Raw genomic sequence first — 72089 nt, 5'->3', positions numbered from 1 at the left:
GTGCTGATTTGGAGGGGTGCTGGGCTGCAAAGAGAAGGGGTTTTTCGGGGTACGCGGTTAACCGTTGGGGTATCAGACGACCGCCAAATGGAACGAAATTTGACGGGCGGTCTACCGGTGCTATACCGAGGCCACTCGACAAATCTTGGCCCATTCCGAGAACGCTTTTCTCCCACTCACGAAACAAGGTCTGAGAGGGCGACGAACGCGTGCGAGAGCGTCGGATCGCGAAACGGACAATGGGGAAAAGGACCGAATGCAAGTTTTGAAAAACATGATGATGCAATGCATATGATGACATGGCAAAATGCAACACGCAAGCAAATGACAAGGCAAGGACGGCGAATAACTGGCAGACACCTGGCGCATCGGATCCGGGGTGTTACAACACTCCTCCACTAACAAGAGATCTCGTCCCGAGATCTTAGGAACAAGATGGGAGAGAAAAGGGATGAGGTGAAATAAGAACAAAACAGTGAGGATGAACAAAGTCCAGAACACTCGAGTAGGAAAGAGGAATGTTGAATGAGACAAGAAGCAAAAGCTCAAGGAATATGGCTGAATTTGAAACCACTCCGGTTAGGACGAGATAGAAAAGGAATAATAACGAAGGAATTTATGCCGCACTCCGGCTGAACAAGGAAAGAATAGAACATGAACTTGAGAAATGGAATGATACTTGACTTGAGGAACAACACAAAACCTCCGAAAGACTTGCAAGAGTGGAATGAGAATAACGGGGAAGAAGATGACAACTTCTACCATGAATGAAATAGAGAGCATCTTTAGAAGGGAACATTGACCGAAATTGTTGAGAAAATCAACAACGAAAATAATAAGATTGTTGTGGACTTATGGATAACATCTCAAAAATTATGAGGTGATAACCGACCACAATCGAAAAAGATTGAATAGCTGAGGAGAATGAAGAAATGCAAAACTCCACTTAAAAAGAATACGAAGAATTAATTGCACTTTGAAAAGCAAGAAGGAAAGATACTTGAGCTCCTCCTACAAGAATCTTGATGAACACTTGAAGAATGAATTAAATCATGACGAGCCACCGTGATGAACACCGGTCACAAAAGAATGATGAGATAGAATTGAAGGATGACAAGAATAAGATTAAGGCCTTGCGATGATTAGGATGGAGGTTCGTGACTAAATCGGCGAGAAGCTTGGAACTCCGGAAAAGAAAAGATGAAAACACTTTGAACCGAGAATGTGATAAGATGATCAATCTCCGAAAAGAAGAGATAAAACCACTTGAAGAAAGAAGAATAAGGATTACGTTATGCTTATCCTCCACCAATTAAATTGATGAGAAACAATGGATTTGCATACTACTTATTTTTCGTTGGAAAAGATTAAGGGGGGGATATAGCGCAAAATTTGAGAAAGTCTTCATGAACCACTCGTAGGCCCGAAGAAAAAAAAACCGAATGGATTCATATGATAACAACAGAAAGAATCTTGGACGAGCCACCGTAGGAATTCAAAATTGAATGACGAAGGAGAATGACTCACCTGGAAAAATAGGAAAAGCACGAATATACTTGAGGGAATCAAGATGCAATTGAAAGAATAGATCGCGAGCTGATTGAAGCATACTTGAACGAAGCACCAGAAGAATATGTAAACGAACGAAGGGGCACGAATATAGAATAATCGGAGAACGGATTTGAAAACTTAGAACGAAGAAATATTCCGAAAAGATGACCTCCGGATAATTGAGACGGAAAACAACTCCTGAAATACTCCGGATGGGTGAAAATAATTGCACGACTTGTAACAATTTGATAGGGTAACATCGAGCTAGCACCGCGAATCTTCAAGGAATGGACAAGATTTAGGGAAACTCTTCTTCGATCTTCAAATGTTGAGAATGACGACGAGAAAGAACACCAAAATTGTTGAGATACTCCGGGAGAATGAAAAGCAAAGAGGTTGAGCCAACAATGAAAATAATTTGAAATTGATATTGGAAAAGCGTCTAACTGATGAAATTCATACTTACATCAAACTTCGAAAAGGGTTTGAGAATAGCTCCGGGAAATTAGAAGAGTCAGGTAAGATCTTGGGAAAAGACCTGTGGGTTAGGGCCCACTGAAGAGAAATCACTATTGAAAAAAGATTGTTGAAGAGATAGATGATGCACCGGAACAATTGAAATATTTGAATGAGGTGACAACCTCGAATTAATTCGAACACAGACGAATCTCCTGAGATGTCTTCATCACTCCGGAACGATTAAATGACGAGAGGGGAACGAGCAACGGGAAACATTTGAGCCGAGGAAAGAATATAATCACTACCGAAAATTGGAATTGAATCTACCGGAGAAGAAAAAAAGATGAAGAATGTCAAACGAGACGAGAATTCACCAGTTGAAATAATTGAGGGAAGACTGAAGATACTCCGCACGAATGAAATAGATGCTCGAATAGTGGCTCACACTCCGGGAATAAAAGGGGTGGGAGGGCGGGAAAACACAGACCACTTGAAACAGGGAACCGACGAATAACTTGAAGAGCAGACACCGGTTGAAATGATTGAGGAGAAAATGCAAAAACTTCGCACGAGTAGGGTGGATACTCGATTACGGACTCCGGTTCCGAGAAGAAAAAGGGTGGGCGGGTGGGAAAAACAAGGACAACTTCGGACAGGGAACAACATCGGTTGAAAAGAGATGAGGATTAATCCAACAAAAGATGACGAGGAACGAAACCACTCGAAGAGAGGTGCACCGGATTGAAAAGAGGATGGACAACGAACAAAAGCTAACCGCGTGATCCTAAAGAAAAATTTGAAGGAGAAGAGAAGTAAGTCAAAACACCTCCGTCAAAATTCCTCACCATAGCGATGAAGGGACTGAGGAGTAAAAAGAATTCCTACTCTCCGATGTAACTAGACTCAAAAATAAGTTTTCTTCTAGACTCAACAACGGCCAAACTACACGATCAACCAAGGGGGGCTCCTAGGGTCGGTCGATGCTCTGATACCAACTTGTCATGCCCAATATGCGATACTATCCTAAAGAGACTCGAAGGTCCCACCAAGGATAGAACCGCATATTGAAACGCTTTTGCAAGGTGGATATCATTACATCAACATTACATAATAGATGGGGATACATACAAGAGGCAATACAACGCCACATGAACACAACAACATCGTACATAAGTTCAACATCCGACTACGGATGAAACACAAACAGAAGCTCAAACGACATCCACCCTGCTAGCCCAGGCTGCCGACCTGGAACCTATCCCCTGATCGAAGAAGAAGCAGAAGAAGAACTCCAAAACAAGTAACATCGCTCTCGCGTCATGATCATCGCAAAACCTGTACCTACAACTGGTGTTGTAGTAATCTTTGAGCCACGAGGACTCAGCAATCCCATTACCATGGGTATCAAGACTAGCAAAGATAACTGGGAAAGGAATGGATAAGGTGGTGAGGTTGCAGCAGCGACTAAGCAAGTATGGTGGCTAACTTACGCAAATAAGAGCGAGAAGAGAAGCAACGGAACGGTCGTGAAACTATTATGATCAAGAAGTGATCCTGAACTCCTACTTACGTCAAACATAACCCACAAACCGTGTTCACTTCCCGGACTCTGCCGAGAAGAGACCATCACGGCTACACACGTGGTTGATGCGTTTTAATTAAGGTCCAGTGTCAAGTTCTCTACAACCAGACATGAACAAATTCCCATCTTCCATATAACCGCGGGCACGGCTCTCGAAAGTTTATACCCTGCAGGGGTGTCCAACTTAGCCCATTATAAGCTCTCACGGTCAATGAAGGATATTCCTTCTCCCGGGAAGACCCGATCAGTCTCAGAATCCTGGTTACAAGACCTTTCGACAATGGTAAAACAAGACCAGCAAGACCGCCCGATGTGCTGACAATCCCGATAGGAGCTGCACATATCTTGTTCTCAGGGCAACACCGGATGAGACATGCTACGAGTAAAACCAGACTTCGAGTTTCCCCGAGGTGGCCCCGCAGGCGGCTCGGTTCGGACCAACACTTAGAGAAGCACTGGCCCGGGGGGGGGGGGCTAAATAAAGATGACCCTCGGTGGCGCGAATCCCTAGGGAAAATAAATAGGTGGTAGGCAAATGGTAAGACCAAGGTTGGGCCTTGCTGGAGTAGTTTTATTCAAAGCGAACTGTCAAGGAGGTCCCATAAATCACCCAACCGCGTAAGGGACGCAGAATCAAGGAACATAACACCGGTATGACGGAAACTAGGGCGGCAAGAGCGGAACAAAACACCAGGCATAAGGCCGAGCCTTCCACCCTTTACCAAGTATATAGATGCATTAATAATATAAGAGATATTGTGATATCCCAACATAAACATAATCCAACATGGAGCAATCTTCATCTTCACCTGCAACTAGCAACGCTATAAGAGGGGCTGAGCAAAGCGGTAACATAGCCAAACAACGGTTTGCTAGGAAGGGTGACAAAGGTTAGAGGTTCATGGCAATTTGGGAGGCTGGAGGAGCAAGTGATAGGTAGCGCAGCATAGCGATAGAACGAAGCAACTGGCATAGCAATGATAGTAATGAGATCCAAGGTAATGGTCATCTTGCCTGAAATCCCGCTAGGAAGAAGAACGAGTGCATGAAGAAGATGAAGCCACGAAGACGAACGAATCCTCACGAACGCAACGACACGGGAACTATCGAGAAGAAGCACACAACATAGTAAACACACCACACATGAACAAGGCATGATGCTCAATCAAGTATGATGCATGACAAGGTTATATGAAGCTACACATGGCGAGAGATGATGCATACAAGATCAACACATCAAAGCAAGTTTAAATGAGGCCGGAAACAACATATAACAATTCCGGTAAGACCTCATATACAAATTTCGAAATTGGTCCAGATCTGAATAAACCTTATGTTCAAGTTGTTAAACAGCAAGGTAAGATGCACCAAGATGATCTACACGAAATTCTAGTCAAGTTACATATAAAGTTCATTAGATTCGGAGCTACGGCCTAGAAGATATGAGCAAAATAAGTTAAGCATGGCATTGATGCCAAAATCAAGTAAACATCAAGCAAACACCTCAAAACAAGGATGCAACAAGGTAATATGAAACTACATGCAAAACTAAGCAAGTTTCATATAGAGCATGCTCAAAACGGAGCAACGGTGCAACACATACACTCCAAACAAGATATAGCAACAATCTGTCCAAAACAGCAACTAGGCATCTAGCAAGCATCAAAACAATATGCTACAGCAACTCAACATAAAAACAAAAGGCATGGACATGATTTACAGGTAAAGCATTACAAAAGATGGACACTGAGCTATCTCCAGAAATCACTAGAACATGCACAAAAAGACATGGCAATATTGCAAATAATAACAGGTCACAGACTTGGCTAGAATTACTGGACATGGCAGAAATAACATCAGGTTGCAAAGTTTGGACCTATCAAACAACATGCTACAGGAACATATCATAGCAAACAAAGGCATGGCATGAATCTACTAATTGCATAGAACAAAAATCCCTTACTGATCACGAGCCAAAAAGGCACAGAAGATATGATGGCACCCAGGTAAACATAGCAAGTCATATGGCAGATTCAGACTTGGAAAAAAAGAGCATGACAGAAATAACGATAAGTAGGCATGTTGGTGAGCTTGAACCACGCACCACAGAGAAATACATGACATGGAAAGGTAACCAACAGTAAGATGGCACAAATATGATGCTAAGCATGGCAATAACATAGTCATAGGGTGCATGGATCACTATTAACCACCATGGCAAAATTGATTAACATGTAAACAATCTGCCAGAAACATTTTATAGCAAACGCAGAGCAAGATTAAGACAATCTACAGTAGGATATAACTGCAAACAAAGGCATGGATGGATATAGCATAACATGTATAACAAAACACCCTTAGTGAACATGTCCAGATTATGCATACAACTCATGGAGACAGCCGGTTTACATAGCAACAAAATATAACAGACTCAGACTTGGCAGAAATCACTGTCACAGAAATCAGCAACATCACGGAGGCTACTTTGCTTGCTTGTGCTAGTCACGATAGAGATCCTAAAAATACAAGACTAGCACCACTTTAAAGAGGGCATGATGTAGTTCAAAACACATGGAGAGCTCATGCTCATAGGATGCACACACAGAATGCAATGAAAAAGACAAATCACCAAGTTCTATAAACAGACCGCAGTTAACATCATATAGCACTCTTGCAATGATTATTAGGGCATCAAGATGAATTGTAATGAACATTACCAAATGGAACAAAATGACGAGCATCTCATGGCGAACATTTCGATATATTAAAAGCGTGAATCGGAGCACCGAGCACGAAGTTATGGCATGATGAATAGGGAAACATAATGCAACAATTTCAGGACTTAGCAGAAATTTACCACTCCGAAAACTGGACGGGACGAAGCGGGACGGCGCGGTACCGGACGGGGACGAGGGCGTTTGGATCGTTGAAATGGTGGATCTCGTCCACTCGGGCGGATTCGGGCCGTATCTCGCTGGATCCGGCCGGAGACGGCGACGGCGCGCCGGCGTCGAGGTGGGCGGCGCCGGAGAGGAGAGAGCAGTGGCGGCACTCGGGCACCGGGGCGGCGAGGCAGGAGGTGGCGCGGTGGCGGCGATCCGGTGGAAGGCGGCGGGAGGCGCGGCTCTCGGCGAGGGCTTGCCGGCGGGAGGCGGCGGGACGCGGCAGGGTTCGATCGCCGGCGGGAGGACGCGATGCGGCGGAGCTGGAGTCGGGGCGGAGCTCCTCAGCGGCGGGCACGAGGCGCGTAGGCGGGCAGCGCGGTCGGGCTTGCGCGGGCCCCGGATGGGCTCCGCGGGCCACGGCGCGGGAGGAGAGAGAGGAGCCCGGCGGGGTGACGTGGCAACGCCTGAGTGGCTGCGGGCGGCGGCGGGATTTGTCCGGCGCGGGAGCGGACATGTCCGGCGGCGCGAGGGGAGCGGGCTAGGGTTTGGACTGCGCAAAATTTCGCGGAGGGGCAGAAATATATAGATAGAGGGAGCTAGGAGAGTCCAAATGGGGTGCAGTTTTCGCCCACACGATCGTGATCGAACGTCCGAGAGCAGGGAGGGGGTTTGGATGGGTTAGTGTGCTGATTTGGAGGGGTGCTGGGCTGCAAAGAGAAGGGGTTTTTCGGGGTACGCGGTTAACCGTTGGGGTATCAAACGACCGCCAAATGGAACGGAATTTGACGGGCGGTCTACCGGTGCTATACCAAGGCCACTCGGCAAATCTTGGCCCATTCCGAGAACGCTTTTCTCCCACTCACGAAACAAGGTCTGAGAGGGGCGACGGGCGCGTGCGAGAGTGTCGGATCGCGAAACGGACAACGGGGAAATGGACCGAATGCAAGTTTTGAAAAACATGATGATGCAATGCATATGATGACATGGCAAAATGCAACACGCAAGCAAATGACAAGGCAAGGACGGCGAATAACTGGCAGACACCTGGCGCATCGGATCCGGGGTGTTACAACACTCCTCCACTAACAAGAGATCTCGTCCCGAGATCTTAGGAACAAGATGGGAGAGAAAAGGGATGAGGTGAAATAAGAACAAAACAGTGAGGATGAACAAAGTCCAGAACACTCGAGTAGGAAAGAGGAATGTTGAATGAGACAAGAAGCAAAAGCTCAAGGAATATGGCTGAATTTGAAACCACTCCGGTTAGGACGAGATAGAAAAGGAATAATAACGAAGGAATTTATGCCACACTCCGGCTGAACAAGGAAAGAATAGAACATGAACTTGAGAAATGGAACGATACTTGACTTGAGGAACAACACAAAACCTCCGGAAGACTTGCAAGAGTGGAATGAGAATAACGGGGAAGAAGATGACAACTTCTACCATGAATGAAATAGAGAGCATCTTTAGAAGGAAACATTGACCGAAATTGTTGAGAAAATCAACAACGAAAAGAATAAGCTTGTTGTGGACTTATGGATGACATCTCAAAAATTATGAGGTGATAACCGACCACAATTGAAAAAGATTGAATAGCTGAGGAGAATGAAGAAATGCAAAACTCCACTTCAAAAGAATACGGAGAATTAATTGCACTTCGAAAAGCAAGAAGGAAAGATACTTGAGCTCCTCCTACAAGAATCTTGATGAACACTTGAAGAATGAATTAAATCATGACGAGCCACCGTGATGAACACCGGTCACAAAAGAATGATGAGATAGAATTGAAGGATGACAAGAATAAGATTAAGGCCTGGCGATGATTAGGATGGAGGTTCGCGATTAAATCGGCGAGAAGCTTGGAACTCCGGAAAAGAAAAGATGAAAACACTTTGAACCGGGAATGTGATAAGATGATCAATCTCCGAAAAGAAGAGATAAAACCACTTGAAGAAAGAAGAATAAGGATTACATTATGCTTATCCTCCAACAATTAAATTGATGAGAAACAATGGATTTGCATACTACTTATTTCTCGTCGGAAAAGATTGAGGGGGGGGGGATATAGCGCAAAATTTGAGAAAGTCTTCATGAACCACCGGTAGGGCTGAAGAAAAAAAACCGAATGGATTCATATGATAGCAACAGAAAGAATCTTGAACGAGCCACCGTAGGAATTCAAAATTGAATGACCAAGGAGAATGACTCACCGGGAAAAATAGGAAAAGCACGAATATACTTGAGGGAATCAAGATGCAATTGAAAGAAGAGATCGCGAGCTGATTGAAGGATACTTGAACGAAGCACCGGAAGAATATGTAAACGAATGAAGGGGCACGAATATATAATAATCGGAGAACGGATTTGAAAACTTAGAACGAAGAAATATTCCGAAAAGATGACCTCTGGGTAATTGAGACGGAAAACAACTCCTGAAATACTCCGGATGGGTGAAAATAATTGCACGACTTGTAACAATTTGATAGGGTAACATCGAGCTAGCACCGCGAATCTTCGGGGAATGGACAAGATTTATGGAAACCCTTCTTCGGTCTTCAAATGTTGAGAATGACGACGAGAAAGAACACCAAAATTGTTGAGATACTCCGGGAGAATGAAAAGTGAAGAGGTTGAGCCAACAATGAAAATAATTTGAAATTGATCTTGGAAAAGCGTCTGACTGATGAAATTCATACTTAGATCAAACTTCCAAAAGGATTCGAGAATAGCTCCGGGAAATTAGAAGAGTCAGGTAAGATCCTGGGAAAAGACCTATGGGTTAGGGCCCACTGAAGAGAAATCACCGTTGCAAAAGGATTGTTGAGGAGATAGATGATGCACCGGAACAATTGAAATATTTGAATGAGGTGACAACCTCGAATTAATTCGAACACAGACGAATCTCCTGAGATGTCTTCATCACTCCGGAACGATTAAATGACGAGAGGGGAACGAGCAACGGGAAAATTTGAGCCGAGGAAAGAATATAATCACTACCGAAAATTGGAATTGAATCTACCGGAGAAGAAAAAAAGATGAAGAATGTCAAACGAGACGAGAATTCACCGGTTGAAATAATTGAGGGAAGACTGAAGATACTCCGCACGAATGAAATAGATGCTCGAATAGAGTCTCACACCGGGAATAAAAGGGGTGGGAGGGCGGGAAAACACAGACCACTTGAAACAGGGAACCGACGAATAACTTGAAGAGAAGACACCGGTTGAAATGATTGAGGAGAAAATGCAAAAACTTCGCACGAGTAGGGTGGATACTCGATTACGGACTCCGGTTCCGAGAAGGAAAAGGGTGGGCGGGTGGGAAAAACAAGGACAACTTCGGACAGGGAACAACATCGGTTGAAAAGAGATGAGGATTAATCTAACAAAAGATGACGAGGAACGAAACCACTCGAAGAGAGGTGCACCGGATTGAAAAGAGGATGAACAACAAACAAAAGCTAACCGCGTGATCCTAAAGAAAAATTTGAAGGAGAAGAGAAGTAAGTCGAAACACCTACGTCAAAATTCCTCACCAGAGCGACGAAGGGACTGTTGGGGAACGTAGTAATTTGAAAAAATTTCCTACGCACACACAAGATCATCGTGATGTATAGCAACGAGAGGGGAGAGTGTTGTCCACGTACCCTCGTAGACCAAAGCGGAAGCGTTTAACACAACGCGGTTGATGTAGTCGTACGTCTTCACGATCCGACCGATCAAGTACCGAACGCACGACACGTCCGAGTTCAGCACACGTTCAGCTCGATGACGTCCCTCGAACTCCGATCCAGCCGAGTGTTGAGGGAGAGTTTTGTCAGCACGACGGCGTGGTGACAATGATGATGTTCTACCGACGCAGGGCTTCACCTAAGCACCGCTACGATATTATCGAGGTGTAATATGGTGGAGGGGGGCACCGCACACGGCTAAGAGATCAATGATCAATTGTGTGTTTAGAGGTGCCCCCTGCCCCCGTATATAAAGGAACAAGGGGGGGTTCGGCCGGCCAAGGGGAGAGGCGCGCCAGGAGGAGTCCTACTCCTACCGGGAGTAGGACCCCCCCTTTTCCAAGTTGGACTAGGAGAGAGTGGGGGAAGAGGTGGAGGGGAGGAAGGAAAAGGGGGGCGCCGCCCCCTCTCCTTGTCCTATTCGGACTGGGGGGGAGGGGCATGCGGCCCTGCCCTGGCCTCCTCTCCTCTCTTCCACCTAGGCCCACTAAGGCCCATTAAGTTACCGGGGGGTTCCGGTAACCTCCCGGTACTCCGGAAAAATCCCGATTTCACCCGGAACACTTCCGATATCCAAACATAGGCTTCCAATATATCAATCTTTATCTCTCGGCCATTTCGAGACTCCTCGTTATGTCCGTGATCACATCCGGGACTCCGAACAACCTTCGGTACATCAAAACATATAAACTCATAATATAACTGTCATCGTAACGTTAAGCGTGCGGACCCTACGGGTTCGAGAACTATGTAGACATGACCGAGACACCTCTCCGGTCAATAACCAATAGCGGAACCTGGATGCTCTTATTGGTTCCCACATATTCTACGAAGATCTTTATCGGTCAGACCGCATAACAACATACGTTATTCCCTTTGTCATCGGTATGTTACTTGCCCGAGATTCGATCGTCGGTATCTCGATACCTAGTGCAATCTCATTACCGGCAAGTCTCTTTACTCGTTCCGTAATACATCATCTCGCAACTAACTCATTAGTCACAATGCTTGCAAGGCTTATAGTGATTGGTATTACTGAGTGGGCCCAGAGATACCTCTTCGACAATCGGAGTGACAAATCCTAATCTCGAAATACGCCAACCCAACAAATACCTTTGGAGACACCTGTAGAGCACCTTTATAATCACCCATTTACGTTGTGACGTTTGGTAGCATACAAAGTGTTCCTCCGGTAAACGGGAGTTGCATAATCTCATAGTCATAGGAACATGTATAAGTCATGAAGAAAGCAATAGCAACATACTAAACGATCGAGTGCTAAGCTAACGGAATGGGTCAAGTCAATCACATCATTCTCCTAATGATGTGACCCCGTTAATCAAATGACAACTCATGTCTATGGCTAGGAAACATAACCATCTTTGATTAACGAGCTAGTCAAGTAGAGGCATACTAGTGACACTCTGTTTCTATGTATTCACACAAGTATTATGTTTCCGGTTAATACAATTCTAGCATGAATAATAAACATTTATCATGATATATGGAAATAAATAATGACTTTGTTATTGCCTCTAGGGCATATTTCCTTTAGTCTCCCACTTGCACTAGAGTAAATAATCTAGATTACATAGTAATGATTCTTACACCCATGGAGTCTTGGTGCTGATCATGTTTTGCTCGTGGAAGAGGCTTAGTCAACGGGTCTGCAACATTCAGATCTGTATGTATCTTGCAAATTTCTATGTCTCCCACCTGGACTAAATCCCGGATGGAATCGAAGCGTCTTTTGATGTGCTTGGTTCTTTTGTGAAATCTGGATTCCTTTGCTAAGGCAATTGCACCAGTATTGTCACAAAAGATTTTCATTGGACCCGATGCACTAGGTATGACACCTAGATCAGATATGAACTCCTTCATCCAGACTCCTTCATTTGCTGCTTCCGAAGCAGCTATATACTCTGCTTCACACGTAGATCCCGCCACGACACTTTGCTTAGAACTGCACCAACTGACAGCTCCATCGTTCAATGTAAACACGTATCCGGTTTGCGATTTAGAATCGTCCGGATCAGTGTCAAAGCTTGCATCAACGTAACCATTTACGATGAGCTCTTTGTCACGTCCATAAACGAGAAACATATCCTTAGTCCTTTTTAGGTATTTCAGGATGTTCTTGACCGCTGTCCAGTAATCCACTCCTGGATTACTTTGGTACCTCCCTGCTAAACTTATAGCAAGGCACACATCATGTCTGGTACACAGCATTGCATACATGATAGAGCCTATGGCTGAAGCATAGGGAACATCTTTCATCTTCTCTCTATCTTCTGCAGTGGTCGGGCATTGGGTCTTACTCAATCTCACACCTTGTAATACAGGCAAGAACCCTTTCTTTGCTTGATCCATTTTGAACTTCTTCAAAACTTTGTCAAGGTATGTGTTTTGTGAAAGTCCAATTAAGCGTCTTGATCTATCTCTATAGATCTTGATGCCCAATATATATGCAGCTTCACCGAGGTCTTTCATTGAAAAACTCTTATTCAAGTATCCCTTTATGCTATCCAGAAATTCTATATCATTTCCAATTAGCAATATGTCATCCACATATAATATCAGAAATGCTACTGAGCTCCCACTCACTTTCTAGTAAATACAGGCTTCTCCAAAAGTCTGTATAAAACCAAATGCTTTGATCACACTAAAGCGTTTATTCCAACTCCGAGAGGCTTGCACCAGTCCATAAATGGATCGCTGGAGCTTGCACACTTTGTTAGCTCCCTTTGGATCGACAAAACCTTCCGGTTGCATCATATACAACTCTTCTTCCAGAAATCCATTCCGGAATGCAGTTTTGACATCCATTTGCCAAATTTCATAATCATAAAATGCGGCAATTGCTAACATGATTCGGACAGACTTGAGCATCGCTACGGGTGAGAAAGTCTCATCGTAGTCAATCCCTTGAACTTGTCGAAAACCTTTCGCAACAAGTCGAGCTTTATAGACAGTAACATTACCGTCAGCGTCAGTCTTCTTCTTGAAGATCCATTTATTTTCAATGGCTTGCCGATCATCAGGCAAGTCAACCAAAGTCCATACTTTGTTCTCATACATGGATCCCATCTCGGATTTCATGGCTTCAAGCCATTTTGCGGAATCTGGGCTCACCATTGCTTCTTCATAGTTCGTAGGTTCGTCATGGTCTAGTAACATAACCTCCAGAACAGGATTACCGTACCACTCTGGTGCGGATCTTAATCTGGTTGACCTATGAGGTTCAATAATAACTTGATCTGAAGTTTCATTATCATTAACTTCCCCACTAATTGGCGTAGGTGTCGCAGAAACTGGTTTCTGTGATGATCTACTTTCCAATAAGGGAGCAGGTACAGTTACCTCATCAAGTTCTACTTTCCTCCCACTCACTTCTTTCGAGAGAAACTCCTTCTCTAGAAAGGATCCATTCTTAGCAACGAATGTCTTGCCTTCGGATCTGTGATAGAAGGTGTACCCAACAGTCTCCTTTGGGTATCCTATGAAGACACATTTCTCCGATTTAGGTTCGAGCTTATCAGGTTGAAGTTTCTTCACATAAGCATCGCAACCCCAAACTTTAAGAAACGACAACTTTGGTTTCTTGCCAAACCATAGTTCATAAGGCGTCGTCTCAATGGATTTTGATGGTGCCCTATTTAGAGTGAATGCAGCCGTCTCTAAAGCATAACCCCAAAACGATAGCGGTAAATCAGTAAGAGACATCATAGATCGCACCATATCTAGTAAAGTACGATTACGATGTTCGGACACACCATTACGTTGTGGTGTTCCGGGTGGCGTGAGTTGCGAAACTATTCCGCATTGTTTCAAATGTAGGCCAAAATTGTAACTCAAATATTCTCCTCCACGATCTGATCGTAGAAACTTTATTTTCTTGTTACGATGATTTTCAACTTCGCTCTGAAATTCTTTGAACTTTTCAAATGTTCCAGACTTATGTTTCATTAAGTAGATATACCCATATCTGCTCAAATCATCTGTGAAGGTGAGAAAATAACGATATCCACCACGAGCCTCAATATTCATCGGACCACATACATCTGTATGTATGAATTCCAACAAATTAGTTGCTCTCTCCATAGTTCCGGAGAACGGTGTTTTAGTCATCTTGCCCATGAGACACGGTTCGCAAGTACCAAGTGATTCATAATCAAGTGATTCCAAAAGTCCATCATTATGGAGTTTCTTCATGCGCTTTACACCGATATGACCTAAACGGCAGTGCCACAAATAAGTTGCACTATCATTATCAACTCTGCATCTTTTGGCTTCGACATTATGAATATGTGTGTCACTACTACCGAGATTCATTAAAAATAGACCACTCTTCAAGGGTGCATGACCATAAAAGATATTACTCATATAAATAGAACAACCATTATTCTCTGATTTAAATGAATAACCGTCTCGCATCAAACAAGATCCAGATATAATGTTCATGCTTAACGCTTGCTGTTCTTCTTGAAGTTCCCCTTCTTCTTCCCTTTGCCCTTTTTCTTGAAACTAGTGGTCTTATTGACCATCAACACTTGATGGTCCTTTTTGATTTCTACCTCCGCTGCCTTTAGCATTGTGAAGAGCTCGGGAATTGTCTTATTCATCCCTTGCATGTTATAGTTCATCACAATGCTCTTGTAGCTTGGTGGCAGTGACTGAAGAATTCTGTCAATGACGCTATCATCCAGAAGATTAACTCCCAGTTGAATCAAGTGATTGTTATACCCAGACATTTTGAGTATATGCTCACTGACAGAACTATTCTCTTCCATCTTGCAGCTGTAGAACTTATTGGAGACTTCATATCTCTCAATCCGGGCATTTGCTTGAAATATTAACTTCAACTCCTGGAACATCTCATATGCTCCATGACATTCAAAACGTCGTTGAAGACCCGTTTCTAAGCCGTAAAGCATGGCACACTGAACTATCGAGTAGTCATCAGCTTTGCTCTGCCAGACGTTCATAACCTCTGGTGTTGCTCTTGCAGCAGGCCTGGCACCCAGCGGTGCTTCCAGGACGTAATTCTTCTGTGCAGCAATGAGGATAATCCTCAAGTTACGGACCCAGTCCGTATAATTGCTACCATCATCTTTCAACTTTGCTTTTTCAAGGAACACATTAAAATTCAACGGAACAACAGCACGGGCCATCTATCTACAATTAACATAGACAAGCAAGATACTATCAGGTACTAAGTTCATGATAAATTTAAGTTCTATTAATCATATTACTTAAGAACTCCCACTTAGATAGACATCCCTCTAATCATCTAAGTGATTACGTGATCCAAATCAACTAAACCATAACCGATCATCACGTGAAATGGAGTAGTTTTCAGTGGTGAACATCACTATGTTGATCATATCTACTATATGATTCACGCTCGACCTTTCGGTCTCAGTGTTCCGAGGCCATATCTGCATATGGTAGGCTCGTCAAGTTTAACCTGAGTATTCTGCGTGTGCAAAACTGGCTTGCACCCGTTGTAGATGGACGTAGAGCTTATCACACCCGATCATCACGTGGTGTCTGGGCACGACGAACTTTGGCAACGGTGCATACTCAGGGAGAACACTTTTATCTTGAAATTTAGTGAGAGATCATCTTATAATGCTACCGTCAATCAAATCAAGATAAGATGCATAAAAGATAAACATCACATGCAATCAATATAAGTGATATGATATGGCCATCATCATCTTGTGCTTGTGATCTCCATCTCCGAAGCACCGTCATGATCACCATCGTCACCGGCGCGACACCTTGATCTCCATCGTAGCATCGTTGTCATCTCGCCAACTATTGCTTCTACGACTATCGCTACCGCTTAGTGATAGAGTAAAACAATTACATGGCGATTGCATTGCATACAATAAAGGGACAACCATATGGCTCCTGCCAGTTGCCGATAACTCGGTTACAAAACATGATCATCTCATACAATAAAATTCAGCATCATGTCTTGACCATATCACATCACAACATGCCCTGCAAAAACAAGTTATACGTCCTCTACTTTGTTGTTGCAAGTTTTACGTGGCTGCTACGGGCTTAGCAAGAACTGTTCTTTCCTACGCATCAAAACCACAACGATAGTTTGTCAAGTTGGTGCTGTTTTAACCTTCGCAAGGACCGGGCGTAGCCACACTCGGTTCAACTAAAGTGAGAGAGACAGACACCCGCCAGTCACCTTTAAGCAACGAGTGCTCGCAATGGTGAAACTAGTCTCGCGTAAGCGTACGCGTAATGTCGGTCCGGGCCGCTTCATCTCACAGTACCGCTGAACCAAAATATGACATGCTGGTAAGCAGTATGACTTATATCGCCCACAACTCACTTGTGTTCTACTCGTGCATATAACATCAACGCATAAAACCAGGCTCGGATGCCACTGTTGGGGAACGTAGTAATTTCAAAAAATTTCCTACGCACACGCAAGATCATCGTGATGTATAGCAACGAGAGGGGAGAGTGATGTCCACGTACCCTCGTAGACCGAAAGTGGAAGCGTTTAACACAACGCGGTTGATGTAGTCGTACATCTTCACGATCCGACCGATCAAGTACCGAACGCACGGCACCTCCGAGTTCAGCACACGTTCAGCTCGATGACGTCCCTCGAACTCCGATCCAGCCGAGTGTTGAGGGAGAGTTTCGTCAGCACGACGGCGTGGTGACAATGATGATGTTCTACCGACGCAGGGCTTCGCCTAAGCACCGCTACGATATTATCGAGGTGTAATATGGTCGAGGGGGGCACCGCACACGGCTAAGAGATCAATGATCAATTGTGTGTTTAGAGGTGCCCCTGCCCCCGTATATAAAGGAGCAAGGGGGGGTTCGGCCGGCCAAGGGGAGAGGCGCGCCAGGAGGAGTCCTACTCCTACCGGGAGTAGGACTCCCCCCTTTTCCATGTTGGACTAGGAGAGAGAGGGGGAAGAGGTGGAGTAGAGGAAGGAAAAGGGGGGGCGCCGCCCCCTCTCCTTGTCCTATTCGGACTGGGGGGAGGGGCGTGCGGCCCTGCCCTGGCCTCCTCTCCTCTCTTCCACCTAGGCCCACTAAGGCCCATTAAGTTACCGGGGGGTTCCGGTAACCTCCCGCTACTCCGGAAAAATCCCGATTTCACCCAGAACACTTACGATATCCAAACATAGGCTTCCAATATATCAATCTTTATGTCTCGACCATTTCGAGACTCCTCGTTATGTCCATGATCACATCCGGGACTCCGAACAACCTTCGGTACATCAAAACATATAAACTCATAATATAACTGTCATCGTAACGTTAAGCGTGCGGACCCTACGGGTTCGAGAACTATGTAGACATGACCGAGACACCTCTCCGGTCAATAACCAATAGCGGAACCTGGATGCTCTTATTGGTTCCCACATATTCTACGAAGATCTTTATCGGTCAGACTGTCGGGACCCCGATTCCAAGTCACACCGATCTAGCCTGTAACACCTCATATCACTTTGCGGCCTCACGCACGGTACTCCCACGGGTGTCGCCTTACCATGGCCCGGGACCGTTTGCGCCTTTTGGCTCACGTATATGATAATGTCGCTAGCATCCATATGACAGAGAACCCGGGCCGACATGGCTAGTCATGAACCCAAAGCGGCACTAACGTATGGGGACAGGCATACATGAATCAACATCGAACGTGTCGGTCAGCAGCGTGCGAATCCGGGCTGTAGCACTGGGCTAACAGGACTCCGGTAACCCGGGCTGTAGCAGGCTAGGCAGGACTCCAGATGTCACCGCGTGACATTTCCCCGAAGGGACAGACAAAGGAACGATATGAAACACATGCCGGCCAGTCAAGTGTCCAGAGCAGTAGTGCTGGGCTAGCAGGACTCCGGTGAACCAGGCTATAGCGGACTACTATGGCTCAAGGAGGCACTAGACTACATTTCCCCATAAGAGAGGCTGCTAAGGATAGACAACTAGATTGTCGGATCCCACACATACCAAGCATTTCAATCATACACACAATATGCTCGATATGTGCAAATACAACATGGCATCACAACAAGACTCTACGACTCAGAGTATTTATTCATTAGGCTACGAAGAGCCAGATATTACAAACATGGGTCTCATGACCCAACATTCAGAGCATACAAGTCAAAACACATGCGGAAGCTTAACATGTCTGAGTACAGACATCTACAAATGAAAAAGGCTGAGAAGCCTGACTATCTACCAGCTCCTGCCGAGGGCACAAGATCGTAGCTGAGGTATCAAGCTAAACGTCGAAGTCCACACGGAACTACTAGCGAGACTGACGTCTCTCTGCAAAACATAAAATAGGCAAACGTGAGTACAAATGTACCCAGCAAGACTTACATCAGAACTAGCTACATATGCATCGGTATTAACAAAGGGGGTAGTGGAGTTTAGCTGCAGCAAGCCAGCTTTGACTCGGTGGCTATCCTGAACTACGACTGCAAGTAACTCTTTTGAGGTGATGCACACGAGTCCACATATTCACCATACCAATACACCACTATGGATTCGCTCCCGTCTCCCTACGAGAACGCCATCCATAGCACTCACGCTTATCTTGCGCATTTTAGAGTATCCACTTTCACTTGTCTATGAACTGTACAGGCAACCCAGAAGTCCTTTACCGCGGACACGGCTATTCGAATAGATCATATTAACCCTGCAGGGGTGTACTTCGTCACACACGCTCCCGCCACTTACCACCATGTACACGTCGTGTACCTCGGCAACCTTCAAGCGGAAGCCTGGCGAGGGAGTCGGCCACGACTTGACTAACCACACAAGTCTCTAGTCCAGGTTTATCGCCTATTCGGGTTCCATCCGCAAGGAGATCCAGCCGGGGTGTCGCTCACGGCCCCAAACGATGTGTGCAGGGTTCCCGAGCCCACCATCCGGGTGCCACTCGGTACACCAGGCCACATGTGCCTAGTCTGTCCCAAGCCCACCTATACCGGGTGCCACTTGGTAGACTACTAACACTACCTACAAACACCAGAAACTAGTTGCAACTCCTGGACAGAGATCAAGTTGATTAATAAGTCGAGAGGGGCACTTAAGCATTCCAATGTGTGGTAGTAACTGTTCATGGATCACAAACACAGAACTCAGTTCCTGAGGACGGCTTCAATGAGACAACCCACCATGTACTCCTACATGGCCTCCCACCGCTACCTTTACCAAATCGTGTTCACACACTTAGCTCACACACAGTAGGACATGTTCATCACCATTCCAACTCATCCCCGATGAATCAGACTCAACTCAACTCTAAGCAGTAGCAGGCATGACAAACAAGCATGAATGAGTAGGCACATCAGGGCTCAAACAACTCCTACTCATGCTAGTGGGTTTCATCTATTTACTGTGGCAATGACAGGTCATGCAGAGGATAAAGGGGTTCAGCTACCGCAGCAAGTAACAGATGAATCGTTGTTGTCCTAATGCAGTAAAAGAGAGCAGGAGCGAGAGAGTGGGATTGTATCGGAATGAACAAGGGGGTTTTTCTTGCCTGGCACTTCTGAAGATAGCATTGAGTCTTCATTAGTGTCAACGATCACAACGCCGGAACATCGTCTATCGAGAGGGGACTAATACCGGCAACAGAGAAGAAATACAATCAATGCAATGCACAATATGATGCATGATCATGACATGACAATATGCTGTGTTTTAAGCTAATGCAACTAGCAACATGTTAAATGGAGTTGGTTTGAACCCTAGGTTCAAATTCAAACTCCATATGTGAGGGTTTAAATGCCATTTATATGATTTGGCCTAAACAGCAGCCATAAGTTGTTCTAACATGCATGAAAACAGTACAGATGGATAGATTGGATTTTTCTGATCATTTTTCATATATAATTTGTTTCATTTGGAGTTATGGTTGAATTTCTATGAATTTTTGAAGTTTGTAGTATTTTCTGGAATTTCCTGTATAAGAATAATTCCAGTAATTAAATTACTGCGTCAGCACTACGTCAGGGTGATGTCAGCATTGACCAAAGTCAAATCTGACTGGTGGGACCTATCTGTCAGTGTAACAGTGCTAATTATGTGGCTTATTAAATCCTAACTAAAAATAATTAGCTCCGCGGGGCCCACTGTCAGTGACTCTAGGGGGGTTAGTTAGGCGCTAATGACGGTGCCATGTCATCGGTCGCCGGAGCCTTGCCGGCGGCGACCAAAACGATGGCGGCTCGGCTCGGATTTGAGCTACAGGTGGTGGTTTGGTGAGCTAAGGGCACCGGGGAGTAGCTCTTGCTCGTCCGCATCCAAAGGACCGGACGGGAGGCAGCGGTGTGGCCGGGAGCAGCGCCGGCGGCGAGCAAGGTGGCGGCCGGAGTTCAGCGTCGGTGAGGACGATGCTGCGGTGCACGGGAGAAGGAGCTGGTGCGTGCGTTCGGCTCCTGAGAGCATGGTTAGCAGGCGGGTGCTACTGGGGCGAGCGGAGGAGCTCGGGAGCGCGGGGCTCGCTGGCCGTGGCGATGGCCGGAGCTCGGTTTCGCGGGGGCGGCGGCTAACGGGCGAGAACGGAGGGGGTGAGAAAGGGGGGAGGAGCAGGAGCTCACAGCGATGCGGTAGAGAGGGTTAGCGGCCTCGGGGACGGACGGAAACCGACGAATCGACAGAGACGATCTCCGGGCGCCAGCGGTGAAGACGAGGACGTTGGCGACGAAGCAAAATCCTCCGGCTCGTTTCCTTCGGCTTGGGGATGTGGTGCTCGATTGCGGAGCTGCTGGGCACGATCACGGGACAAGGGGTGGCCGGTGGTCATGGCTACGGCGAGCGGCGCTCTCAGGTGCGTTCGGTGACGAGAGGAAGGGAGAGCAGAGGAGGAGGAGGGGTCCAGAGAGCGAGGGAGAAGTGAGAGGGGGTCGGGGAGGTGCCGTGGCACTCGTGGAGGCGTCCAGAAGCGGCGGAAGCAGGAGGTGGCCTCGCGCGCGGCGACCACACGCCCGGCGGCCCTCTGGCGTCCTTCTGGCGCGAGGTGGGAGACGGTGGCGGCTCTGGTGGGCTGGGCCAGCTCCTGGGCCGTGGTGGGGCGCCAGGTAAGTCCAGGTGAGGGGCCCAGTGGCCTTCTCTCTCTCTTACTTAATTGTTTCTGTTTTCTTTTTTATTTCTCTGTTTTGAATTAGTAAAAATACTAATTCATTTTGTAAGATCCTGAAAATAATTGTGGGCACTTTTGAAACTATTTCCAACAGCCCTCAAATGCTTTCAAGATTATTTGGACATTTAAAATATTTTATAGAATTTAAATGTCCAAATTCAAATACTTATGATTTTATTCAAAAATCCAGAATGTCCTAGAAAAGTGTGCACCATTTTTGCCAGGGGTTTTAGCCCAATCCAGAAATGATGAACATTTTGTGAAGGGCATTTTGGGTTCATTGAAACCAATTTTAGTAAACCCTAGTTGGTTTCAGGGGGGGTGCTGGGGGTTCTGTCATCCCCATTTCAAGTTTCTGCAAAATTCAAACATGATGCACACATGAAGCTAGCCTAGTGCAATACGAGAAGCTAGGGATGTGACAACTCGCCCCCACTAAACAAGAATCTCGTCCCGAGATTCAAGTCGTGAGGTAAGAAGACAGAGGGACACAAGCTAACACAATCTTCACGGTCCAACTTCCCTTCTCGAAGATGTTGATTCGTTGCATCCCTTGATCTCAACGTCTCGCTTTGAGAACTACATCCAACGTAACAAAAAATAGAGAGGGAGAATTTTTAGAAGAATCAATCTTCTTGAGGTTCGAGCAACTTAGGATCATCTTAATGATCACAAGATCAACTCACGGAATGGGACATAGAACACCTCTTTAGCTGAGATGTTCAAACACACTTCGGGAGGAATGGAAGAACAGATGACGGGGTTCAATTTGGTAGGCAACAATTCCACGCTTGAGGAGATGGTGAATGGTTTCAAGATAGCGATGAAATAATTCCCATGATTCCATAAACGGGCACCTTAGGGAAGGTGGCTCGTAGAAATATTCCCTTAAGTGGCAAAAAGAATTACTTTTGATACGAAGATCGTTGAAACTCTTTAAACCAGCTTAAGGCAATCACAAACGATCGTGTGAACGAATTCGAAAGAATGGCATACTCATACCAGAAGGAATGATGTGGACTACCTTGTTGAAGACAACACCATGGATGATTTTGCTTATCATCGGGGATGGATGGGACCCATAGTAGGACCACTTTTGAAGATGATCCTAAACAGTAATTACTGAGATGCAAGCTGGGAACAAAATGCAAATGCTGGGTATGATTCTGGTAACTGGGGATAACTCAACGAGAGTGATTCCACCGTTGGATGGTTCTAGCATAATCGAGGAAACCGAGAGCACAAGGACCCCTGAGGATCAACTTCTAGAATAAGTTGCACTAAATCCTCATGGAGAAGATGGTTAAATAGCTCAACCAAGATACTACAATGATAGATCTTCCGGCTAGGTGTGTCGGCCACGACATCCACTTACCGGGTTACGAAGACCAATATTATAGCTATTGGGAGATGTTCCAACCATCATATCTACCTGAGATTCAGATCTGGTTGGTAACAGGATATTTCAGACAGCATGTCCGGAAAAGGAAAGTTTGCAACACAAACCGACGAGATGGCGTTGCGAGATTCTCGGGAATGAACTTTGGTAGCAAGCTCCAAAACACGAGCTGGTTCTGCTAGAAACCGGTGAACACACTATCCAAGACAAGCATGACCACATAGTAGTCTTACAACAAAACGCTACCGAGTTCAGGTGGGGAACCATCATCGAGGATATCGAAGTCCTTGTGCACTTATCGATGAACTTCTTATCCTTGAGCAAATCAATCAGTGGCTTGGTGTGCTAGGGATACATATAGAATGAAGGTTGCAAGTCTCCAAACCATAGAATACTTCGCACATGTGCATGACTGACTTGGGATGATTCCAAAGGAAGCAAAACAAGCTTTCTTGGACTCATGGCGGCAACTTGCACCAAATGCACGTGAATCAGAGGAAGTCACTTCTTCCATCCAAACATATCCTTCATGAGATAGCACAGAGAAAATGCTAGCACAAGTTTCCAACACTAACTTAATGTTCAACATGAGTCATGGAGAAGATAAGAATGTTGCCGATGGCTCAGCAACAATTTATCAAAATTCCAATGGAGATGGAATTCCACAACTATGTGGACAAGGTTATAGCATTGGTCAGACCCAAAGAATATAATGGTGTATGCTCGAGGAAACCACCACGAGTAAGACAACATTACGAATATCGTTGGCTCTGATTTGATTTAAGGATAGCCCACACTCAAATCAAAGTTTGGACAAGACAATAGATCCAACAATTGATCACGAGGATCAATCAATGAAGATATCATCTTTCTTCAACACACTCACAAAAAGATATTCCTTAAAATGAACTAAGCCAGGCAAGCTTTTATCTTCCAACTCTCCAAGTTGTTGTTTGGCTTAACCAACTAGCTCAGGGGTATCCAACACAGATTCTTGGAGAAAGGGTGGTTTACAAGAATACCAACATGATCACGAACTCAACATAGCGGTCAGGTGACGACCTGGTGATACTTCCGAGAAGATATTCGGAAAATCACATACCACCGATATGTTGCTAAGCTCGAGAACCATCTTGCTTTTCAGGGCAAGACGATATGATCAAGAGAGTGATGGATTGACACAATCCTATCTCATTAATCGAGGAGTGCACCAGGGAAAATGGACTAGGTTGCACGATAAATCTTAGGATGACGATTCAATAACCGGCATACTAAGGATGAGAGTATTGTCCATTAACTACCAAGCAACGGGGTTGCTAGGAGTATTGATTTTGCACATCACGGTTCACTTGTCGGTATTCCGGTTGTGACAACACGGGACCGAGGAATGAATAATGATGGCGAGAAGTATCACTGCGTCAAGAATTCATAGGAGGTGGTGCAATTCTCATGACACTCTTGACATAAAGATGGTAAAGCTCCAAGGTAGAGCAGAGCAAAAGCTGGATTGGCATTTTGGTCTGCGGAATACAATAGCTTTGACCCAATCCTAGAAATGGACAAGGTACTGGAGTTTGTTTCTCCTAGTCATTCCAGAATAGAATGGCTTGACAGACCACAAGAATAATAGGCATCGATAACACAAATGCACAATTACTCCTGACTATCAATTGATAGACGGGGGTCGGAATACAACTAAAGAGGGACAACCCAAAAGAACATATGATTAGCTGAGTTGTGGATGCATGGATTAGTATGTCGAACAAGTTCAACATATTTCTTCCGGATAACCCATGCAGAGGAGGAAGGACTGGCAGAGTCACAATATGAATGGAGTACTCCTCAAGAGCGCCCTGGTTGTGATCTTTTGGTTGAAAGAACTTCTGCCATGATGGTTCATGGTATTGGAAGAATGAAATACCATGGACCTCGAGGACTGTCGCAAGGTTACTAATATCTTAAGGGGACTAGCAAATACTAACAACATGAAGTAGGGTGAATCTCGGGTTCAAAAACCCAGGGGTAGAATACCTACTAACTAATAACATCACGGGATGCTTTCGAGAATGATGGCCAGAATCATCACACTAGGAACACAAAACATGGCCATATTACTAGGTGGTTCTCTAAGACACCTAGGGTCATAGTAATGGCTTCAACATATTCGCCGAGGCAACGAAGTACCTCAACTCGACGATTAGTGTGATTAATTTGGCCCAAAGGAACATCGAGAACGGAAAGAAGGGATTTGCAAATGCATCAGATTATTTAGAAACCTGGGATGACTCGGACAACATGACGGCTGTAAATGCTCAAAAGATTTGAGACATCCTGCAAAAATGGTGGTATAACCATTCAGAATCACAATATCAAGGTTCCGAGATCAACTGTCAACACATGGAAGTAGTAGAAACTGAACTGAGGCTTCAGACCAACAATCCTACGAGTCTACGGATTAGTAACACGTGATCCTGATAGAAAGATGAGAAGCCTAGTTCTTAATCCCTGTAGAAGAGAAGAGGATGACTCAGATCAGAAGGCTATAAGGTAAAGGAGTAAAAGAGCCTTACGTTCCCTTCCACAATCAATTCCCTTATATACCTAAAGCATTTCTAGACTCAACTTCGACCAGTTTGGCTTGGTAATCCTACAGACAGTCAGGCTCTGATACCAAAGCTGTCGGGACCCCAATTCCAAGTCACACCGATCTAGCCTGTAACACCTCATATCACTTTGCGGCCTCACGCACGGTACTCCCACGGGTGTCGCCTTACCATGGCCCGGGACCGTTTGCGCCTTTTGGCTCACGTATATGATAATGTCGCTAGCATCCATATGACAGAGAACCCGGGCCGACATGGCTAGTCGTGAACCCAAAGCGGCACTAACGTATGGGGACAGGCATACATGAATCAACATCGAACGTGTCGGTCAACAGCGTGCGAATCCGGGCTGTAGCACTGGGCTAACAGGACTCCGGGAACCCAGGCTGTAGCAGGCTAGGCAGGACTCCGGATGTCACCGCGTGACATTTCCCCGAAGGGACAGACACAGGAACGATATGAAACACATGCCGGCCAGTCAAGTGTCCAGAGCAGTAGTGCTGGGCTAGCAGGACTCCGGTGAACCGGGCTGTAGCGGACTACTATGGCTCAAGGAGGCACTAGACTACATTTCCCCATAAGAGAGGCTGCTAAGGATAGACAACTAGATTGTCGGATCCCACACATACCAAGCATTTCAATCATACACACAATATGCTCGATATGTGCAAATACAACATGGCATCACAACAAGACTCTACGACTCAGAGTATTTATTCATTAGGCACCAAAGAGCCAGATATTACAAACATGGGTCTCATGACCCAACATTCAGAGCATACAAGTCAAAACACATGCGGAAGCTTAACATGTCTGAGTACAGACATCTACAAATGAAAAAGGCTGAGAAGCCTGACTATCTACCAGCTCCTGCCGAGGGCACAAGATCGTAGCTGAGGTATCAAGCTAAACGTCGAAGTCCACACGGAACTACTAGCGAGACTGACGTCTCTCTGCAAAAAATAAAATAGGAAAACGTGAGTACAAATGTACCCAGCAAGACTTACATCAAAACTAGCTACATATGCATCGGTATTAACAAAGGGGGTAGTGGAGTTTAGCTGCAGCAAGCCAGCTTTGACTCGGTGGCTATCCTGAACTACGACTGCAAGTAACTCTTTTGAGGTGACGCACACGAGTCCACATATTCACCATACCAATACACCACTATGGATTCGCTCCCGTCTCCCTACGAGAACGCCATCCATAGCACTCACGCTTATCTTGCGCATTTTAGAGTATCCACTTTCACTTGTCTATGAACTGTACAGGCAACCCAGAAGTCCTTTACCGCGGACACGGCTATTCGAATAGATCATATTAACCCTGCAGGGGTGTACTTCGTCACACACGCTCCCGCCACTTACCACCATGTACACGTCGTGTACCTCGGCAACCTTCAAGCGGAAGCCTGGCGAGGGAGTCGGCCACGACCTGACTAACCACACAAGTCTCTAGTCCAGGTTTATCGCCTATTCGGGTTCCATCCGCAAGGAGATCCGGCCGGGGTGTCGCTCACGGCCCCAAACGATGTGTGCAGGGTTCCCGAGCCCACCATCCGGGTGCCACTCGGTACACCAGGCCACATGTGCCTAGTCTGTCCCAAGCCCACCTGTACCGGGTGCCACTTGGTAGACTACTAACACTACCTACAAACACCAGAAACTAGTTGCAACTCCTGGACAGAGATCAAGTTGATTAATAAGTCGAGAGGGGCACTTAAGCATTCCAATGTGTGGTAGTAACTGTTCATGGATCACAAACACAGAACTCAGTTCCTGAGGACGGCTTCAATGAGACAACCCACCATGTACTCCTACATGGCCTCCCACCGCTACCTTTACCAAATCGTGTTCACACACTTAGCTCACACACAGTAGGACATGTTCATCACCATTCCAACTCATCCCCGATGAATCAGACTCAACTCAACTCTAAGCAGTAGCAGGCATGACAAACAAGCATGAATGAGTAGGCACATCAGGGCTCAAACAACTCCTACTCATGCTAGTGGGTTTCATCTATTTACTGTGGCAATGACAGGTCATGCAGAGGATAAAGGGGTTCAGCTACCGCAGCAAGTAACAGATGAATCGTTGTTGTCCTAATGCAGTAAAAGAGAGCAGGAGCGAGAGAGTGGGATTGTATCGGAATGAACAAGGGGGTTTTTCTTGCCTGGCACTTCTGAAGATAGCATTGAGTCTTCATTAGTGTCAACGATCACAACGCCGGAACATCGTCTACCGAGAGGGGACTAATACCGGCAACAGAGAAGAAATACAATCAATGCAATGCACAATATGATGCATGATCATGACATGACAATATGCTGTGTTTTAAGCTAATGCAACTAGCAACATGTTAAATGGAGTTGGTTTGAACCCTAGGTTCAAATTCAAACTCCATATGTGAGGGTTTAAATGCCATTTATATGATTTGGCCTAAACAGCAGCCATAAGTTGTTCTAACATGCATGAAAACAGTACATATGGATAGATTGGATTTTTCTGATCATTTTTCATATATAATTTGTTTCATTTGGAGTTATGGTTGAATTTCTATGAATTTTTGAAGTTTGTAGTATTTTCTGGAATTTCCTGTATAAGAATAATTCCAGTAATTAAATTACTACGTCAGCACTACGTCAGGGTGACGTCAGCATTGACCAAAGTCAAATCTGACTGGTGGGACCTATCTGTCAGTGTAACAGTGCTAATTATGTGGCTTATTAAATCCTAACTAAAAATAATTAGCTCCGCGGGGCCCACTGTCAGTGACTCTAGGGGGGTTAGTTAGGCGCTAATGACGGTGCCACGTCAACGGTCACCGGTGCCTTGCCGCCGGCGACCAAAACGATGGCGGCTCGGCTCGGATTTGAGCTACGGGTGGTGGTTTGGTGAGCTAAGGGCACCGGGGAGTAGCTCTTGCTCGTCCGCATCCAAAGGACCGGACGGGAGGCAGCGGGGTGGCCGGGAGCAGTGCCGGCGGTGAGCAAGGCGGCGGCCGGAGTTCGGCGTCGGTGAGGACGACGCTGCGGTGCACGGGAGAAGGAGCTGGTGCGTGCGTTCGGCTCCTGAGAGCATGGTTAGCAGGCGGGTGCTACTGGGGCGAGCGGAGGAGCTCGGGAGCGCGGGGCTCGCTGGCCATGGCGATGGCCGGAGCTCGGTTTCGCGGGGGCGGCGGCTAACGGGCGAGAACGGAGGGGGTGAGAAAGGAGGGAGGAGCAGGAGCTCACAGCGATGCGGTAGAGAGGGTCAGCGGCCTCGGGGATGGACGGAAACCGACGAATCGACAGAGACGATCTTCGGGCGCCAGCGGTGAAGACGAGGACGTTGGCGACGAAGCAAAATCCTCCGGCTCGTTTCCTTCAGCTTGGGGATGTGGTGCTCGATTGCGGAGCTGCTGGGCACGATCACGGGACAAGGGGTGGCCGGTGGTCATGGCTACGGCGAGCGGCGCTCTCAGGTGCGTTCGGTGACGAGAGGAAGGGAGAGCAGAGGAGGAGGAGGGGTCCAGAGAGCGAGGGAGAGTGAGAGGGGGTCGGGGAGGTGCGGTGGCACTCGTGGAGGCGTCCAGAAGCGGCGGAAGCAGGAGGTGGCCTCGCGCGCGGCGACCACACGCCCGGCGTCCCTCTGGCGTCCTTCTGGCGCGAGGTGGGAGACGGTGGCGGCTCTGGTGGACTGGGCCAGCTCCTGGGCCGTGGTGGGGCGCCAGGTAAGTCCAGGTGAGGGGCCCAGTGGCCTTCTCTCTCTCTCTTACTTAATTGTTTCTGTTTTCTATTTTATTTCTCTGTTTTGAATTAGTAAAAATACTAATTCATTTTGTAAGATCCTGAAAATAATTGTGGGCACTTTTGAAACTATTTCCAACAGCCCTCAAATGCTTTCAAGATTATTTGGACATTTAAAATATTTTATAGAATTTAAATGTCCAAATTCAAATACTTATGATTTAATTCAAAAATCCAGAATGTCCTAGAAAAGTGTGCACCATTTTTGCCAGGGGTTTTAGCCCAATCCAGAAATGATGAACATTTTGTGAAGGGCATTTTGGGTTCATTGAAACCAATTTTAATAAACCCTAGTTGGTTTCAGGGGGGTGCTGGGGGTTCTGTCATCCCCATTTCAAGTTTCTGCAAAATTCAAACATGATGCACACATGAAGCTAGCCTAGTGCAATACGAGAAGCTAGGGATGTGACACAGACCGCATAACAACATACATTATTCCCTTTATCGTCGGTATGTTACTTGCCCGAGATTCGATCGTCGGTATCTCGATACCTAGTTCAATCTCGTTACCGGCAAGTCTCTTTACTCGTTCCGTAATAACTCATTAGTCACAATGCTTGCAAGGCTTATAGTGATGTGTATTACTGAGTGGGCCCAGAGATACCTCTCCGACAATCGGAGTGACAAATACTAATCTCGAAATACGCCAACCCAACAAATACCTTTGGAGACACCTGTAGAGCACCTTTATAATCACCCAATTACGTTGTGATGTTTGGTAGCACACAAAGTGTTTCTCCGGTAAACGGGAGTTGCATAATCTCATAGTCATAGGAACATGTATAAGTCATGAAGAAAGCAATAGCAACATACTAAACGATCGAGTGCTAAGCTAACGGAATGGGTCAAGTCAATCACATCATTCTCCTAATGATGTGATCCCGTTAATCAAATGACAACCCATGTCTATGGCTAGGAAACATAACCATCTTTGACCAATGAGCTAGTCAAATAGAGGCATACTAGTGACACTCTATTTGTCTATGTATTCACACAAGTATTATGTTTCCGGTTAATACAATTCTAGCATGAATAATAAACATTTATCATGATATAAGGAAATAAATAATGACTTTATTATTGCCTCTAGGGCATATTTCCTTCAGGGACTGAGGAGTAAAAAGAATTCCTACTCTCTGATGTAACTAGACTCAGAAATAAGTTTTCTTCTAGACTCAACAACGGCCAAACTACACGATCAACCAAGGGGGGCTCCTAGGGTCGGTCGATGCTCTGATACCAACTTGTCACGCCCAATATGCAATACTATCCTAAAGAGACTCGAAGGTCCCACCAAGGATAGAACCGCATATTGAAACGCTTTTGCAAGGTGGATATCATTACATCAACATTACATAATAGATGGGGGATAGGCAACACAATGCCACATGAATACAACAACATCGTAGATAAGATCAACATCCGACTACGGATGAAACACAAACAGAAGCTCAAACGACATCCACCCGGCTAGCCCAGGCTGCCGACCTGGAACCTATCCCCTGATCGAAGAAGAAGCAGAAGAACTCCAAAACAAGTAACATCGCTCTCGCGTCATGATCACCGCAAAACCTGTACCTACAACTGGTGTTGTAGTAATCTCTGAGCCATGAGGACTCAGCAATCCCATTACCATGGGTATCAAGACTAGCAAAGATAACTGGGAAAGGAATGGATAAGGTGGTGAGGTTGCAGCAGTGACTAAGCAAGTATGGTGGCTAACTTACGCAAATAAGAGCGAGAAGAGAAGCAATAGAACGGTCGTGAAACTAGTAATGATCAAGAAGTGATCCTGAACTCCTACTTACGTCAAACATAACCCAGAAACCGTGTTCACTTCCCGGACTCCGCCGAGAAGAGACCATCACGGCTACACACGCGGTTGATGCGTTTTAATAAAGGTCCAGTGTCAAGTTCTCTACAACTGGACATTAACAAATTCCCATCTGCCACATAACCGCCAGCATGGCTCTCGAAAGTTTATACCCTGCAGGGGTGTCCCAACTTAGCCCATTATAAGCTCTCACGGTCAATGAAGGATATTCCTTCTCCCGGGAAGACCCGATCAGTCTCGGAATCCCGGTTACAGGACATTTCGACAATGGTAAACAAGACCAGCAAGACTGCCCGATGTGCCGACAATCCCGATAGGAGCTGCACATATCTCGTTCTCAGGGCAACACCGGATGAGACAGGCTACGAGTAAAACCAGACTTCGAGTTTCCCCGAGGTGGCCCCGCAGGCGGCTCGGTTCGGACCAACACTTAGAGAAGCACTGGCCCGGGGGGGGGGCTAAATAAAGATGACCCTCGGGAGCGCGACTCCCTAGGGAAAAGAAATAGGTGGTAGGCAAATGGTAAGACCAAGGTTGGGCCTTGCTGGAGTAGTTTTATTCAAAGCGAACTGTCAAGGGGGTCCCATAAATCACCCAACCGCGTAAGGGACGCAAAATCAAGGAACATAACACCGGTATGAGGGAAACTAGGGCGGCAAGAGTGGAACAAAACACCAGGCATAAGGCCGAGCCTTCCACCCTTTACCAAGTATATAGATGCATTAATAATATAAGAGATATTGTGATATCCCAACATAAACATAATCCAACATGGAGCAATCTTCATCTTCACCTGCAACTAGCAACGCTATAAGAGGGGCTGAGCAAAGCGGTAACATAGCCAAACAACGGTTTGCTAGGAAGGGTGACAAAGGTTAGAGGTTCATGGCAATTTGGGAGCCTGGGGGAGCAAGTGATAGGTAGCGTAGCATAGCGATAGAACGAAGCAACTAGCATAGCAATGATAGTAATGAGATCCAAGGTGACGGTCATCTTGCCTGAAATCCCGCTAGGAAGAAGAACGAGTGCATGAAGAAGATGAAGCCACGAAGACGAACGAATCCTCACGAACACAACGACACGGGAACTATCGAGAAGAAGCACACAACATAGTAAACACACCACACATGAACAAGGCATGATGCTCAATCAAGTATGATGCATGACAAGGCTATATGAAGCTACACATGGCAAGAGATGATGCATACAAGATCAACACATCAAAGCAAGTTTAAATGAGGCCGGAAACAACATATAACAATTCCGGTAAGACCTCATATACAAATTTCGAAATTGGTCCAGATCTGAATAAACCATATGTTCAATTTGTTAAACAGCAAGTTAAGATGCACCAAGATGATCTACATGAAATTCTAGTCAAGTTACATATAAAGTTCATTAGATTCGGAGCTACGGCCTAGAAGATATGAGCAAAACAAGTTAAGCATGGCATTGATGCAAAAAGCAAGTAAACATCAAACAAACACCTCAAAATAAGGATGCAACAAGGTAATATGAAACTACATGCAAAACTAAGCAAGTTTCATATAGAGCATGCTCAAAACGGAGCAACGGTGCAACACATACACTCCAAACAAGATATATCAACAATCTGTCCAAAACAGCAACTAGGCATCTAGCAAGCATCAGAACAATATGCTACAGCAACTCAACATGAAAAACAAATGCATGGACATGATGTACAGGTAAAGCATTACAAAACATGGACATTGAGCTATCTCCAGAAATCACTAGAACATGCACAAAAAGACACGGTGAGATTGCAAATAATAACAGGTCACAGACTTAGCAGAAATTACTGGACATGGCAGAAATAACATCAGGTTGCAAAGTTTGGAGCTATCAAACAACATGCTACAGGAACATATCATAGCAAAAAAAAGGCATGGCATGAATCTACTAATTTCATAGAACAAAAATCCCTTACTGATCACGAGCCAAAAATCACAGAAGATATGATGGCATCCAGGTAAACATAGCAAGTAATATGGCAGATTCAGACTTAGAAAAAAAACAGAGCATGACAGAAATAACGATAAGTAGGCATGTTGGTGAGCTTGAACCACGCACCACATAGCAATACATGACATGGAAAGGTAACCAACAGTAAGATGGCACAAATATGAAGCTAAGAATGGCAATACCATAGTCATAGGGTGCATGGATCACTATTAACCACCATGGCAAAATTGATGAACATGTAAACAATCTGCCAGGAACATTTTATAGCAAATGTAGAGCAAGATTAAGACAATCTACAGTAGGCTATAACTGCAAACAAAGGCATGGATGGATATAGCATAACATGTATAACAAAACACCCTTAGTGAACATGTCCAGATTATGCATAGAACTCATGGAGACAGCCGGTTTACATGGCAACAAAATATAACAGACTCAGACTTGGCAGAAATCACCAAAGTCACAGAAATCAGCAACATCACGGAGGCTATTTTGCATGCTTTTGCTAGTCACCACAGAGATCCTAAAAATACAATACTAGCACCACTTTAAAGAGGGCATGATGTATTTCAAAACACATGTAGAGCTCATGCTCATAGGATGCACTCCTAGAATGCAATGAAAAAGACAAATCACCAAGTTCTGTAAACAGACCGCAGTTAACATCATATAGCACTTTTGCAACGATGATTAGGGCATCAAGATGAATTTAATGAACATGACCGAATGGAACAAAATGACGAGCATCTCATGAAGAACATTTCGATATATTAAAAGCATGAATTGGAGCACCGAACACGAAGTTATGGCATGATGAACAGGGCAACATAATGCAACAATTTCGGGACTTGGCAGAAATTTACCACTCCGAAAACTAGACGGGACGAAGCGGGACGACGCGGTACCGGACGGGGACGAGGGTGTTTGGATCGTTGAACTGGTGGATCTCGTCCACTCGGGCGGATCCGGGCCGTATCTCGCTGGATCCGGCCGGAGACGGCGACGGCGCGCCGGGGGCGAGGTGGGCGGCGCCGGAGAGGAGAGAGCAGGGGCGGCGCTCGGGCACCGGGGCAGCGAGGCAGGAGGTGGCGCGGTGGCGGCGATCCGATGGAAGGCGGCGGGAGGCGCGACTCTCGGCGAAGGCTCGCCGGCGGGAGGCGGCGGGACGCGGCGGGGTTCGATCGCCGACGGGAGGACGCGAGGCGGCGGAGCTGGAGTCGGGGCGGAGCTCCTCGGCGGCGGGCACGAGGTGCGCAGGCGAGCGGCACTCGGGCCGGGCGGTGGCACGGTTGGGTTCGCACGGGCCCCGGATGGGCTCCGCGGGCCGCGGCGCGGGAGGAGAGAGAGGAGGCCGGCGGGGTGACGTGGCGACTCCTGAGTGGCTGCGGGCGGCGGCGGGATTTGTCCGGCGCGGGAGCAGACATGTCCGGCGGCGCGAGGGGAGCGGGCTAGGGTTTGGACTGCGCGAAATTTCAGGGAGGGGCACAAATATATAGATAGAGGAAGCTAGGAGAGTCCAAATGGGGTGCGGTTTTCGCCCACACGATCGTGATCGAACGACCGAGAGCATGGAGGGGGTTTGGATGGGTTAGTGGGCTGATTTGGAGGGGTACTGGGCTGCAAAGAGAAGGGGTTTTTCGGGGTAACCGGTTAACCGTTGGGGTATCAAACGACCGCCAAATGGAACAAAATTTGACGGGTGGTCTACTGGTGCTATACCAAGGCCACTCGACAAATCTCGGCCCATTCCGAGAACGCTTTTCTCCCACTCACGAAACAAGGTCTGAGAGGGGCGACGGGCTCGTGCGAGAGCGTCAGATCGCGAAACGGACAACGGGGAAAAGGACCGAATGCAAGTTTTGAAAAACATGATGATGCAATGCATATGATGACATGGCAAAATGCAACACGCAAGCAAATGACATGGCAAGGACGGCGAATAACTGGCAGACACCTGGCGCATCGGATCCTGGGCGTTACAGCTGCGCAGCTCCTCCCAAGATGCCATCATGGATCCAGGGAGGTTGAGCAGCCAAGTGCGCGGCGCGCCAGTGAGGGCCATGGGAAGCCAGTTGGCCATGACCTTATCGTCGCCCGAGCCTCGAGGATGGCCTCCTTGTTTGCCAGCAGGAAAGATGACGGGTCCGCCGTGCCGTCGTAGCGCGGCGGCATCTCTGGCTTGAACTTGGGCGGCCACTGCACCTGTCGCAAGGCGGGGGCCAGGGCTTGGAGCCCCCTGGCCGCGTCTGCGGCGCTAGCCATCAGAGCCGGGAGCGAGACGCCTGACATGAGGGTAGAGCGCGGTGGTGGTGGAGCGCAGATCGACGGAAGGGAAGCTACGGCGCACCCTCTACCTGGCGTGCCAAATGTCGGATCACGGGTTCCGGCAAAACCATGAAGGTTCGAACACTAGGGTGCGCATGAAGATCTTCTCCTACCGATCCACGTCCTAGGTTCGCTAAGATCTCAAGAACTAACTCGACGAACTCGCAACACACGGGACACAAGATTTATACTGGTTCGGGCCACCGTCGTGGTGTAGTACCCTACTCTAGTGTGGTGGTGGTGGATTGCCTCTTGGGCTGAGGATGAACAGTACAAGATGTCCTCTCCCCAAATATTGAGCGGGAAGGGAGCCAACAACGGCCAATTTGAAAGGGGACAACTAGTACAGCTTATCCTGACAAAAGTAGTCTTCGCCTACAAAAGGTCTGGTGGTGACGCCGTCTTGGGCCCCATGGTGACCTCCGTCTTGCCGTCCCGCTAGTCTTGGTCTCGTTGCCTTGATATGGAAACCGTTGCTCCATGGCGCCCGCTTGGTCTCGATCGTCATGGCTCATGTCACGAGAACCTCGCGAGGTTTGCCTTGCCTTGACCTCTCCGCCCCTCGCGAGCCAACCCGGTGAGGCCGCTCCCGAAGGGGTCTTGCGTCGTCCGCCTCGCGAGGCTTGGCCCCTCGCGAGGGTCTTGAGTGCTTGTTGGTGAAGATGGGTCGTACGGGCCTGCTCGTAGAGCCATGCCGTGGGCCGCAGGCAGGCAAGTCTGGGGACTCCCGTTCCCAGAACGCCGACAGTTTCCCATACAAGGAACGAGATCTTATGGGGAAGACAGACTTATATAAATGAAATTAGCCAAAAATTTGCATGACTTAGCTTTTCGGGGCCACGCGGATGGCTGTCGAAGCTGCGGATGGCACCAGAGGGCGGCTGATCGACGTTGCCCTCTCCCTCCGAGCCATCCCCACGAAAGAGTCAACGCGTCGGCTCCAAAACCAGATTTCCATGGCCTGCGCCCCCTACCTGGCGTGCCAAAGATGTCGGAGGAAATGACACCTACGGGATCACGTAGAATCCCTTTTGCTACGGTTGGCGGGCGCGGGGCTGTGGAAAGAGCGGGATTAGAAGATCAACGCAGGGGGATTATCCAGGTTCGGGCCGCAAGTGATGCGTAATACCCCACTCCTGCTGGTCTATGTTTATCTGCTGTTCTTGGACTAGCTACAAAGCATGCAGGGTCTAAAAAGTCCGAATCCTCTCTTAGTACGCCGGGGGCCTCGTTTTATAGTTGAAGGGGCTGCCACAGTGGCACACAGGAGGTGGAAAGCTATACAGTGGTCGATTCTATCTCCTGGCACCGTAGGACAAACACGTTTAATGCACTGCCGACGTGCCCTTCTTGCTTTATCGGGGACGGCGAGGAAGTTCGTCCCAGCTGTTGCCGCCTCGCCTGGCTTCGACGCGCGTCCGAGTTGACGAGGCGTGTAGTGCCACGCTGGCTGGCTGGCCGCTGAGTTGGTGCAGTGGTAGATTTTTCATGAAGATCTGCATGCCACCACGCAGGTGCTTGCTGAGTTGGCCTAGAGGCCGCACATCGCCACGCAGGTGCTCGCCTAGTTGGTGGGCTGGCAGCTGTGTGGGAACGGCGGTGGAGTCTTGGCGGGTGGGGGCCTGGCTGTGGCCCCGCGGATGTCTTCATCAAGAGTCTTGCCGGGGCCCCGACAAGGGTCTTGTCGCGGCGTCGTGGGCGTCCCCGGCAAGGGTCTTGTCGAGGGATCTCGTGGGTATCCTCAGCAAGGATCTTGCCGAGGATCTTCGTCTTCTGATTCTCATCTAGTCTTGTATGTTCTTGGTCTTCACAAAGATCTGCATGCGACCATGGAGGCGGCTCCCGAGGTGGGTGATGGCGTCGGAACTCTTAGGCTTAAGGGTGGCGGCTCTGCTGGTGTTGGGCAAGTTGCCCCGGCAAGGTTCTTGCCGGGGCTGTGGAGGCCGCCCCAGCAAGGGCCTTGCCGGGGGAGTTCACCTCGCCCTTCTGCTCTTCGTGTCTCTGGCTTGGCGTTGCTCTAGTCGTCTTGTGTCTTTGCTTCCTTCCTCTGCCCCGCTAAGCGTGGCCATCGGCCGGTGGCTGCAACTGCCCACGCACAAGTAATGGGGTACAAATAGGACCCCTACTTTTGTACACCGACAATCATCAGTCTGCACCTGAGCTTCATTATCCTCTGTTTCTTCCAATATTATTTGATCTATATTTACTCTTTGCAAAATGTAGAATAATGGAAATGCTTATAAAGTATTTTCTTTGGGGAATTTATTGAATTATCCTTCCATCAACATGGAGAAGGGCTTTGTCCAGCCCGTGTTAACATGTAATATAAGTTCATCCTTCTCAAGCCTTCAAACTTTGTTCTACTATAGATTTGGATAGGCATCATTTCCTCCACTGTTGTTTACCTTGCTGTTTACATCTGATTGGATGTTTGCAACAACTAACAGTTTTAAATTGTAGTTGTAAAAACATGTTCCTTATGCATAACAGATCCATTTATTTGCTTATATAATTGTGAAACCTGTTACATGTCTCCTTGTTTCTCTTTCAGAATCATATCTCTTATGACAGGCAGAACTTTAGGGAAGATAGTGAGCCAAACCATATTGAGGACAGCGAGATGACCCCAATGTCCTGTCTTGATGAAGACAGTGAGTTGAAGCTACTCACCAGCAGGTGTTAGACAACCTCTGTGTAGTCACTGCCTCAATCAGTTCGACTTCTTCAGTCTCAACTTAAAGCGGAAAGGCTTGCTTCAGCTCAGCTCCGACTTGAAGTCAAAGATGCAATGAAGATGTCAGAGGACTGCCTTGCGCACTATGGTGCCATACAGCTAGGGATGGAGCATCTATCATTGACACAGCTGAGATCTCATTAGCTTGTTCGGCTGCTTGCAGGGCCCGTCCTGGCCAGGCCTAGTGCCTTCTGAAGTGCTCTCAGTTTTGTATAGTCTTTTGTCCGCGCGTTTATATGCACTGGTGGTGACCTTTGATGCCCAGCGTATGTAATCCACAGTCACATTGAGCTTTATTATCACCGGTAGTGAAGTTTGATTCCCAGTGGATGTAATATGCCGTAATTTCTTTATTGTATAGTCAAGGTATATTCTTTGGTTGGTATGCTGTAATTTAGGCCGGAAGGTTCATTGGATCTCAGTGTTGTCGGTCTTCGGGCCGGCCCATTACTCATATGGGCAAAAACATGGGCCTGTAATCATCTTGGGCCATTAGCAGGTCTAAACCTATAGTAGTTTACCGCCTTTAACTGGCCGAGTAAAGTTCTAGCCAGCTGGGCCAGAGAATACCATGGGCTTTTAACAGGTTGAAACCTAGATTGGGCTAGCGTTGAGCCGAAAAATTCATGGGCTAATACAGGCCGAAACTACCTAAGGCCCATGTTTGGCCCAAATAGGATGAGCAGTTAACAGGCCCAAATATATCTCGAGCCTGTTTGGCCCAATGAAATTATGGGCTTTAAGCAGGCCGGTATCCACATGGGCCATAGGCCCAAAAGTGTCACGGGCCATTATCGGATCGGCTGTGAGAAGGCCGGATTCAATGCTGCCTATAATTAGGCCCAACTATTACATGGGCCATTAACATGCCGATAGGCCAGTTGGGATGAAATTTATCCATGAAGACTACGGGCCGTTAAGAGGCCAAAATTTACTTCGGACAAGAAATAGCCCAATTTCTGCATAGGCCATTAAATGGCCTAAAGTTAAAACGGGCCGACAACGTCCCATATGCACCACGGGCCGCTAACAGGCCGAAACTATTATCGGGCCGAACTGGTAAACGGGCATTTAGCAGGCTGAAATACAAACCTGTCTTAGAATGGGCCCAAAAGAACAATGGCCTGTTAACGAGCCTGATCCAATATGGGCCATAATTTGGCCCAAAACACGGCAGGTTGTGAATGAGCCCGATCTGGTATGGGCCTCAATTTGACCCAAAACATGGCAGGCTGTTAACGGTCCAGCCCACAAGTGTCTAAAAAAACATGTTGGGCCTTTAGCTGGGCCGGCCTTTTTACCTAAAATGGGCCACTGTTGGGCTGTGCCACGTGTCGACATATCATAGGCATCTTCCGTCCATTGTAGGAATGACATCTGTCCCAACGATTAGCTGACACGTGCATTATCCGGCGAATGGGAATTTTACAAGTGGAAAATCCCCATTGGTCGGGGCTGTTAACGGGGTTATCGGATCCAAAACGGAACCCGATAGCTTAACGGCGACCCGTTACGGTGCATGCCACGTGTCGGTCACCCTTGACGAAAGCACTTCCATGATGCGCGATTTATCGTCATGGAAGTGGACACTTCCGTGATGATAATTTTTGTAGTGTCATGGAACACTTCTATGACAACACAGGTTTGACTATCTTGATTCTATCATAAAATCGTCATGGATGTACACGCATGACAAAAAACGTGACCTACTGTGACAAACACGTATCATCACGGAAGTGTATTTTTTTGTAGTGATAGGGACAAATCCTATGGAAATGTCACTCTGAAGCTTACGGAGGGCATCATGCGGGAGACATAACTGCTCACAAGGTATTGCAATCTGGTTTTTATTGGCCTACTCTCTTCAAGGATGCCCACAAGTTTGTTTTATCGTGTGGTGAATGTCAAAGCATTGGTAATATTGGTAAGCGTCAGGAAATGCCTATGAATTATTCTCTCCTTGTTGAACCATTTGATGTTGGGGGTTTTGATTACAAGGGACCTTTTCCTTCCTCTAATGGTTATACACATATTTTGGTTGCAGTTGATTATGTTACTAAGTGGGTAGAAGCTATTCCAACTAGTAGTGCTGATCACAACACCTCTATTAAAATGCTTCAGGAAGTTATTTTCCCAAGGTTTGGAGTCCCTAGATATTCAATGACTGATGGTGGTTCATATTTTATTCATGGTGCTTACTGTAAAATGCTTGCTAAGTATGATGTTAACCATATAATTGCATCACCCTATCATCCTCAGTCTAGTGGTCAAGTTGAACTTAGCAATAGGAAAATAAAATTAATTTTACAAAAAACAGGTAATAGGTCCCGAAAGAATTGGTCTAAGAGATTGGATGATGCACTTTGGGCTTACTGAACAGCATATAAAAATCATACGGTTATGTCTCCTTATAAAATGGTTTATGGAAAAGCTTGTCATTTGCCTCTTGCGTTAGAACATAAAGCATATTGGGAAATTAAAGAACTCAACTATGATTTCAAACATGCTGGTGAAAAGAGGTTACTTGATATTAGCTCACTAGATGAATGGAGATCCCAAGCTTATGAAAATGCCAAATTATTTAAAGAAAAGGTTAAAAGATGGCATGACAAAAGAATCCAAAAGCGTGAGTTCAAAGTTGGAGAATATGTTCTTTTGCAAACTCTTATTTTAGATTCTTTGCAGGAAAACATCTCTCTACATGGGAAGGACCTTATGTTATTGAGGAGGTTTATCAATCTGGAGCTATCAAAATAAATAATGCCGAAGGTACTAACCCGAAGGTTGTCAATGGGCAAAGAATAAAACATAATATCTTAGGTACGCCCATTAATGTTGAAAGAAACAGTATCCAAACTATGACACCGGAAGAACACATAAAAGAAACATCCGGAACACTCGAGAATCGTGAAAAAGAGGAGGTACGTTATACGGTAAGTAAACGGACTCCGAAAATCCGCAAAAATATTTTCCGTGAGTTTTGGAATATATTAAAAATTAGGAAAATAAGAAACAACCAAGAAGGCAACCCTGATGGGCACAAGACACCAGGACACGCCTGGCTTGCTAGGCGTGCCCAGGTGGGTTGTGCCGACCTCGGGTACCTTCCGGACTCCGTTTCTCCCCGTTTGCTTGTTTCCGAAGATAAAAAATCTTTATGTACCCCCCGAACCTATTGACCACTTTATCGCGGAGAAATCTTATGTTTTCTCTTCTCACTGTTTCCTAACAGATTTGAAAATATGTCATCTCAAGATTCCGAGGAGGAGTGCCCAATTTCTTATCAGCCTTTAGATAAAAATATCTTCAAGGACGCCTATCCCTATATATGGTTCTCCGATGAGGAAGATGAAGATGAACCAGTCCCTCCACGTTTCAAGCATGAGAGCATGGAGGCATTATGCAAGAGGATAATAAAGCTTGAGATGGGGAACAATGAGTTGAGGATAGATAATTTTACCCTCCGACGTAAGCTGGAGAAAGAGCAGGATAAACCCACTACCTCATCACCACCACCTTCTTCATCACCAAAGGAGACTTGTGTATCGGAATGGGCACTCCCCTTGGCTTGTGCCAAGCTTGGCGGAGGTGCCCCGATATCGTATCACCCCCACTATCTTTTGCCTTTATTTATCTTAGTTCAATCCTTAGTTATCTTTCGATTTAGTTGAATAAAAGTTTAGTTCGATCCTTTTTTTAAGTGCTTGCTTAGTGATATATCCTTGTAATCGTTTGCGAGATATATAATAAAGTTTAGTTTGAGTTTTGCTTTCTTTACTTTCATGTTCAATAAAAAGAAAGGAAATAAATGAAAAAGATCATATGCTAATCTTATGGTAAGTAATGACATCACATAAGGAAGAGTATAAGTAGTAAAATTTATTGGAGATTGACAACCATAACATTGGTCAATGATGCAATTCATGAAAGTATTAATAAGGGAAGAGAAGATTCACATGCAAATACACTATCTTGGACATCTTTTATGATTGTGAGCGCCCACCAAAATATTATATGCCAAAATTGTTGACGTTGGACAAGGAAGACACGTAATGATATATGTTTGTTCATATTCACGAAGAAGTTATATTGTCATAGATCCTTTAACATGTCGTGCTTGCCCCCAATCTTTGCTAGCCAAAAACTCCGCACTAAGTAGAGATACTACTTGTGCATCCAACACCCTTAACCAAAATCTTGTTTTGAGAGTCCACCATACCTACCGATGGATTGAGCAAGATCCTTCAAGTAAGTTGTCATCGGTGCAACAAGGTAATAAAAATTGCTTCTAAATGTGTTAGATCATTTAGTGTAAGAGAAAATTGAGCGTTGTACAAACTAGTGATGGCAAAATAATAAAGGCGACAGACTGCATAATAAAGGTTGCTATCATAAGGGGCAATATAATGAGACATTCTTTTGCACTAAGAGATTTAGCATACAACCAAAAAGTGCATGGCAACCTCTACTTCCCTCTGCGAAGGGCCTATCTTTTACTTTTATGAATTTACTTTTATGCAAGAGTCAAAGTATCTCTCTATTCCTTTTATTTTCTCTTTTTGCAAGCACCATGTGGTGAGGAAAGATCTAGGCACATATATCCAATTGGATATGGGTGGACATGAGTTATTATTGTTGACATAACCCTTGAGGTCAATACGTTGGGAGGCGAAACTATAAGCCCCTATCTTTCTATGTGTCCGGTTGAAACTTTTTGCTCATGTGTATGTGGTGAGTGTTAGCAATCATAGAAGACTATATGATGGTTGAGTGGACTTGCCAAAAGGCTCCGATACGTGACCCTTCCTGAAACGATGATGATTTGTAGTTGCAAAGTTGAATGAGAACATAGTTTGTTAGTTTTCAATAGAGTTTATGCTTTATACTTCGATGTTGTGATGAATTGTTACTTGTTCATGAGAAGTTTATGATAGAAGTTCTATAATAAAGTTTTTTGCTGTTATAATAATATACATGATGCTTCTATGTCTGTATTTTGTTTTTATCGACACCTCTCTCTAAGCATGTGGACATGTTTTTTGATTTCGGTTCCCGCTTGAGTACAAGCGAGGTCTAAGCTTGGGGTAGTTGATATGTCCATTTAGCATCATGTTTTCCAACTGTTATTTATGAAGTTTTTATGCGTAATAATGCTTTATGGAGTAATTCTAATGCCTTTTCCCGCATAATATGCAAGGTTCACACAAAGAGGGAGAATATCGGCAGCTAGAATTCTGGACCTGAAAAGGCTACGTCAGGCCACCAATTCTGCACAACTCCAAATGAGATGAAACTTGACAGAGAATTTTTATGGAATACTTAAGAATTAGTGGAGCAAATAACTACCAGAGGGCGCCCACTAGGTGGGCACCACCCACCTGTGCGTGCTAGGGCCCCAGGCGCGCCCTGGTGGGTTGTGCCCTCCTCGGCCCACCTCCGGCGCGCCTCTTCTGGTATATAAGTCATTTTGACCTAGAAAAAATAATGAGTGGACTTTCGGGACAAAGCGCCGCCGTCTCGAGGCAGAACTTCGGCAGGAGCACTTTTGCCCTCCGGCGGAGTGATTACGCCGAGGGAACTTCCCTCCCAGAGGGGGAAATCTTCAACATCATCATCAACTTCAATTCCCTGTGGAGTAACAACATAGCCAAGAAAAGATACTCGGTCGGTGCAAAAGGTGCACTTCCCAAGTTTACCAAACAAACTCATCGTGCTTTGACTCTCCCTGGTAATCGCTCTATCCAAGCTTTGAGAGTTTTGACTACAACGGTTGCCGATCACCGCCTGCTACTGGGTAAGAACTGGTAAGAATTTGAGATTTGTTTGATGGATTTGTGACACCCACCACGACCATTTTCTAGTAGTCTGTAGGGTCATATTCTTGTGTGATTCTATTGCTGCTAACCATGGCAGGTTCACAAGTCAATGAGACTGACTGGGAGAACATGACGAATAAGGAGTTGCATGATAAATTTCAGCAAATGATGACTGAACAGGTGCAAGATGTGCTGAACAATTTTGAAGAGGCCATGGATAAGATAACTGGCCTTGAGAAGACGTTCGAAACAATGCTTGATAACAGATTTAATGAACTGCTTGTGCGTCTTGCACAACCACCACAGGCTGCACCTGTCGCACCTCTGCAACAACAACAACAACGACTACCTCCACGTCGCGAAACAGCCCTCCGCCGAGCGAGCCCTGTCCCTCTTGAGCCTGGCCAAACTGTTGGTGCTGCTGTTGATACTTCTGTGGATCCTGCTGCTGATGAGGAGGAGGATGATTATGCGGGAGATTATGAGGATGAGGTTGATCAAAATCAGAAGTACGTGCAACCACCAGCACCAGGTCGTCCACATGCAAATAATCACAATGGTAGGGCTGCATTACCAGCTCTGGTACGAGATCATGACCATCTTCCTAAACTGAAATTGAATATTCCACCATTTGAGGGTAGATATGTTCCTGATATATATCTTACTTGGGAGTTAGAAACCGAACAACGTTTTACATGTTTAGAATCTCCCGAGGAGAGACGTGTTGCTGGTGCACTTTGTGCTTTCACTAGTTTTGCCTGTGTGTGGTGGTCTGAACATAGTAGATTATATCCGAATAATATTCCAACTACTTGGGCTGCTTTGAAAACTGCTATGCGTACTCGTTGGGTTCCACCATATTATCAACGTGAATTACTTCAAAAATTGCAGCTTTTAAGACAAGGAAAAAATTATGTAGAGGAATATTATCAGGAATTACAAACTGGCATGATTAGATGTGGTATTGTTGAGGATAATGAAGCTATGCTTGCACATTTTATGGGTGGATTAAATAGAGAGATTCAGACCATTTTAGAGTATAAGGAGTATAATAATATCACTCGTTTACTCCATCTTGCTTGTAAAGCTGAACGTGAACTGCAGGATCGACAGGCTTTGGCGCGAACTAACTTTTCTACAGGTCGACCTTCATCATGGACACTAGGTGCATCCTCTACTTCCACTGCACCATCACCTCCATCAGGTTCCACCTCCAACCATGATACAAGAAAGTAGGCACAGCCACCACTATCTTCCAAGAGCATACCTGCCGGGCCTGCACAGAGCTCTTCTTCTTCCATGGCATCAACAGGGCACACAAGTGATATTATTTGTCATTGTTGTAAGGGAAGAGGTCATTATGCGAGCGAATGAAAATCTCAGCGTGTGTTGATTGCTAATGAGGATGGTGGGTAGGAGTCCGCTAGTGACTATGATGAGGGGACTTTGGCTCTTATTACACGTGAAGAACACGATGGAGATGATTCTGATCATGAGACGTAATACATGGCTCCTGAAGATGCCGACATGTATGAATGTTTAGTTGCTCAACGTGTTTTGAGTGAGCAGGTCACACAAGCTGAGCAAAATCAGAGGCATAATTTGTTCCATACAAAGGGAGTTGTGAAGGAACGTTCTGTTCATGTCATCATAGATGGAGGGAGCTGCAACAACTTGGCTAGCATGGAGATGGTGGAGAAGCTATCTCTCACCACAAGACCACATCCACGTCCTTACTAAATCCAATGGTTCAACAACAGCGGCAAGGTTAAGGTAACACGAACTGTTCGTGTGCATTTTAGGATCTCTACATATGCTGATTATGTTGATTGTGATGTGGTACCTATGCAAGCATGTTCCTTATTACTTGGTAGACCATGGCAATTTGATAAAAATTCTGTACACCATGGTAGAAACAATTAGTATACTCTTGTTCATAAGGATAAAAATATTACTTGGCTTCCTATGACTCCTGATTCCATTTTGAAAGATGATATTAATAGAGCTAATAAAGAAAAAAAGGAGAAAAATAAGAGTGAAAATCATGTGGCAAAAGAATTTGAGCAACAAATGAAACCTAATAATAAACCATCTAGTGTTGCTTCTGAAATTAAATTGAAAAGTGCATGTTTACTTGCCACAAAATCTGATATTGATGAGCTAGATGTTAGCAAATCTGTTTTCTATGCTTTTGTGTGCAAAGATGCATTATTTTCATTCGAGGACGTGCCTTGCTCTTTGCCCCCTACTATCAGTAACATTTTGCTGGAGTTCGCTGACGTCTTTCCACAAGACGTGCCACCGGGATTACCACCTATTCGAGGGATTGAGCATCACATTGACTTAATTCCCGGTGCATCGCTACCCAACCGTGCACCATACCGTACGAATCCAGAGGAGACGAAGGAGATTATGCGTCAAGTACAGGAGCTGCTCGACAAAGGTTATATACGCGAATCTCTTAGTCCTTGTGTTGTTCCTATTATACTAGTGCCTAAAAAGGATGGTACGTCACGTATGTGTGTTGATTGTAGAGGCATTACTAATATTACTTTCATTATTATCATCCTATTCCTACGCTAGATGATATGCTTGATGAATTGAGTGGCTCTACAATATTCTCCAAAGTTGATTTGCGTAGTGGATATAATCAAATTCGTATGAAATTGGGAGATGAATGGAAAACAACATTTAAAACTGAGTTTGGTTTATATGAGTGGTTAGTCATGCCTTTTGGGTTAACTAATGCACCTAGTACTTTCATGAGACTAATAAACGAAGTTTTACGTGCTTTCATTGGACGATTTGTGGTAGTCTATTTTGATGATATACTGATTTATAGCAAATCTTTAGAAGAACATTTGGAACATTTACGTGTTGTTTTTATTGCTCTACGTGATGCATGTTTGTTTGGTAACCTTGGGAAGTGAACCTTTTGCACCGACCGAGTATATTTTCTTGGCTATATTGTTACTCCACAGGGAATTGAAGTTGATAAAGCCAAGAGTGAAGCTATTGAGAGTTGGCCGCAGACCAAAATGGTCACACAAGTGAGGAGTTTTCTTGGACTTGCTGGTTTCTATAGGAGTTTTGTGAGAGATTTTAGCACCATTGCTGCACCTCTCAATGAGCTTACAAAGAAGGATGTGCCTTTTGTTTGGGGTACCGCACAGGAAGAAGCCTTCACGGTATTGAAAGATAAGTTGACACATGCTCCTTTACTCCAACTTCCTGATTTTAATAAGACTTTTGAACTTGAATGTTATGCTAGTGGAATTGGATTAGGAGGTGTGCTATTACAAGGTGTCAAACCTGTTGCATATTTTTCTGAAAAATTGAGTGGGCCTAGTCTGAATTATTCTACTTATGATAAAGAATTATATGCTCTTGTTCGGACTTTAGAGACATGGCAACATTATTTATGGCCTAAAGAATTTGTTATACATTCTGATCATGAATCTTTGAAACATATTAAAAGTCAAGCTAAATTGAATCATAGACATGCTAAATGGGTTGAATTCATTGAGACTTTCCCTTATGTCATTAAACACAAGAAGGGTAAAGAAAATGTTATTGCTGATGCATTGTCTTGTTGCTATACTATGCTTTCACAACTTGACTTCAAAATATTTGGTTTGGAGACCATCAAAGATCAATATGTGCATGATGTTGATTTTAAAGATGTAATGCAGAATTGTAAAGAAGGAAGAACATGGAACAAGTTCGTTATTAATGATGGCTTTGTGTTCCGTGCTAACAAGCTATGCACTCCAGCTAGCTATGTTCGTATTTTGTTGCTGCAGGAGGAGGATTAATGGGACACTTTGGTGTGAAGAAGACAACGGACGTACTTGCTACACATTTCTTTTGGCCAAAGATGAGATGGGATGTTGAGTGTTTTGTTGCTCGCTACACTACATGTCAAAAAGCTAAGTCACGACTCAATCTTCATGGTTTATATATGCCTTTGCCTGTACCTAGTGTTCCTTGGGAGGATATATCTATGGACTTTGTTTTAAGTTTACCTCAAACAAAGAAAGGGAGGGATAGCATATTAGTTGTCGTGGATAGATTCTCGAAAACGGCACACTTTATACCATGTCATAAAAGCGATGATGCTGTTAATGTTGTTGACTTGTTCTTTCGTGAAATTATTTGCTTGCATGGTGTGCCAAATACTATTGTTTCAGATCGTGATACTAAATTTCTTAGCCACTTTTGGAGATGTTTATGGGCTAAGTTGGGGGCTAAACTGCTTTTTAGTACTACTTGTCACCCCCAAACTGATGGTCAAATTGAAGTAGTCAATAGAACATTGTCTAATATGCTTAGGGCTCTTTTGAAGAATAATAAGAAAATGTTGGTAGAATGCTTGCCTCATATTGAATTTTCTTATAATCGTTCGTTGCATTCTACTACTAAGATGTGCCCTTTTGAAATTGTGTATGGTTTACTACCTCGTGCACCCATTGATTTGTTGCCTCTTCCATCTTCGGAGAAGGTTAATTTTGATGCTAAACAACATGCTGAATTGATCTTAAAAATGCATAAATTAACTAAGGAAAACATTGAGCGTATGAATGCTAAATATAAACTTGCTGGAGATAAGGGTAGAAAACGTGTTGTCTTTGCACCTGGAGATATTGTTTGGTTATATTTGCGTAAGGATAGATTTCCTGATTTGTGCAAATGAAAGCTAATGCCACGTGCTGATGGTCCATTTAAGGTGTTAGAGAAAATAAATGATAATGCATATAAACTTGAGCTGCCTGCAGATTTTGGGGTTAGTCCCACTTTTAACATTGCAGATTTGAAGCCCTATTTGGGTGAGGAAGATGAGCTTCTGTCGAGGACGACTTCATTTCAAGAAGGGGAGGATGATGAGGACATCAATACCATTGTTACACCCACAGCCCCTACTGCTACATATACTGGACCAATTGCTATAGCTCGCCCACACCAATTAAATTTTCAGGTACTTTCGTTTCTTGGTAATGATTCTAATGTTCATGAGAATATGATGCTGCCTAAATTGGATACATTTGTTTTGCTTACAAATGAAGGGACTGGCATGGATAAGAGGGATGAACACTAGAGCAAGACCAAGCATGGAGAGGATGGCATGCGCAAGGGGAACAAGAACGGAGTTACAAGTGATGATTTCAGGACTTTGAAGCCACCATAATGAGTGCATGAAGCCTTGGACGAAATATACAATCATAAATTTCGTCCAGAGGCGATTCTAGGTGCTGCGTCACCTTATTATTGGGCCAGGCCCATGTAATTTCGAAATACATAAGTATAGGCTATTTTTAGAGTCCGTATGTGTGGGGAAACAAGAGATAGGGTTGGTTTCGGACACCTTCCCCAAGGGCCGCGAAATTTCCCCTCTCTTCCTCCTTAGGGCACCGTTTAGACTTTGGGTTTTGTTTAGATTAAAGTTCGCCATAGCTGCAACTTCGCGCACTTCGTTTGTGTTCAACGACCAGACAAAGGCGTAACAGAACCCCTCCTTGATCAATAAAGCTTTCCTCTTTTATTTGTAATATCCAGATTGCAATCTCAGTTTCTTGCTTGTTCTTCGTTTGCTCGCAGGAAATAGACCCTCGTGGTCAGGTTGATCGTGCTCCGGCTTCGTCAATAACCCCTCGGAAGTTGGTTTAGCGATTGCTAAGGCGTGATGTCTTCGCACGTTCGTAGTCGGATCGTCAAAGTCAACTCCCACAGAAAACGGTTGCTATCTCATCGAAACATCGGGACACCTTTGCCTCTATCATCATCATCACCAACAACTCCCCCATCTTGGGGAGGGAAATCTCCATTGACATCTTCAACTACACCATCTACTCAAACCCTAGTTCATCTCTTGTGTTCAATCTTTGTACCGGAACCTTAGATTGGTGCTTGTGGGTGACTAGTAGTGTTGATTACATCTTGTAGTTGATTACTATATGGTTTATTTGGCGAAATATTATATGTTCAGATCCAATATGCTATTTAATACCCCTCTGATCTTGAGCATGATTATCATTTGTGAGTAGTTAGTTTTGTTCTTGAGGTCACGGGAGAAATCTTTTTGCAAGTAATCATGTGAACTTGATATGCGTTCGATATTTTGATGATATGTATGTTGTGATTCCCTTAGTGGTGTCATATGAACATCGACTACATGGAACTTCACCTTATTAGGGCCTAAGGGAATGCATTGTGGAGTAGTTATTAGATGATGGGTTGCGAGAGTGACAGAAGCCTAAACCCTAGTTTATGCGCTACTTCGTAAGGGACTGATTTGGATCCAAAAGTTTAATGCTATGGTTAGATTTTATCTTAATAATTTTTCCCGTAGTTGCGGATGCTTGCGAGGGGGTTAATCATAAGTAGAAGGTTTGTTCAATTAAGAACAACACCTAAGCACCGGTCCACCCACATATCAAATTGTCAAAGTAGCGAACACGAATCAAACTAACATGATGAAAGTGACTAGATGAAATTCCCGTGTACCCTCAAGAATGCTTTGCTTTTCATAAGAGACCATTTGGCCTGTCCTAAGTCACAAAAGGATTGGGCTAACTTGCTGCATATTATTTGTTGTTACCGTTACTTGCTCTTTACAAATTGTCTTGCTATCAAACTACTCGTTACTTATAATTTCAGTGCTTGCAGAGAATACCTTGCTCAAAACCACTTGTCATTTCCTTCTGCTCCTTGTTGTGTTCGACACTCTTACTTATCGGAAGGACTACGATTGATCCCCTATATTTATGGGTCACCATGCATTAAAATCAAAAAAATTCCTATGAAACACTCAAGATCTATCTATGGAGATGTATAGCGATGAAAGGAGTTGTGTCTACATACCCTTATAGACCGAAAGCATTAGCGTCGTTACGCGGTTGCTGTAGTCGTACTTTTCATGATCCAATCGCGATCAAATCCGATCTATTGCCGAACGGACGATACCTCCTAGTTTAGCACACGTACGGCTCGGCGGCATCCTCTCCTTGTTGGTCCAACAAGGGAGGGAGAGAAGGTAGATGAGATCTGAACCAACACGACGGTGTGGTGGTGGGGGCAGCGGAATTTCGGCAGGGCTTCGCAAAGTGCATACTGGTGAAACATGGGAGGAGTTGGTAGAGGTAACTAGCAAGGTCGAAGGGGGCTGCCCCCAATGCCTCCCCACCTTTATATAAGCGTGGAGGGGGCTAGTGGCTTGCCCTCCAAGGCCCTAGGGTCGTTGGTCAAAGGGGAGGAAGAAAATCCCTCCTTTCCTTCCCCACCATCGTTATCCCCCCTTTTTATGGATCCCGATCTTATCCCTTCGGGATATGATACTATTCCTTTTAAGGGAGGATCTTGGTGCGCCTAGACCAGGGTTGTGGGGACTTTCCCCACTACCCACGTTCATGTGGGTCCCCCATACATGTGGTCCCCACTCCGAAGCCTTCTAGAACCTTTCCGGTATAATACCAAAAAAATCCAAACTTTTTCCGGAACGCCGATAACAACTTTCCATATATGAATCGTTACCTCCGGACTATTCCGGAGCTCCTCGTGATGTCCCGGATCCCATCCACGAGTATAAACAACCTTTGGACTTATGTTAAGCATGTGACCCTACGGGTTCGGAACATGCAAACATGATCGAGACTCCTCTTTGGTCAATAACCAATAGTGGAAACTGGATGGTCATATTGGTTCCTACATATTCAATGAAGATCTTTATCGGTTGAACCATGATGTCAACGATTCAGTCAATCCCGTATGCAATTCCCTTTGTCCGGCAATATGTACTTGTCCGAGATTCGATCATCGATATCTCCATACCTAGTTCAATCTCGTTACTGACAAGTCTCTTTACTCGTTCCGTAATACAAGATCCCATGACTAAATTCATTAGTCACATGAAGCTTCTTATGATGTTGTATTACTAAGAGGGCCCAGAGATATCTCTCCATCACACGGAGCGACGAATCCCAGCCTCGATCCATGCAACCTAACAGACACCTTCGGAGATATATGTACAACACCTTTATGATCACCGAGTTAGGAAGTGACGTTGGATAGCACACAAGGTATTCCTCTGGTATCCAGGAGTGGCATGATCTCATGGTTTAAGGAACTGATACTTGACATGAAGAAAGCTGTATCAATTACAAAATGATCTGATGCTAATCTTATGGTTGCGTATGTCCATCAAATCATTCTCCTAATGATGTGATCCCATTATCAAATGAAAACTCATATCCATGTTTAGGAAACCCTAACCATGTTTGATAAATGATCTAGTCTGGTAGAGGCTGACTAGGGACACAGTGTAGTTTATGTATTCACACATGTATTTAAGTTTCTGGTAAATACAATTCTAGCATGAATAATAAACATTTATCATGAACGGGAAATATGATAAACCAATTTATTATTGCCTCTAGGGCATATTTTGAACAGTCTCCCGCTAGCACTAGAGTCAATAATCTAGTTCACATCGTCATGTGATTAATACTCGATGAGTTTTGGGGTTTGATCATGTTTTGCTTGTGAATGGGTCTGCAACATTCAGATCCGTGTGTACTTTGCAAATCTCTATGTCATATTGTAGATGTTGTTACCACGCTCCACTTAAAGTTATTCCAAATGACGGCTCCACTATACGTATCCAGTTTGTGACTCAGGGTCATCCAGATCGGTGTCAAAGTTTGCATCGACGTAACCCTTTACAACGAACTCTTTATCAACTCCATAACAGAGAAACATTTCTTACTCCTCTTTAGGCACCTAAGGATAATTTTGACCGTTGTCTAGTGATCCACTCCTGGATCACTCCTGTACCCTCTGCCAGACTTATGGCAAGGCACACATCAGGTCTAGTACACAACATGGCATATATTATAGAGCCTATATATGGCTGAGGCATAGGGGATGAACTTCATGCTTTCTCTTTCTTCTTCCATGGTCGGGCTTTGAGTCTGACTCAACTTCACACCTTACAATAGAGGAAAGAACTTCTTCTTTGACTAGTCCACTTTGAACTCCATCAAAATTTTGTCAATGTATGTGATTTGTTAAATTCCTATCAAGCGTCTCGATCTATGTCTATAGATCTTGGTGCCCCATATGTAAGTAGCTTCACCTAGGTGCTTCATTGAAAAACTCTTGTTCAAATAAGAATTTACGCTATCCAGAATTTCTATATCATTTCCAATCAATAATATGTCATCCACATAAAGTATTAGAAATGCTACAGAGCTCCCACTCACTTTCTTGTAAATACAAGCTTCTCCGTAAGTTTGTATAAAACCAAAAGCCTTGATCTCCTCATGAAATTGTAAATTCCAACTTCAAGATGCTTGGACCTGACCATAGATGAATCACTGGAGCTTGCATACCTTGTTAGCATCCTTAGGATCAACAAAACCTTGTGGTTGCATCATATACAACTCTTCCTTAAGGAACCCATTAAGGAACACTCTTTTGACGTCCATCTGCTAGATTTCCTAGTCATAATATGCAGCAATTGCTAACATAATTCTAACAGACTTAAGCATCGCTACGGGTAAGAAAGTCTCATCCTAGTCAACTCTAATTTTTCAAAAACCTTTTGTGACAAGTCGAGCTTTGTAGACGGTGACATTACCATCGGCGTCTGTCTTCTTCTTAAAGATCCATTTATTCTCAATAGCCTGCCGGTCATCGGGCAAGTCTACCAAAGTCCATACTTTGTTCTCATACATGGATCCTATCTCGGATTTCATGGCCTCAAGCCATTTGTCGGAGTCCGGGTCATCATTGCTTCTTCATAGTTCGTAGGTTCACTGTTGTCTAACAACATGACTTCCAGGACGGGATTACTGTACCACTCTGGTGCAGAACGTGTCCTGGTCGACCTACGAAGTTTGGTAGTAACTTGATCTGAAGTTTCATGATCATCATCATTAGCTTCCTCTCCGGTTGGTGTAGGTACCACGGGAACTACTTTCTGTGATGTGCTACTCTGCAGTTTGAGAGAAGGTACAATTACCTCATCTAGTTCTACTTTCCTCCCACTCACTTATTTCGAGAGAAACTCCTTCTCTAGAAAAGACCCATTTTTAGCCACAAAAATCTCGCCCTCGGATCTGTGATAGAAGGTATACACAATGGTCTCTTTAGGGTGTCCTATGAAAACACATTTCTCCGCTTTGGGTTTGAGCTTTTCAGGCTGAAGCCTCTTGACATAAACGCCACATCCCCAAACTTTAAGAAATGACAACTTAGGTTTCTTGCCAAACCATAATTCATACGGTGTTGTATCAATGGATTTAGACGGTGCCCTATTTAATGTGAATGCGGTTGTCTCTAATGCATAACCCAAAAATGATAGTGGCGAATAGGTAAGAGACATTATAGAACACACCATATCCAATAAAGTATGGTTATGATGTTCGGACACACCATTACGCTATGGTGTTCTGGGTGGCGTCTGTTGTGAAACAATTCCACATTGTCTTAAATGGTTGCCAAAGTTGTAACTCAAATATTCACCTCCACGATCAGATCGTAGAAACTTTATTTTCTTGTACGATGATTTTCCACTTCATTCTGAAATTCCTTGAACTTCTCAAATATTTCAGACTTGTGTTTCATTAAGTAAATATACCCATATCTACTCAAATCTTCTGTGAATGTAGGAAAATAACGATATCCACCACATGCTTCAACACTCATCGGACCACATACATCATTATGTATTATTTCCAACAAGTCACTAGCCTGCTCCATTGTCCCGAAAAACGGGGTTTTAGTCATCTAGCCCATAAGGTATGGTTCACATGTATCAAATCATTCATAAGCAAGTGATTCCAAAAGTCCATCAGCATGGAGTTTCATCATGAGCTTTACACAAATATGACCTAAGTGGCAGTGCCACAAATATGTGGTACTATCATTATTAACTTTGCATCTTTTGGCATCAATATTATGAATCAGTGCATCACTACGATGAAGATTCAACAAGAATAAACCATTCACAAGGGGTGCATGACAATAAAAGATATTATCCATATAAATAGAACAACCCTTATTCTCTTACTTAAATGAATAACCGTCTCGCAATAAACAAGATCCAGATATAATGTTCATGCTCAAAGCGGGCACTAAATAACAATTATATAGGTTCAAAACTAGTCCCGAAGGTAAATGTGGAAGTAGTGTGCTGACAACGGTCACATCAACCTTGGAACCATTTCCAACGCGCATCGTCACCTCATCCTTAGCTAGTCCCGGTTTATTCCGCAACTCCTATTTCAAGTTACAAATATTAGCAATCGAACCAGTATCAAATACCCAGGCGCTACTACAAGCACTACTAAGGTACATATCAATAACATGTATATCAAATATACCTTTGTTGACATTGCCAGCCTTCTTATCTGCCAAGTACTTGGGGCAGTTCCGCTTCTAGTGGCCCTTCCCCTTGCAATAGAAGTACTCAGTCTCTGGCTTGGGTCCAGCCTTGGGTTTCTTCATGGGAGCGGCAACTTTCTTGCCATTCTTCTTGAAGTTCCCTTTCTTTCCATTGCCCTTCTTGAAACTGGTGGTCTTATTGACCATCAACACTTGATGCTCTTTCTTGATTTCTACCTCCCTGGCCTTAAGCATCGCAAAGAGCTCAGGGATCATCTTTTCCATCCCTTGCACGTTATAGTTCATCACGAAGCCTCTGTAGCTTGGTGGAAGTGACTGAAGAACTCTGTCAATCGCTACTTCATCTGGAAGATTAAGTCCCAACTGATTCAAGCGGTTGTAGTACCCAAAAATTAGGAGTACATGCTCACTAACGGAGCTGTTCTCCTCCATCTTGCAGCTAAAGAATTTGTCGGAGGTGTCATACCTCTCAACCCGGGCATGAGCCTGAAATACCAATTTCAGCTCTTAGAACATCTCATATCACTACAAAAAAAAGACACATCCGTGACATTTTGAGCCGAATGATTTTTTTCCTGTCATGCTTATGACTCGTCTATGATGATAATTGTGACCAAACCAGGTATCATCATAGATGTGGTGGGCTCCTACTACTATGACAAAAAATCATGACAGAAAATGGGCTTTTCGTCCTGGGCGGGCCGGAGACGCAGCTGCATGACATTCTTTGGGCCGTCCATGATGGAAAAAATCGTGGTAGAAGCGAGGGCGAGGAAAATATCGCGGAGTTCTCGGTTACTCGTGGGTGGTCGTGGCTAATGGATGCGCGTTTCTCTTGTACACGTACGCATGTGTGTGCGACCCGTTGGGCTCTAACTGAACCCGAGAGAGGCGTTCACCTGCTGAACCCGAGCGATTGCACTGCAGGCTACGCGTTACTGAACCCGAGCAATCGATCGATCTGGCTGTTAACTGAACCCGATCGAGCAATTCCTTTGCTACTGCTGCTAACTGAAGCTGATCGAACCTGCTCCCTCTTGATGAACAGTGAGCGTTGTTGGGGGTGGGATGAACAGTTCCCAGTGGGATTTGGATGAACAGGACCCCGTGGTAGTAGAGGCCGTTGCCGTTGGATGAACAGGACCGCGATCGAGCCGGTTGGGGGTGGATGAACATGATCCCGTGGAGGGCTTGATGAATAGGACTCCATGGAGGGCTGGTTGAACAGTAGCTAGTGGAGGGCTGGATGACTAGTAGCCCGTGGAGAGGGCTGGTTGAATAGTAGCCGGTGGAGGAGCGGTGGAGACTGGATGAACAGTAGCCTGTTGATGAACAGTAGCTGGTGGAGGCAGGAGGGAGATGCCGTGGATGAACAGTCAAGGGTGGAGGCTAGAGGAGGTCGACGGTGGAGATGAACAGTAGCCTGTGGAGTTCTGTTTTGCGGTACGCCACACCCCTCTCGATGAACAGGACCCCCGTTTCAATCATAGCGCTCCAACAGAAGTCTGTTTACTCCGTTTTGCAGTACGCCAAACCCCTCCCGATCAACAAGACCCCATTTCGACTATAGGAGGTCCAAGAGAAGTCTGTTTCCTCCGTTTTGCTGTATGCCACACCCCTCCCGGTGAACAGGATCCCATTTCAACCATAGGCGGTCAAACACAAGGCCTTTTCCTCCGTTCTGCGGTACGCCATGCCTCATTTTGGCTGTTCTGACCAAGCCGGTTGGCTCCTGATGAACATGACGCATTCTGTTGCCTCCCGATGAACACGACGATGCAGTTTCTCCGTTCCGACCCAGCCATGTACACGAGCCTTGGCCGTACGTATGCGCGAGTAGACGTTCGAGACCCCGCCCGTATGTACATACGTACGTGGCCGTATTTACTTTCTTGCAGCCTGGCTGCATGTATGTGTACATGCTACGTCCGCGCCTCTACTATGACACGTGCCCCATTCCTTACTTGGCTATGGTTCATCGCTGTAGCATACAGAAAGACCGATTGTATGTATGTACACGTTCGCGACCAGAATGACAATGCTAAGTACGCTTAGACCAGGTGGCTCCCGACTGTCAGGGAGGATAAGGAGGCACTTCCTTGTGCGCGAAGATGTAGCTGGTGGGTCCCAGAAGCATGGGGGGAATCACTTTTTTTGCGCAATATGGTGGCCCATCTGGTGGGTCCTGTCGGTGTCCTGGGAACAGGGGTACCCAGACTTGCCTGCCTGCGGCCCACGGCGTGGCTCCTTCGACGGCCTGGTACGGCGTGGCTGCTTTACCCTGTATGCAAGAACTTGGGCGTGGCCCCTAAAGATTGTAAGAGCATTTTGGGAGGGGGAGCCCCTCATGTAAACAAATCGCTGTTTTTATTTTTCTCTGCCAAGCTGAGTGTGTGCCTTTGTGGATCCATGAGTCTGGTGGCAAGTTTTGCTGTTATGGCTTACCTTAGCCGTGGCAAGCCCCGACCTGGATCGTGAGGTCATGAGTTCCCGCGGAGCTCCTGAAGGGTCTGCTGACTCGCCCGAGAGGGCCTCGCAGGATCAAGTGCCGATCCGCACACGCGGTGCGTGTGCTGCGCCAAGCCCCGCTCGCGAGGGGCCCGCGAGAGGGAGGCAGCGAGCGCGAGCTTCGAAATAAGGCAAGAACCAGATAGCAAGAAATCGCTTGAACAAGAAAAGGCACCCCCCGCGCGCATCAATGAAATTTCAACTTCGACTTAAATCCAAATCCAGAAGGCAAGGCTACACAAAGGGGATCCAAAGCAAATGGCCGCGTCCGGCACCTAGTCTAGTCTTCTTGTCTTCGAGTCTTCTCACCAGCACGGAGCTAAGTGCTGCCACTAGGACGTGGAAGGGAGCCCCCGAGGCCCAAGGGCGGCACTCCTGAGACTCCAGGGCATGTACAGCCCCACTTGTTATTACGTGAGAGTGTCACGGGCGGTAATCTTCACACGCGTGAGACTTACTTCATATCGCCAGACGAGGGGCCCGCCTTGCGCCTCCCTCGGCCACCGTTGGGGGCGACCGGAAACCAGGACGCCACCAAAGGGGCAAAGGGGACGCCAGCGGCAACCTCGGCGACCACGCGTCCTCTGCCGGGGTAGGGCTCGCCGGCGCCTCCCCGGCAAAGGGCCTACCTGCGGGTAACGCCTTGATCCACGCGACGCGGGGAGGGTCCTTACTCCTGGCTCCTCCCGCGCGGCCCCCAGTGAGCCTCTCCCGATGGGGCGGACATCGCCGTGCCAGAGCCATCGCCTGGTGCTGTGACCTGGTTCACCTGTGACTCATGGTTAGCATAAGCTTGCCCCTGAGGTATTAGCGGTACCTGTTGTCGACGGCGCGGTTGGTGGGGCTCTCTGGCGGCTCCTGGAAGGCTTCAGCTCCTAACGCCTCCTCCTCCCAACCTGGCCCGAGGAACGAGCAGGGGTCGTCCTCCGGCGTGTACTCCTGGTCCATCATGCGGGGCACGTAGGCCTCTGAGGCTGCTGCCCCGAAGACCTCGCCGAAGTACCCCACACTCCATGTCACCCGGCTTGTCACGCCGCCCTGAGGATGGCAGGGCAGTGCTCCGATGGGGCCGTATGCGGCAATGCTCGTGCCCGGACCCATCTGGGGTGGGGCGGGCGCGACAAGGCGCCCTCCACCATGGATTGTGTTGATGTCGACGAGGCCCCCGGGCGCTTCCGGGAGCACGCGGGCGCGGCGAGGCCCGCCATGGGGCCCAGCCGCCGCCTGAGGCACGAGCTGATAGCAGAAGGGCGGCGCTCCCGTGGCCGCTGCATCCAGTAGCTCGGCGATGCGTTCCAGCAGCGCATCCCGGCTGCTCTCCATCAGTCGGCACCGCAGCAGCTCCCGTGCCACTATGAGTGCAGCCCGCATGATCGCCTGCTCCCGCCGGGTGAGTGGCGTCGTTGCAGCGGCGTGGCTTGCGGCCCTTGCAGCGGCTCACGCTTGTGATGGAGTAAGGGTGGACGGCACCTGGCCGCGCCGCCCGCGCCCAGCAACGTTAGGTGGCGCCCGTGCAGCCTGGAGCGCGGGGTTGAGGTCTTCCTGGGCAGGCGGCGCCGTCCGGGCGGGCCAGGCTGCCCAACGGTCGGTGTCAGCCCTCGGGTCGCCGGATATCGGAACCGCGGAGCGTCGGTGGGTCAACTGATGGGGAAGAGGCTCTGGCGCACCCGTACATGGCGCGCCAAATGTCGGATCTCGTGTTCCGGCAAAACCCTTAAAGTTCGAACACTGGGGTCCGCGAAGTTCTCCCCCAACCGTTCCGCGTCCTAGCTTTGCTAAGATCTCAAGGACTAACTCGACGAACTCGCAACACAAAGGACACAAGATTTATACTGGTTCGGGCCACCGTTCTGGTGTAATACCCTACTCCAGTGTGGTGGTGGTGGATTGCCTCTCGGGCTGAGGATGAACAGTTACAAGGGGAAGAACAGCCTCCCGAGGCTGAGGTGTTCTTGTGCTCGGTGCATGGCTAAGGATTGGCTCAAGATCAGATGCCTGAGGCTTGGTTGCCTCCTACTATGGTGGCTAGTCCTATTTATAGGGGCCCTGGTCCTCTTCCCAAATATTGAGCGGGAAGGGAGCCAACAACGGCCAATTTGAAAGGGGACAACTAGTACAGCTTATCCTGACAAAAGTAGTCTTCGCCTGCCAAAGGCTCTGGTGGTGACGCTGCCTTGGGCTCCATGGTGAACTCCATCTTGCCGTCCTGCTGGTATTGGTCTCGTTGCACTGATATGAAAACCTTTGCTTGATGCCTCGGTACTCCGCGCCTGCGCTTGCCCCCTTAGCACCAAAGGGGAAACAAGGACACTACGCATGCTGGCGCCCGCCTGGTCTCGGTCGTCATGGCTCACGCAACGAGAACCTCGCGAGGTTTGCCTTGCCTTGATCTCTCCACCCCTCGCAAGCCAACCTAGTGAGGCCGCTCCTGAGGAGGTCTTCCGTCGTCCGCCTCGCGAGGCTTGGCCCCTCGCGAGGGTCTTGAATGCTTGTTGGTGAAGATGGGCCGTACGGGCCCACTTTCAGAGCCACGCCGTGTGCCGCAGGCAGGCAAGTCTGGGGACCCCCGTTCCCAGAACACCGACACGGGTCACGGCAGCCCCGTCGATGAAGTGAGACGCACCATGGTTGCGCGGCCACCCCGGCCGCGCTTCCACTCGGCAAAGGTACTGCCGGAGTTTCTCGTCTGGTCAGAGAACCCGACCGGCACCTAGCTTCAGCTCCCGCGCTTCTTCGCCGGCGAACTGCCGGCCACAGGTCCAGGCGGTCTCTGGCTGCAGGCGGACGGCAGCAGCAGCAAGGCTTCGTGTGTCGCGGTGGAAGTCTCCATCGCGGACAACGCAGCCCTCGCCCGCGGCTGGCAGACATTAGCCCACGCGCGCGGCCTAAGCAGGCGGTGTACTCTCCACTTCAAGTACGATGGCAACGCGACCCTCTACGTGCGGGTATTCGGAGAAGATGGTCGCCATGTCGGGTGCTACCCCGAGGACAACGACGGCGGCAAGGTGCTCAGCCTTGGCGACGGTCGTGACGAGGCTGAAGGTGGACTCGCCCTCGGTGCTGGCCGAGGCTCGTCCAGCTACGGCGGCTCTTCGTCCGGCGACGGCTCCAGCAGCGTCGGCTATGACCAGCCGCCACGCCGCTGTGCCCGCTTCGAATGTGGTAGCGGGTTGTCTCGTCGCCGTGCCCAAGTGAAGCGCGAGGAGGGGTCTGGCTGAGTCCTGGAGGGCGCCAAGGGCCTACCCTCATGAACCGCTGTGGGGGTGCGCGCCGCTTTTGTTTTGTTTCTTCCTTTCTTCCTGCATTCGAAAAAAGAAACAAGTATGGGGCCCTGCAAGGGCGTACAACGAACCGTGATTTCCAAGTCGCTATGTTATGTTTATTGTTCCTGTGTCATGTTACATCATCGGTGTTTTATGTAGGCGTGTAGAGATAACTTAGCTCGACGTGTCTGAAGTAGTTTCCGCCTCGTGAGGCGCGCATCTCCCAGCACTCGGTGAGACCTCCTTGTTGTAGGCTTGAGAGGCGTTGAGGAACTGCAAAAATTTATTAAGGAACTCTTCTTCTTCCAAGCCCAGGGCCCTAGGCGTGGTCGGCCATGACCCAGCGCTCCGCGTCGTGGTACCCGAGGGGCACGGACTTAAGAGTGGGAGGTGCACCAGCTTGCGAGCTCGAGCGAGAGTGCCTCGCGAAGACTAGGGAAAACGCTCACGAGTGCACCTGTCGAGCCCACTCGCGAGGCATGCGAGGGAGAGTACGGGCCAAAACAAAGAACCGAGGGAAGAAACAGAGGAAAAAGGCGATCGAAGCAAGACAACAAGAAACACCAGAATGTGAACTTCCATTAAAGAGGGGCAAGCCAACTACGGAAAGCAAATGAAAACCCGCGTCCGGCACCTAATCTAGTCTTCTCACCGGCGCGGAGCTAAGTGCTGCCACTAGGACGTGGGAGGGAGCCCCCGAGGCCCGAGGGCGGCACTATCGAGACTCCGGGGCGTCTACAACCCCACTCATTATTACGTGAGAGTGTCATGAGCGGAGACCTTCACAGGCACGGGGCCTTGCTTCACAGGCGCTGGGCCTTGCTTCATGGGTAGAACTTCCAGAGGTGGTGGATGTTCCAGGCGTTCTGGATGGGGACCCCGTCCTGCGTCTCCAGGCACACAGCGCCAGGCCTAGAGCCGTGGGCGACCCTAAACGGGCCCTCCCACATGGGCGAGAGCTTATGCAGCCCTTCCCTGGAGAGCACCCGCCTTAGGACGAGGTCACCCACCTCGAGCGTCCTGGAGCGGACACTGCGGCAGTGATTCTGCCGCAGCGCCTGCTGGTACCTTGCCGCTCGAAGCATGGCTTCGCGGCGGCGTTCCTCCCCCAGCACAAGGTCCATCCCCCGCATGGCGTCCTGTTGCGTCTCATCAAATGCCAGGACCCGCGCGGAGCGATGCTTGACCTCGTGAGGGAGAACCACTTCTGCTCCGTAGATGAGGAAGAATGGTGTCTCGCCTGTTGGCTTGGTGGTGGTGGTGCAGATGGACCCCTGCACAGACTGGAGCTCGTCGTGCCAGCCCCTGCCGCAGGCCTTGAGCTTCTTCTTGAAGGTCCTGGTCTTGAGGCCTCTCAGGACCTCCGCGTTGGCGCGTTCGGCTTGATCATTGGTCCTGGGGTGTGCCACCGAAGCGTAGTAGATCTGCATTCCAAGGTTAGCACAATATGTCTTGAAGAGATTGCTCGTGAACTGCGAGCCGTTGTCGGTGATGTTGCGATTAGGGACCCCGAACCGACTCACGAGACCCTTGATGAACTTGACCGCAGATCCGGTCGGGATGGTGCGGATAGCTTCTACCTCCGCCCATTTGGTGAATTTGTCGATGGCGACGTAGAGGTAGTGGTAGCCCCCAGGCGCTCAAGGAAATGGGCCTAGGATATCCAGCCCCCAGACTGCGAATGTCCACGAGAGCATTATGGTCCGGAGGCCCTGAGCTGGCTGATGGATCGGCTTGGCGTGGATTGGCAGGCCTCGCAGGACTTCACCAGCTCGGTCGCGTTGTTGAGTGCCGTAGGCCAGTAGAACCCACTGCGGAACGCCTTGCCGACGATGGTTCATGACAACAAGTGATGCCCGCAGTCTCCGCTGTGTATGTCAGCTAGCAACTCGTTCCCCTGTTCCCTAGAGATGCATCGCAAGGAAACGTCATTTGGCCGCTTCCTGTATAACTCACCGTCCTGGATGCAGTATGTCGTAGCCTGTCGGGCCATGTGCTCTGCGTCCACCTCTTTCTCCGGCAGCGTCCCTTGCGCAGGTATTCCTTGAACTCCTCAGTCCAGCACCCCTCCTAAGGCTCGAGCGCCAGGAGTAGGCACGCTCCCGAGGTCGGGCTGCAGGCCGGGGCTCCTGAGGTAGGTGGTTGGGGGAGTTCCTCCCGAGGCGGCGCCGACCCTGGAAGCGGAGGCGCTGCCGAAGGCTTGAAGAGCCGCTCCTCAAAGACGCCATGCTCTTGGGGTTGGCGCTTGGATGCCCTTTTGGCGATGTCGTCGGCCTTCTTGTTGGTGCCACGGGGCACGTGCTGCAACTCTAGGCCCAAGAACTGCTTTTCCATTTTGCGTACCTTCGCAAGGTATGCCTCCATGTGCTCGTCCCTTGGCTCGTATACCTTGTTGGAGAAGTTGACGCGGAGTTGCGAGTCACCCCTGATGGTGAGGCGCTTCACCCCCAGGGCCACCACAGCCTTAAGGCCATCGATGAGGCCTTCGTACTCTACGATGTTGTTGGAGACCTTTTCGCCTTGCTGGAAGCAGAGCTGCACGGCATGGTAGAGCTTGTCCTGAGTGGGTGAGATGAGCACCGCTCCAGCTCCGGTGCACTGGCGTGCGAACGTGTCATTGAAATACATGACCCAACCATCTGGTGCTTCACTTCCTGGCGAGAGGGATCGGTCCTCACTTGCTTCAAGCCCCGGGGCGTTAGTCCATTCCGCCACGAAATCGGCGAGCGCGGCTCCCTTGATGACCCTGGTTGAGCTGAACTCCAGCTGGAATGCTTGCAGCTCGATGTTCCATTCGACGACTCTTCCGGCAGGGTTGGGGCTCCTGAGTACCCTCTCTAGCGGGTAGGCCGAGACGACCTTGATTGGGTGACCTTGGAAGTAGTGACGCAGTTCACGCGAGGCCTCCAAGAGCGCAAGCAAGAGCTTTTGAGGCATGGGGTACCGTGCCTTTGCATCCCACAGTACCGTGTTGACGAAGTTCACTGGGTGCTCCACGAGGGCGGGACTGTCGACGGGGCCTCCGTCTGCCAGAGGTTGGGGCGTCTCCGGAGTTGACGGGACCCCAAGAGCCCGATCGCCCACTGGGGTCTTTGCAGGCCCGCGAACGCCGCCTTGCTGGGCCTGGTCACTCATTAGCGTTGTTGCAGCCTTTGTTGGTGAAGATGGGCCGTACGGGCCCACTTTCAGAGCCACGCCGTGTGCCGCAGGCAGGCAAGTCTGGGGACCCCCGTTCCCAGAACACCGACACGGGTCACGGCAGCCCCGTCGATGAAGTGAGACGCGCCATGGTTGCGCGGCCACCCCGGCCGCGCTTCCACTCGGCAAAGGTACTGCCGGAGTTTGTCGTCTGGTCAGAGAACCCGACCGGCACCTAGCTTCAGCTCCCGCGCTTCTTCGCCGGCGAACTGCCGGCCACAGGTCCAGGCGGTCTCTGGCTGCAGGCGGACGGTAGCAGCAGCAAGGCCTCGTGTGTCGCGGTGGAAGTCTCCATCGCGGACAACGCAGCCCTCGCCCGCGCCTGGCAGACGTTAGCCCACGCGCGCGGCCTAGGCAGGCGGTGTACTCTCCACTTCAAGTACGATGGCAACGCGACCCTCTACGTGCGGGTATTCGGAGAAGATGGTCGCCATGTCGGGTGCTACCCCGAGGAGAACGACGGCGGCAAGGTGCTCAGCCTTGGCGACGGTCGTGACGAGGCTGAAGGTGGACTCGCCCTCGGTGCTGGCCGCGGCTCGTCCAACTACGGCGGCTCTTCCTCCGGCGACGGCTCCAGCAGCGTTGGCTATGACCAGCCGCCACGCCGCTGTGCCCGTTTCGAATGTGGTAGCGGGTTGTCTCGTCGCCGTGCCGAAGTGAAGCGCGAGGAGGGGTCTGGCTGAGTCCTGGAGGGCGCCAAGGGCCTACCCTCATGAACCGCTGTGGGGGTGCACGCCGCTTTTGTTTTGTTTCTTCCTTTCTTCCTGCATTCGAAAAAAGAAACAAGTATGGGGCCCTGCAAGGGCGTACAACGAACCGTGATTTCCAAGTCGCTATGTTATGTTTATTGTTCCTGTGTCATGTTACAGCATCGGTGTTTTATGTAGGCGTGTAGAGATAACTTAGCTCGACGTGTCTGAAGTAGTTTCCGCCTCGTGAGGCGCGCATCTCCCAGCACTCAGTGAGACCTCCTTGTTGTAGGCTTGAGAGGCGTTGAGGAACTGCAAAAATTTATTAAGGAACTCTTCTTCTTCCAAGCCCAGGGCCCTAGGCGTGGTCGGCCATGACCCAGCGCTCCGCGTCGTGGTACCCGAGGGGCACGGACTTAAGAGTGGGAGGTGCACCAGCTTGCGAGCTCGAGCGAGAGTGCCTCGCGAAGACTAGGGAAAACGCTCACGAGTGCACCTGTCGAGCCCACTCGCGAGGCATGCGAGGGAGAGTACGGGCCAAAACAAAGAACCGAGGGAAGAAACAGAGGAAAAAGGCGATCGAAGCAAGACAACAAGAAACACCAGAATGTGAACTTCCATTAAAGAGGGGCAAGCCAACTACGAAAAGCAAATGAAAACCCGCGTCCGGCACCTAATCTAGTCTTCTCACCTGCGCGGAGCTAAGTGCTGCCACTAGGACGTGGGAGGGAGCCCCCGAGGCCCGAGGGCGGCACTATCGAGACTCCGGGGCGTCTACAACCCCACTCATTATTATGTGAGAGTGTCATGAGCGGAGACCTTCACAGGCACGGGGCCTTGCTTCACAGGCGCTGGGCCTTGCTTCATGGGTAGAACTTCCAGAGGTGGTGGATGTTCCAGGCGTTCTGGATGGGGACCCCGTCCTGCGTCTCCAGGCACACAGCGCCAGGCCTAGAGCCGTGGGCGACCCTAAACGGGCCCTCCCACATGGGCGAGAGCTTATGCAGCCCTTCCCTGGAGAGCACCCGCCTTAGGACGAGGTCACCCACCTCGAGCGTCCTGGAGCGGACACTGCGGCAGTGATTCTGCCGCAGCGCCTGCTGGTACCTTGCCGCTCGAAGCATGGCTTCGCGGCGGCGTTCCTCCCCCAGCACAAGGTCCATCCCCCGCATGGCGTCCTGTTGCGTCTCATCAAATGCCAGGACCCGCGCGGAGCGATGCTTGACCTCGTGAGGGAGAACCACTTCTGCTCCGTAGATGAGGAAGAATGGTGTCTCGCCTGTTGGCTTGGTGGTGGTGGTGCAGATGGACCCCTGCACAGACTGGAGCTCGTCGTGCCAGCCCCTGCCGCAGGCCTTGAGCTTCTTCTTGAAGGTCCTGGTCTTGAGGCCTCTCAGGACCTCCGCGTTGGCGCGTTCGGCTTGATCATTGGTCCTGGGGTGTGCCACCGAAGCGTAGTAGATCTGCATTCCAAGGTTAGCACAATATGTCTTGAAGAGATTGCTCGTGAACCGCGAGCCGTTGTCGGTGATGTTGCGATTAGGGACCCCGAACCGACTCACGAGACCCTTGATGAACTTGACCGCAGATCCGGTCGGGATGGTGCGGATAGCTTCTACCTCCGCCCATTTGGTGAATTTGTCGATGGCGACGTAGAGGTAGCGGTAGCCCCCAGGCGCTCAAGGAAATGGGCCTAGGATATCCAGCCCCCAGACTGCGAATGTCCACGAGAGCATTATGGTCCGCAGGCCCTGAGCTGGCTGATGGATCGGCTTGGCGTGGATTGGCAGGCCTCGCAGGACTTCACCAGCTCGGTCGCGTTGTTGAGTGCCGTAGGCCAGTAGAACCCACTGCGGAACGCCTTGCCGACGATGGTTCATGACAACAAGTGATGCCCGCAGTCTCCGCTGTGTATGTCAGCTAGCAACTCGTTCCCCTGTTCCCTGGAGATGCATCGCAAGGAAACGTCATTTGGCCGCTTCCTGTATAACTCACCGTCCTGGATGCAGTATGTCGTAGCCTGTCGGGCCATGTGCTCTGCGTCCACCTCTTTCTCCGGCAGCGTCCCTTGCGCAGGTATTCCTTGAACTCCTCAGTCCAGCACCCCTCCTAAGGCTCGAGCGCCAGGAGTAGGCACGCTCCCGAGGTCGGGCTGCAGGCCGGGGCTCCTGAGGTAGGTGGTTGGGGGAGTTCCTCCCGAGGCGGCGCCGACCCTGGAAGCGGAGGCGCTGCCGAAGGCTTGAAGAGCCGCTCCTCAAAGACGCCATGCTCTTGGGGTTGGCGCTTGGATGCCCTTTTGGCGATGTCGTCGGCCTTCTTGTTGGTGCCACGGGGCACGTGCTGCAACTCTAGGCCCAAGAACTGCTTTTCCATTTTGCGTACCTTCGCAAGGTATGCCTCCATGTGCTCGTCCCTTGGCTCGTATACCTTGTTGGAGAAGTTGACGCGGAGTTGCGAGTCACCCCTGATGGTGAGGCGCTTCACCCCCAGGGCCACCACAGCCTTAAGGCCATCGATGAGGCCTTCGTACTCTACGATGTTGTTGGAGACCTTTTCGCCTTGCTGGAAGCAGAGCTGCACGGCATGGTAGAGCTTGTCCTGAGTGGGTGAGATGAGCACCGCTCCAGCTCCGGTGCACTGGCGTGCGAACGTGTCATTGAAATACATGACCCAGCCATCTGGTGCTTCACTTCCTGGCGAGAGGGATCGGTCCTCACTTGCTTCAAGCCCCGGGGCGTTAGTCCATTCCGCCACGAAATCGGCGAGCGCGGCTCCCTTGATGACCCTGGTTGAGCTGAACTCCAGCTGGAATGCTTGCAGCTCGATGTTCCATTCGACGACTCTTCCGGCAGGGTTGGGGCTCCTGAGTACCCTCTCTAGCGGGTAGGCCGAGACGACCTTCATTGGGTGACCTTGGAAGTAGTGACGCAGTTCACGCGAGGCCACCAAGAGCGCAAGCAAGAGCTTTTGAGGCATGGGGTACCGTGCCCTTGCATCCCACAGTACCGTGTTGACGAAGTGCACTGGGTGCTCCACGAGGGCGGGACTGTCGACGGGGCCTCCGTCTGCCAGAGGTTGGGGCGTCTCCGGAGTTGACGGGACCCCAAGAGCCCGATCGCCCACTGGGGTCTTTGCAGGCCCGCGAACGCCGCCTTGCTGGGCCTGGTCACTCATTAGCGTTGTTGCAGCCTTTGCAGCGTCCTCTGGGTCCCGTATCGCCCCGGCTGGAGGTGCGGCACGGCGTGGCAGACCCTTGGCCTGGCGCTCTTCCCGAACCGCCACTAGAGATGTGCTAGCGGAGTAGGGAGTGGCGGCAAGGTAAAGCACCAGGGGCTCGAGGGGGTCAGGCGCCACCATCACCGAGGGCTGGTCAGGTATCTGTTGAGGTCTTGAAACGCTTGGTCAGCCTCCGGGGTCCACTCGAATGGCCCTTCTTCTTCATCAGCTTGAAGAATGGCAGGGCACGCTCTGCCAGCTTGGAGATGAAGCGCCCCAGCGAGGTCACGCAGCCCGCAAGCTTCTGTATCTCCTTGAGAGATTGTGGTAGGCTCATGTCTTCTATCGCCTTGACCTTCTCCGGGTTAGCCTCGATCCCCCTGTGGGACACGAGGAAGCCCAGCAGCTTGCCAGAGGGGACACCGAACACGCACTTCTCTGGGTTGACCTGCAGGTCCACCTGGCACAGGCTTGCGAAGGTCTCCTCCAGGTCTTGAATCAAAGTTCTTGCCTCCCCAGACTTTACCACAATGTCGTCGACGTAGGCCGCAGCGTTCCTCCCGAGCTGCTGACCTAGGATGATGTGCATCAGCCATTGGAAGGTCGCGCCTGCGTTGCGCAGCTCGAACGACATGCAAGTGTAGCAGTACACCCCACACGGGGTCAGGAAGGCCGTCTTCTCCACATCCTCCACTACCATCTTGATCTAGTGATAGCTTGAGAAAATGTCCAGGAAGCACAGCAGGTCACACTCGGCGGTGGAGTCCACAATCTGGTCGATGCGCGGAAGCGGGAACGGGTATTGGGGACAGGCCTTGTTGAGGTTGGTGAAGTCGACGCACATGCGCTCCTTCCTGCCTTTCTTCGGTACGACGCCGGGGTTCACCAGCCACTAAGGGTACCGAACCTCGCGAATGACACCTGCTGCCTCCAGCTTGCGGATTGATAACCCACAAGTATAGGGGATCAATTGTAGCCTCTTTCGATAAGTAAGAGTGTCGAACCCAACGAGGAGCTAAAGGTAGAAAAAATATTCCCTCAAGTTCTATCGACCACCGATACAACTCTACGCACGCTTAACGGTCGCTTTACCTAGTACAATTATGAAACTAGAAGTACTTTGTAGGTGTTGTTGGATAGGATTGCAAGATAATAAAGAGCGCGTAAATAAAAAGAAGGGGCTGTTTAGATGAAGACACAACTAAGTTAGTTTTAGTAGAGAGCTTTTGTCAACAAGAAAGTTATTTGTTCCTAGGCAATCGATAACTAGACCGGTAATCACAATTGCAATTTTATATGAGGGAGAGGCATAAGCTAACATACTTTCTCTCCTTGGATCATATGCACTTATGATTGGAACTCTAGCGAGCATCCGCAACTACTAAAGATCATTAAGGTAAACTGTCGTGGAATTGTCACGGCAGATGTCCTAGTGTGAGGACTTAGTCGTGAGGCCAACGCATCTATGCGGTAGCTTGAGAGGGGTTGATCCGGACGAGAGACGCAACACGCAAGACAAGAATTTAGACAGCTTCGGGCCCCGGGAAACATCGTCCGGTAATAGCCCTACATGCTGTTTGTGGCTAGGTCTCATTATGATCATGAGAGAGTCGCCGGGAACCGGCTCTCGGTGTCTAGCCCTCGAGATTGTTTCTTGTTGCTCGTCCCTCTTTGGGGTGCCCTGCCCCTCCTTATATATGTTGAAGGGGCGGGTTACATGTGGAGTCCTATTAGGATTAGGACTAGTCTATCTCTAATACAAACCGGATACAAGTTCGGGTCTTTAACTCCTTGTAAGATAATATTCTTCACACCTTTCCTCTTAAACCGGCCCGCCATTAATATGAACCGGCCCTCTGGGCCTTGGGCCTTGTCATCCGTCTGTCCCTGCCCACCGGGTTACCAGCGAGTTATAATGTCCAGGAAGGTTGCTTGTAAACCGTCTGGTCAGGGCAGGTCGCCAGTGAATCACCAAGTGTCAATCGGGTCTCAAGTAAACCGCCAAGTCCGGCCGGGTTATACTTCCGGCCGGTTTACGCCGCGGGGTATATCCCCGACATTAGCCCCCAGTTTAATTTGGATTTATCCATGTTAAACTGATCCTGTAAAACAAACACAAGGACAAATTTGACAGATTATGCTCCAGGTTAAGAATTCTTGTAAATCGGCATCTGATCATCCTTAAGTCCTTGTTATTTCGTTCTTCTCGAAAATCCGGGTCATTAGACCAGCTTCATAATCAATTTGCTTGTAGAAGAAATATTGCAAATAAAGAATCCATTTAAATCGGCCTTCAAAGCTCTGATTTGACAAAAATATTGGTCTTCAAATATTCAACTGATATTCAGCCGGCTTGAAGATGTAGAACTTGTCGGTTTATGATTACCACCATTGTCGGGTTATAAAAACTGATAATTCCGGGTCATGATTGCTGCCAACGCCGGTTCATGATTGTTGCCAACGCCGGTTCATGATTGTTACCCACGCCGGTTCATGATTTGATGACGCCAGGTTATGATTGTTGCAGACACCGGGTCATAATGATTGGTGACGCCAGGTTAATCTGGTTTGCTCAAAACTGAGACTTTGAAAATATTTCTCCTAATATCCGTATTACCTGTAGCCCCCAAGTCTTGAGCAGAACAAAGTGATGACTTAAGACTTACTTCAATATAAATACTGCCACTTTGAAGAAATCCATGTTGTTCATCTCTAGTAAAAAACTGAATACTCCATATATGTAGCCCCCAAGTACCGGGTTGTCATGCTTGCAGCAACCTGGGACTTGTAATTGCTTATAAAAACTTCAATCAGTGTAGCCCCCAAGGGCCAGGTCATTATGCAATAATGAGCGGGGACTTTGTAAATATAATCATGTAGACTTGAGCAGTGATGTGTAGCCCCCAAGGGCCGGCTTAGTAAGATAATACTGAACCGGGACTTGATATATACTTCAATGAAAATAACATCTTATAATGCATCTTCCATCGTAGGGCTTCAACCCACATCCACAAGGTTAAGAGCTTTGTGCTTTACCAATTGAGCAGTGGATCCTTCAATATAATTGACGAAAACTTGTGTACCTTGAATTGTTGACAGGAGCAATTGGTAGCCCCCAAGGGCCGGCTCATTACAATCTGATGAGTCGGGTCTTCAATAAGTTGAGCAAAAAATGTCTTTACATTAGCCCCCAAGTGCCATGGTACATGCTGGCAGTGACATGGGACTTGCATATTTGATGTAATATCAATTTGAATAATATAACCCTCAAGTGCCGGGTCGTAAGCCTGCAGCGACTCAGGACTATTTCTTCTATCGTAGAATAAATCATATCCATTGATAAAATAACAGCCATTGCGCCAAAGCGACTTTGAATACCTCATTTGTTGATAAGTAAACCCGGAGTTTAAATACCCGCGGCTTATAGCCTTTGAGAAAATCAAGAATTGATAACCCTTTTGAGACACCAATTTCAATCTTGATGATGGGCTTGAACTTAATCATTTAAGTAAGGCATAGCTCTGTAAATCCTGCACAGAGTTTAAACAACATATACCCTGGCAACTTAACGTTAAAAGCCAGGGCGGGTAACCACCCAAATGTAGTCTTATCCAACACATAATTAGATAACAAGATCCCTTGGCGGTTTACCACAGGGCGGGTCATAATATCGCACATATAACCATTGATGTGTAACAAGGAGTCACAGATAAGCCTGTTATGAATCATAACTTTGAAACATAACTATAATAATAATATTATACCTGTGATATTGAATTTTCACTGCCGGTTTATGTGACCTGTGCAGTAAGGGTGATAACCCAATCTTTAGAAATCAAGACTTCCAAATGTTCTTTCTCAAAAAAAACAGACTTCCAAATGTTTATGATTGTCATATGATGGCGACTTATCATCCAAAGTCAAACCGGGTTAAATAGCAACCAATCATATACACTTTAGATATGATCAAAAGAG

This window comes from Aegilops tauschii, chromosome 4, assembly GCF_002575655.3.
Source record: "Aegilops tauschii subsp. strangulata cultivar AL8/78 chromosome 4, Aet v6.0, whole genome shotgun sequence".
In the NCBI taxonomy this organism is placed as follows: domain Eukaryota; kingdom Viridiplantae; phylum Streptophyta; class Magnoliopsida; order Poales; family Poaceae; genus Aegilops; species Aegilops tauschii.
This window is presented reverse-complemented; position numbering follows the sequence as displayed.